Source organism: Jaculus jaculus, chromosome 1 (assembly GCF_020740685.1).
Source record: "Jaculus jaculus isolate mJacJac1 chromosome 1, mJacJac1.mat.Y.cur, whole genome shotgun sequence".
Lineage (NCBI taxonomy): Eukaryota > Metazoa > Chordata > Mammalia > Rodentia > Dipodidae > Jaculus > Jaculus jaculus.
Window position 1 is genome coordinate 89,584,696 of NC_059102.1, and position 72,089 is coordinate 89,656,784.

Here is a 72,089-nt window from a genome sequence, read left to right on the forward strand (position 1 = left end):
TAGATGGTGTCTCTCTACTATGAATCTATGCATGTGAGCAAGTTCTTCTGTTATGATGGAGCTTCCCCTGGATTTTGTAAGCCTGAAGTAAACCCTTTCTTCTCAAGAGCTGTTTCAGGTTGGATGTTTGTCCAGCAACGCAAAGGTAACTGCAACAATGAATGGCCTATTACATAGCCCTCACCTATATTTCTTCACAGAGATCTGATACTCTGTCACACTGATACATCGGGTGACCATAGGATGTTCAGGTATATAGAAGTAAACTGGCATTGTTACTGATTTTATTCTAGACTTAGAATAAATGGGCATAGATTGTGGTTTTGTCTCTAGGAAAAGAAAATAAAACTTACATTCAGGTGAATTTATTAAGTTAAAGCTAAAATTAAATGAAATGGAAAAATATAGAAACAACTTGCATAAATATTAATTCAATATAAAATTTTACATAAATATGAAAATATTATAAATGTAAAGTGATAAATATAAATAAATAGGAAAATGAACTATAAAAAACATCAAAGTTATAATCTCTTAAAACTGAATGCACTGGAGATAAATAAATGTAATACATACTTGCCAATACATAACTGTTTAACACATAACTGCCAAATATTAGCTGAATTCATTTAAAAAGTTTAAGTCAACTGAAATGAAACCCTTCTGAGATATCAAAGATACATGTGCACAGTTGACACATTAGATGACTCAGTGAGAATCATTCTCTATCATGACTCATCCTTTCTTGCAGTTTGGCTGCTGAAGAGACGGCTCTCAGGATCTCCACTCGGACAATTTCCCAGGCACAGTCACTGTATTTCTTCTCTTCCAGGTAGAGCCGGATTCTCTGGAAGTACTTCCTTAAGGCCACACTGGGATCCCCAGCTGTCAGGGCAGATGTTTCCTCCACCATCACCTGCTCCAAGCAGGTGTCCAGGAGCTCCAGCTGCTGGTGGAGCTCCGTGCGGAGTTCATGCAGGAGGGGGGCGCTCCAGGGAGCAGAGGAGTGCTCTGTGTGGAAGAGGCTGAGGGTCTGCTGCAGCATCTCATGGACGACAGACATGGCCTGGACCTTGTGCGACGGACCGCTGTCCACCAACCTCCGGGGGAGTCGGAAGTCCCTTCTGTCCTTCAGACACAGGAAAGGGGAGACTCTCCTCATTTGGTCCAGGAGGTCAAAGGTCCTTCTGCTAGGTAGGGCAGTGTTGTGGAGCAGGTCACAGCCCAGAGAGCTAACAGAGCCATAGCTGCACACCACCATGGCGGCCAGTAGAGGGAGCAGGAGAGCCATGGGGAAATGAGGGAGCTGCTGGCCTGGCTGAGCTGGAGGCTGGGTGAAGCTGGGAGCTGAGGTTCTCTGAAGACGCTCTGTGCATGCATGGTTCTTAAATAGTGCCAAGATAATTTCATTTTCTGAATGTTTCTCTTCAGTTTTACTTTCTTTTTTCGTTTTCATTTGTGTATTATTGATATGGTATTGAAAACATTGGTCTAAATTACTCATGTTTGCAATTATATTATATAAGTGTTTTTTAAATTTACCAAGCAAAATGAATAACTAACAATTGAGGGGCAAATTTGTTGTCCTTTATGCTGAATATATGTAGTTATGTATCAATTTATACATAGAAATATATTTTTATATATGCAAAAATAATTCTTCTTTTAGGAAAATAATTGGCCCTGATTCTGACCTCTGCTTTATTCATACTTTCTAGAAGAATATTTGACTTATTTTCGTTTTTATTAGAGAAGGACATAGAAAGGGAGAGAGAGAGAGGGAATAGGTGTGCCAGGGCATCTTGCCACTGAAAATGAACTCCAGACACTTGAGCCACCATATACAGAGGGAGAGAGAATGGGTGCACCAGGGTTTCCAGCCACTGCAAACGAACACCAGACGCGTGCGCCCCTTTGTGCATCTGGCTAACGTGGGACCTGAGGAACTAAGCCTCGAACTGGGGTCCTTAGGCTTCACAGGCAAGCGCTTAACCGCTAAGCCATCTCTCCAGCCCCAAATGTTCTCTATTTGTATCTAGTTACTTTTGCAGTCACAATGTATTTATGTATGGTGGTCAAATAATTGTTTCTTTGAGAAACAGTTTGTTGTTGATATGTTTATCTTAAGCTATTGTATTGTTATCCTCAAATAATCTGAATGAGGCGTATAGGTCATTGATGACACACACCATCCTTTCCAGGAAGCTAATGTCACAGAAACAAGTGACCTCCAAGTATGGTTCTCTTTGTCCTTTCTCCTCTGTTACTGTCACACTGTCACAGAATATGAAAGCTAGTATTCCAGGGACATCATCCACTTTGTTTTATTCCTTTTGATTTTTGTCCCTTATATTTTCTTGCACCTCATTTCAGTGATGGTTAACTGGACCAGAATAGTCTTACTGCTTCTGTATTGGGTACTAATTTTAATGAAATAATACAAAATGAAAGAAGGTAAAATCTGGCATTATTTATCTCTATGATTTTGACAACTTCATGGGTTTTTAAAAATGTTTTATTTTTATTTATTTGAGAGAGAGTAAGAAGCAGAGAGAGAGAGAGGGAGGAAGGCAGAAAGGGTATGTGAGGACATCTAGCCATGGCAAATGAACTCCAGACACATGTGCCACCTTATACATCTGGCTTACAGTGGTCTTGCAGAATTGAACCTGGATCTTTGGCTTTGCAGGCAAGCACCTTAACTGCTCAGCCATCTCTTCAGCCCCATGTTTTTTTATTTTATTTTATTTCAACTCTTCTAGAGAGCAAATATAGACAGTAGGTAGTGGGCACAAAACAAAACAGAAAGGAGCAGAACAAAAAGTTAGTCTGAATGTCACGAAAGTGATAGATAAAAAGGAACTTGCTTTGTCTGACTCATTGGAAAGTATAAGTGAGCCAAATTTAATGCAGGAAAATAGGGAACTAGAAGGTGCAGTGTGTGTGAGGGGGGGTGGGATAATTGAAGCAGCTCAATGAAGAGCCAATGGAGGTCAGTGGATTACCTCAGCTTAGCAGGGTCAGACACCAGACATTTCCCTTACTTAAGCCAGAGGTGATCAACTCTGATTAGAACAGGAGTCAAACTAACTGTGGTGGTTTTTAATGTCGTGTCCCCATAGCTTCAAATGTGATTGTTTTGTACCTAGTCCCTACCTAGTAGAGTGTTTGGGAAGTGGAGCCCTGCAGGAAGAAGTGTGTCACCTCTTAATGGAGTCCAGCCCTAGGTTTTGTTCAGTCAGCTCTGCTAGCTAATGCTGGCTATTGTCTCTCTGCTATGGATGCATGATGAAGTAAGCCAAATTCTTCCACCATGATGAAGGTCCTCTGGAATCTGTCAATCCCAAAAAAAACCCTTTCCTCCCATGAGCTGCTTCTAGTTAGGTGATTTTCCCAGCGAAGGGAAGCTAACGTCAGTAGCACACAACTCACAGAAGACTGGCAACCAGATCCTAGTCACTAGTTCACAGAATAGTATAGACTCTTCTTGGCAAAGCATTTCACCTAGTTAATAATCTGACCTGTCAATAAAAGATGACTTTGAGGGGCCAGAGAGATAGCTCAATGGGTAAATTGCTTACAATGCAAGTGAGAGGAGGAAGGTTAACATGTGGCTGTGATCAAAGCCTGCAGGCAGGGCTGTGAAATCCCTCTCCAGCAACAAAGCCCTAAAGTTAGCTTTTCACAACTGGTAGCAGGAGCAAAGCCTCTGGGCAAATGCTACCTCCCTGAAGCCATCTCCATGTTCCTACTTATTGCTCTGGGAGCAAGAAGCTCTTCCTGTTGGTGATGAGAGTGTCAAAGCAAACTCCTACTATTGCTGTACAGTCTGCAGCTCTATGCTCCACAATTTTTAAAAACCTAGTTTAGCTTGGCAGTTGTCATGGTAACAGGAAAACTTGAGGAGCTCATGGACATTTGATGGACTATAGTTTCTTGTGATTGGTCCCATGATGGACACCTGATATGCATGAACAATCACTGCACTCCCATTTCTGTATGAACTCCAGCACTGGGCATCCTCAGATATCCAGGTCCTCCTGAGAGAAGACTTGCTTTGAGAAAGAGGCTCAGACTCCAGGAAGAAGAGATTCTATACCAGCCTTGGGAAGACCCACTCCAGTTCCTGTGCTAGCCTTGGGGATAAACCAGCTGCTCCTTTCTTCAACCCAGTGTCCTGTTGCTGTTAGCTTCTTGTTGCTGGCAGAAAGCACCTGAACAAAAGCAACTAATGGGAGGAAAGTTTATTTTGGCCTGAAGACCCAAGGGAAGTTCCATGATGGCTGGGGAAAATGTGGCATAAGCAGAGACTGTATATCACCTTCTGGCCAGTATCAGGTGTACAACAGCAGTAGGAGAGTGTGCCAAACACTGGCAAGGAGAAGCTGGCTGCTCCCCAAAACACACCTTCTCCAGTAAGGATCTAATTGCCATCACCTGGGGACTAAGTATTCAGAACACATGAGTTGATCAAGGACACCTAAATCAAACCACCACAGTCCCTTGCCCAGTTCCTTTTCTAGGAAATAAAGCCTGTATCCCAATGTTGGGAAGTGGATAAATGAGGATCCCTGCAGCTTTTTGACAAGCTAGGCTAGCTGAATGTGTGAGCTCTAGGTCCAGTGAGTGATGAGGTCTTAAAAAAATAAAGTGCAGACAACTGATAAAGACACTGGAAATAAACCTCTGGCCTGCATATTTACACACACACACACACACACACACACACACACACACACACACACACGGGGGGGGGGGAGAGGGAGAGGAAGAGAGAAAATGAAAAAAAGGAGGAGGAGGAGGAAAAAGAAGAAAGAAGGTGGTGAGAGAAGTGAAAAGGAGAGACCAGGAGAGAAACCATTTGTGAAACCAACACTTCAAAATAAATGCAATTAGATGATCCCCAAACAGTCAAGTTTTAATATAATCTGAATAATATTAGTTATACTAATAACAAAACTAAAATTGAATCTAACCATAACTTATTGCATATCATCTAAACACTGCTGTAACATCTTGGAAAATATGAAAATATTAATTCTTTTTTTTTGGTATTCAAGGTATAGTCAAACTGTAGCCCAGGCTGACCTTGAATTCACTATGTAGTCTCAGGCTGGCTTCAAGCTCATAGCATTCCTTTTACCTCAGCCTCCTGAGTGCTGGGATTAAATGCATCCACCTCCATACCCTAAGAAAAACATTAATTCTACCCACTTAGTAGCAATGATTGGGTTAATCTCCTTTATACAATTCATTAGAGAAAAATGCAAATCTGGAGCCATGAAAACCTATTATTATTAACAGTTCTACCACCTTGTGAATCTGGAACTTTTGATAATTTTGCTTCTGCTTAAATTTGTCTTCTAAAAGTGATAGCAAAAAGAAAAAAGAAGGCCAGAAACAATAATGTAAAATAGAACTACGATTTTCCTAATTTCTTCCACCTGTCACCTAGAGTGTTCTGTTCCCTGAGTAATATTTGAAGCTCCTCCTAACCCAACTTCAAGCTCCTTCTTAATTGCCAGACGTTCTATCATGCATTCTGATTAAATTCTTCCAGACAAAATTCCTCAGACTTCTTTAATACTTCCCACATGTGTCGTTTGATAACCGTTGTTGTCTGAGGTCTCTACATTTTTCTTTATTCCTGGCTCTCATTCCTGAGTCAAGGTTGAAGGGGTAAAAGTTGAGTCATTTATTCAAAGAGTCGATGAGAATTACTCTTGACTATAATGTCTAGTGACATGGTCTAACTTAACAAATTTGCAAAACTAGAGCTTAAATATTTCCTGATTTTTCTTGCAATTCCACACCCAAACTTTCAGGCTCTCCTGCCTCCTGCTGGCTAAAGTCCATAGAGTCCTGTCTCGGGAGCGGCTGGAATGAACAGCGGGCTGCAGGCAAGGGAGGCTCTGACCCCTTTCTTCCCACAGAGCTGCCCATGGCCCAGAGAGGACAGTGTGTGTCTGAAGCTGGAGAGATTTTTCTTCTCAAGGATACAGCGTTAAGGAAATGGACTATTCCAACACTGAAGTCAGTTCTTTCTTCAAAAGAGCTCGCTTTATTTGTAGAGAAACTTTCTGCAAGGAGACAAGGGCTCATCTGGACTCTGTCTTTGTCAGGCATTGCCAGTAGGCGGCGCGCATCGACCCGGAATGTCTGAGTGCCCTCCAGGAGAAAATGGAACTTACATTCTATTTCCTTTTCACCATAGCCCCTGTTACATCATGAGAAGGAAGACATTGACTGGTTTTTCCGTGGACGGTTCCTCTCACCCTGGAATTTTTGATCAACTTGGCGCTTTCACTCTGTCTTTGGTTTCAACTGGTGGCGGTCTATACTGTAGGACAACTGACAGCCAGAAACCAAGAAGGAACTGGAAGCAACTGCGTGAGAGAGCAGAGCAGGTTAACGTGGAGCCGAGAAGAACACCCGGGTTTTCTGCACGGGGGAGGAGGAAACTCGGCCTTGAAAGTGGAAGAATGGAGTCTAGAAGAGTGGGGAGGGAGGTGGAATCTGGAAAGTTTTCAGAATCCACAAATGAAATATGTGCATTTATGTAAACACACATACACACACTAAAATACATGTTCTGTGCACCGTATGCTGTATAGTTGATTATGTATGTATGTATGTATGTATGTATGTATGTATGTATGTATGTATGTATACACACAAACTTTCCCTTTTAATTTCCATTTAGATTACTTATTCACATACAAGATGTTTGAAAACTACCAATTTCCAATTGCACATTCGTCAAAATGTCTTCAATGTCAAGTATATTTAGTATCTATTCTTTCCTAGGACAGCTCCCTTTCTTAGACTGTTCACGATTTACTATCAGTTGCAGAGAGGGGAACAAGAGTTTACAATTTTCATATAAATCTAAATGAACATCAGAAAACAGTCACCATGTGTTAGACCTTCACGCTGTGGACGATATTCTAAGAGCTTCTACGTGTGAATTTGTTCTGTACTCCATGCTTAAGAATATTTCCATCCTATTTCCCATTGTGAGAACTGTGGCTTAGAGAGGGTAATGTGTTACCAAGGATCTCAATTCTACCCTGGCAGGACCCACAGTCAATGGAGAATCTCAGTGTGCTGAAGTACTAGTTAAGGTTTCTGTTGTGTAGTTTTAGTACCACATATGTTGGGGGTGCGGAGTTTCAGTGTAGGGCTGGAATTCACTGTGTACTCTCAGGGTGGCCTGGAACTCATGGTGATACTTCTTTGCCTGCCTCCTGAGTGTTGGATTAAAGAGTGAGTCACTGTGCTCTGCCCTCATTAACTTTTTACATAAGTTTTCAGACAACTTTGCTTTCACTCCAGTTGTTGATGAGGAAATTCTTGATTTCTTCATGATTCCATCTCATGACCCGCTTCAGACTGTAAAAGCCCTTGAGAATTTAGTATTTGAGTATCTATCAGATTTTATGGCTTTCAGGAAAAGTGTTGCCAAATACTAACATCAAAACACAGTTTAATCAGGAAAAAGAAACAGTAATAAAAAAATCTTGGTAAATCTAATTCTATTAGAAAATAAGATATGTTTGTTCAACAAGACAAAAATAATGTGACAAAGGGGACATTTAATGTGACCAGATCATTGCAGACCATATTGCCTAAATGTATGGTAGTAGTAATTAGATCTAGATACAGGTTTTTTTCTAACATGAAAATGATAATTTAAGTTTGAAAATTGTTATGAAATGATTATCAGAGAGTTTACAAGAAATACCAATGTATCTTTCATGTGATAGATAAAAGTAAGGTCCAGATAGAATATAAAATTAGTATCAGGTTATATATTGATAACCTTCTCATCTTTGTATATTTGGAAGGATTAAACATTACATGTAACATTAAGCACTTTAGAAATGACAAAATTCATAACAGCATCAGAGAAGATACAAGATAACAGGCAGCCTAGAGGACTAAAGGAGAGGCAAGGAAAAAAACCACCCCAAGTTCAACAAATAATCTCAGATTTTTTTCCCTGTAGGTTTAAGAAGAAATGAAAGAGGTAAATGCACACCTTTGTAAGGACTTGTGCCTGAAATGGGAAAAGTGTACACATGAAGGTGTGTTCCTTTGAATTCAGAGGTTATTGTCTGTCCTAAAAGAACCTGGAACTACAGTGAGTATATGGATGGGAAAAGTAAGAGAAAAGTGACCAGAATATAGGTAGAATTAGTGAGAAGAATGGTCTGAGTTAGATACTCAATATACCTATCATAAGATGTTCAATAAATGCCAAATAGCATAAATACAAGTAAATGTAAATGCCATTGACTATTGTCTTGAAAGTCTTCCAAAATCACCAATGAGGTTTATATCTCCAGATCTATCAGTACAGTCTTGTCTTAATTTTCCCTAAATGCACCATTTGATTTTTTAAATGTTTTCTCCCTTAGTGTGTGGTGAGGATCATTCTTCCTTGGGCGTCTCTTACTTGTCCTAGCTTCTCAAGCTCTGTGGCCTTTTAGGCTCTATTTCTGCACCATAATATTAAAAAATCAAGGTAGGGGGCTGGAGAGATAGCTTAGTGGTTAAGCGCTTGCCTGTGAAACCTAAGGACCCTGGTTCGAGGCTAGATTCCCCAGGAACCAGGTTAACCAGATGCACAAGGGGGCGCACGCATCTGGAGTTCGTTTGCAGTGGCTGGAGGCCCTGGCACACCCATTCTCTCTCTCTCTCTCTGCCTCCTTCTCTCTGTCTGTTGCTCTCAAATAAATAAATAAATAAAGATAAACAAATATATATATATATATATATATATATATATATTAAAAAAAAACAAGGTAAAGGGTTGAAGAGATGGCTCAGCAGTTAAAAGCACTGGCTTACAAAGTTTATGGAGACATGTTTGATTCCCTGGTACCATGTAAATCCAGATGCACAGTGTGGTAAATACGTTGATTTCCTTTGCAGCAGTAAGAGGCCCTGGCATATCTGTACTCTAACTCTAGCACTATCTCTCTCTCTCTCACTCCCTTTTGCTCTCTCTCCCTGGTTGCAAATAAATAAATAAATAAAAATGCTTAAGAAATCAGGTCAAATAAGCTTTGGGTCATCATTCCTTTCAATATTCTCCTCAAAAGTCATCACAAATATTACCATGCCCCAATTTTTAATGCACAATAATTTCAAGCTCACATCCTCATAAAATATACTATTAGAGCTCCACATATGCTTCTACCAATGGGACATTTCTCTTTAGGTGTTCCCCAGGAATGTTATGGAGTATGTCTGCTTTTACCTTTGCTGGCATCTCGTTCAAACTTCTGGTAAGAAAATAGCTTATAGCTATCCCATTGTAGCAAAAAAAAAAAAAAAAAAAAAAAAAAAAAGAACCTGTTACCTGTCTCTTGCCCCATCTTGTCTCTTCTGATAGCATAAGAATGAGGCAGGATAAAAAGACAGGGAAAATTGGACTGGAGAGATGGCTCAGCTGTTAAGCACTTGCCTGTGAAGCCTAAGGACCCTGGTTCGAGGCTCGATTTTCCAGGACCCACGTTAGCCAGATGCACAAGGGGGCACACGCATCTGGAGTTCGTTTGCAGTGGCTGGAAGCCCTGGCGCGCCCATTCTTTCTCTCTCTGCCTCTTTCTCTCTCTGTCTCTCTCAAGGAAATAAATAAAAATGGACAAAAAATTAAAAAAAAAAAGACAGGGAAAATTATGAGGGCACGAGAAAGATTTTTTAAAATTCCCTTACTAAGAATTTGGTAAGCTTTTTTCATTTTCTTTCTTTCTTTCTTTCTTCCTTCTTTCCTTCCTTTCTTCCTTTCTTTCTTTTGACACAGAGAGTGAGGTACACACACACACACACACACACACACACACACACACAGAGTATGGGTGCTCCAGGGCCTCCTGCTACTATAAATGAACTCCAGATGCACACACCACTTTGTTTATCTGACTTTACATGGGTTGTAGGAAATCAAATCTGGGCCATTAGGTGTCACAGGAATATACATTTGACCACTGAGCCATTTCTCCAGAACTGGTGTAAGCTACCCAGCAGATGAGAATCAAGAATTTTACCATAATTAACTGTATTTCCTTAAGTACTTGAGCTGTAACTTGAGAGTCACAAATATGAGATAGATCCCATGCTATTTTCTTCTTCCCTTTAGATTCATTAATTAATATTATTAATAATGAATCCAATATCATTTATTCTTCTTAATTCTATCAGTTCTCACTAATGTTGCTAACATCATATACTCTCCTAATGTAGTAGGAGTTTCAATCCACATCTTACATTAGTCAACTGGTTCCCCTTGTGAGCAATGTCATTTTTGTATGACCACTTATCACCATCACCATCATCTCTCCCTCCTTACAATTACATAAATAAAATAGTTAAACACACATTTGAAGATATAAACCATTTCTTGTTCAAATATGTGACGTGTACTTTACATTGGAATAAATTTTGGAAAATATACCCACACTGCATAGTAAGTTCTACTTTTGGTTTGGTCAGTGAAAATCCTCTTTTCAATTCTTATAATCTGTATTTATTCTTCAAAAAGATATCTGATGCCTGGTAATTAAACTTGTTTGAAAAGGAAATGATAAAATTGGTTTTCCCTTAAAAGACACTTTCATCATAAGAAAAATGGCCTTTAATATATGTCCTCAGACAATAGAAGTAAACATAACTACCATGGTCTTTTCTCCCTTGTAACTTGGATTTCCACTGGGAAGAACACTGACATACAATAATTACCATTAATCTATGAAAGGCATGTTCACTGCTATGAGGAGAAGCAGGGGGAAATGTGGGCAAGCCTCTAGGGCAAGGAAGCCTAGCACTGTCAGGAAGCACAATCAGAGGGGACATGTGCCCTACAAGCACACTGACAGACAGCTAAGGGCAAGGGCCCACAGCTACTTACATCACCGAGTTGTCCAGTTACAAGGTCTTTGGTCCCTTGGGTACTAAAGCTTGCCTCAATTCAATTCACAAGTGACTATTATAAGCATGACGTTAAAGAACCATGGCCATGAAAAACTACATGTCAAACTTTGGAAATCGCAATTTTTCTCTTCAAGAAATTCAAACCAGATAGCAAGTGTTAAGCCATAACTTGATTTTGGAAATTGCATGATGCTCTGACAAGTGTTAGTTTACAACCTTACTCATGGTAATGCACATCGCCATTTAATAATCATAGTGTGTGTGTGTGGATTCTGGATTCATCAAGCACAGATGCCTAAGGTGTTGTTTGCATCTTGACCTAAGGAGATCTTCATGTCATCACTGAGAGAGAATCCCAAGAGAAGCTTTCTGCCCTCCCAGTCAATTCTGCAGGAAGCACTGGGAGTGAGGACAAGGTCATTTCAACTTCTCCTCTGACCGCCTCCCAGGAACAAGTGGTGTATTGTTTATCTCTTAGATAGTGGACGGTTCTTTAGAAATACTTGTGCACAGCAACTGCCAATTGGAGACAAAACCCATTTTCTTCATGGCCCCCTTTCGCAGACCCTGCTTGAGCTTACAGAGAAGTCTGTGGTGAGCCATCTCCTCCAGAGCAGCAGGATTGACCACTACAGCAAAGAAGCTGGTATTAACTATATCTTGTTCAAATGAAGTTATAAACTATGAAGATATAAACTGGAAGATATAAACTATATCTTGTTCAAATAAGTGATGCATACTTACATTATGTTTGTTGTCTCTAGGAAAATAAAAGTTTTGTTTAGGGCTGGAGAGGTGGCTTAGCGGTAAGGCATATGCTTGTGAAGCCCAAGGACCCAGGTTTGATTCTTCAGGTCCCATGTTAGCCAGATGCACAAGGTGGTGCATGCATCTGGAGTTCGTTTGCAGTGGCTGGAGGCCCTGGTGTGCCCATTCTCACTCTCTCTCTGTCTCTCTCCCTCTTTCTTTCTCAAATAAATAAATAAAAGAGATAAATAAAATGTTAAAAAGTTTTGTTTAGAATGATTTATTCAGTTAAAACAAAATTCAATTAAATGGAAAAGTATAGAAACAACTTGCATAAATATTAGTTCAACATAAAATTTTATATAAATATGAAAATACTATAAATATAAAATGACACATACACAAATAAATATAAAATAAATTATAAATAATATCAAAGTTATAATCTCTTAAAGACTGAATACCCTGGAGATAAATAATTTTAATACATACTTGCTTATTATAACTGCACAGTATTGAATTCATTTAAACACTTTGACTCAACTGAAATGAAACCCTTCTGAAATATCAGATACATGTGCACAGTTGACACATTAGATGGCTCAGTGAGAATCATTCTCTATCATGACTCATCCTTTCTTGCAGTTTGGCCACTGAAGAGATGGCTCTCAGGATTTCCACTCGGACAATTTCCCAGGCACAGTCACTGTATTTCTTCTCTTCCAGGTAGAGCAGGATTCTCTGGAAGTACTTCCTTAAGGCCACACTGGGATCTCCAGCTGTCAGGGCAGATGGTTCCTCCACCATCACCTGCTCCAAGCAGGTGTCCAGGAGCTCCAGCTGCTGGTGGAGCTCAGTGCGGAGTTCATGCAGGAGGGGGGCGCTCCAGGCAGCAGAGGAGCGCTCTGTGTGGAAGAGGCTGAGGGTCTGCTGCAGCATCTCATGGACGACAGACATGGCCTGGACCTTGTGCGACGGACCGCCGTCCACCAACCTCCGGGGGAGTCGGAAGTCCCTTCTGTCCTTCAAACACAGGAAAGGGGAGACTCTCCTCATTTGGTCCAGGAGGTCAAAGGTCCTTCTGCTAAGCAGGGCAGAGTTCTGGGGCAGGTCACAGTCCAAAGAGCTAACAGAGCCATAGCTGCACACCACCATGGCGGCCAGTAGAGGGAGCAAGAGAGCCATGGGGAAATGATGTTGCTGGTCTGGCTGAGCTGGAGGCTGGGTGAAGCTTGGAGCTGAGGTTCTCTGAAGACGCCCTGTGCATGCATGGCTCTTAAATAGTGCGCCAATAGTTTTCACTTTCTGAACATATCTCTTCTGTTTTACTTCCTTTTTTTGGTTTGCATTTGTTTATTAGTCAATGGCTAATGAAGGCATTAGGCTAAATTAATTATGCAATTATATTACACAGTACATTTAAAATATGTCAATTATAATAAATACTTATTAATCAAACGACAAATTTGTGTGTTCTTTAGACCAAAGTATATGTAGGTATGTGTCAATTCCTACATGGAAATACATTTTATATACATGACAGGAAAAAAAAAAATTTGTTCCTGATTCTCACCCGTTTTTATCATTCTTACATTACATAGAAAATTACACTTCTGCAGACTTACAGGCCTTTGTTTTGGTTTAGGGATTTGCCACACTTCTATGTGAATAAACTTTTTTGAAGGAAGAATAGTGGTTTAGTTTGTGCTTTGCTTCACTGCACAGGTGATGGTGAGTAGTTAATGGGATTCTCTGGTGTTTCTCCTCTAGAGCACTCAGGCAGGGCTTCACTGGGGTCACAAGTCAGGATGCATGTAGACCCCCATCTGTCCATCACTATCTTAGAGAGCTCTCCAGTGATCCTCCCTTGTTCACATCCTGGGACCAGTCCTTGTTCCTTCCAGCTACTCATGAGTGTGGAGATTCTAATGCAGATGATGTCATTCCCACCCCACCTCAGGCCCAAGTTGCTATATCCAGCAGTCCTCTCTGCTTCAGACTGAGAATGTGTCCTCAGCCCATACCTGTCAGAGTCCCTCAAGCAAGCTGACTCACCACAGCCTGATGACCTTAGAGCTCCATAACTGAGGAGAACTTTCCTCCTTGTTTGCAAAATAGCAACCTTTCCAAGATCCAGGTCTTGTGCTAGAGTGCTTGAGTGGAGGATCCCAGGCTCAGTGGGGACTTTCCCTCTCGACACACATGTCCCAGGAACCAAAACAGCAAACATCCCTTGGAATCTTATAGCACATGTTTAGTCTAGGTACCTGGATGACTTGTCTAATATCAATCATTTCATGTTCACTAGCCAAATAATTGTTACTTTGCAAAGCAGTTTCTTTCCAAAATTTTTAGTTAAACTATTGAATTCTTCGTTTATAATATTTTAAATTATGTATATATTTGTAAGAGAGAATGAGAGTGCAAGAATGGGTGCTCTGAAATCACGATGGGAGTCCAAAGCACTAAAGTTAACTTTGACTGCTGGTAGCCTCCAGCCAGGGAGAAGAGAGCCAGCTCCAGCCTTGGGGCCGACCCACTCCAGATCACTGCAGGGAGAGTTCCTGTGCTCGCCTCGGGGAGGGACCAGCTGCTCTTGCCTTCAAGTCTCAAGGTCCCTCACCCCATCTCCTCTTCTAGGAGACTCTTCTTGAGTTCTGTTCTTGAGTTCAGTTCTGGGAAACCGGTATAGGAGGATCTTTAGGGCTTTTTGGCAACTTGACTAGTCAAAGGTCAGTGATAAACCTTGTCTTAAATTCAGTGAAAACAACTGATGAAGGCCCTGGACATCAACCTCTGGCCTGCACAAACACACACACACACACACAAACACAGTGAGAGAGAGAGAGAGAGGGAAGGGGGGAGGAGAGCTAGGAGAAGGAAGGAGGTGGAGAGGGAAACAGCAGAAAGAAAGAGAAACCAGGAAAGAAAAACCTAAGCTTGAAAAAAGGGAATTATCCCTTTTTGGGAATGATCCCAAAATATTCAAGTTGTTTGCTTTGTTTTGTGTTGTTTTTGGTTCTTTGAGGTAGGGTCTTGCTCTAGCCTAGTCTGATCTGGATCTCACTATGTAGTCTCATATTGGCCTTGAACTCTTAGCAATCCTCCTACCTCAGCATCCTGAGTGCTGGCAAAATATTCAAGTTTTGGTCTGAACAATATGAGGAGTACTAATAAATAGCATTAATAAAACTGACACCACCAAAACTTACTGCTTATTATCTATATCGACTATTCATTGTTCGAACAACACTGAAAATATTAATTCTATCTACTCCATAGCCCTAACTGGGTTAATCTCTTTTATATAACACTTTGGAGAGAAATACAAATCTGGAGCCATGATAAAACCATTGAGAATAGTTGGTCTACCACCAGATGAATCTGGACATTTTAGTATTATTAAATTTTAATTGAAATCTGATATTATTAATTTTTATAAAATGTATTAAAATCAATATTACTTAATCAGTATTTTTTAAAATTTTTGCTTATATTAAACTAAATCTCCAAAAAATGACAGATAAAAGAAAAAGTGTAAAAAATAACTATGAATTTTATAATCCCTCCCACTTGCCCTCTAAGAAAGGTTGGTCCTATGCCCTGAGTAAGACTTGTTGCTCGCCTAACCTAACTTGAAGCTCCTTCTTAATTGATAGGAATTTTCTCATGTATTCTGATAAAACTCAGAATAAAACTCCTCACATTTAATACTTCCCACTTGTGTTAATTGACAGCTTTGGTGTTGTCTGAAGTCTCTATATTTTTCCTTATTACTGGCTGTTACTCCTGAGTCAAGGTGGAACGGGTGGGTGCAAGTTGAGTCATTATTCAAAGAGACATTGAGAATTTTCTCTTAAGTATAGCCTAGCAACATAGTCTATCTTTCCTGACTTTGTTTGTGGTTCTACATCCAAATTTTCAGGCTCTCCTGCCTCCTAGTGGCCACAGTCCATGCTGGAGGCCAGCACACCCTGACCCTTTTCTTCCCACAGAGCCAAGTCGATGGCCAAGAAAGGACAGTATACGTTTGAAGTTGGCAGGATTTCCTCTCTCCGATATAAAGCTAAGGAAATAGATTATTCCAGTACTGAAGTCAGTTCTTTGTTCGAAAGAGCCCATTTTAGTTTTAGAGAAACATCTGCAAGGAGACAACTCGGTACAGCAGTCTTGAGGGCTCATCTGGACTGTCTTTGCCAGGCATTGCCAGTAGAGGGCGCGCATCGACCCTGAATGTCCGAGCACCACCTAGGAGAAAATGAATTTCACATTCTATTTTCTTTCTACCAAACCTACTGTTACATCATGAGAACAATGACATTGATTGGTTTTTCATGTGGGGGTGCCTTTCATATGGGAATTTTGGACCAACCCGGTACTTTCACTCTGTCTTTGGTTTCAACTGGTGGTGGTCTATACTGTAGGTCAATTTACAACCATAAACCAAGATTGAACAGGAAGCTGCTGCGTGAGAGAGCAGAGCAGGCTAAGGCGGAGCGGAGGAGGAGAGCACACTGGGGTTTTCTGCGCGGGGGAGGAGGAAACTGAGAGTTTGAGAGTGGAGGAATGGAGTCTGGGAGAGTTGGGAGAAAGCTGGAATGTGGCAGGTATCAGAATCCACAAATGAAATACGCATGTTTGTGTATTCACAAGTGCACATATACTATGTAAAACATATGTGCCTATGGTGCCTATATGCTGTGTCTAATTGACATATATCTGCGTATACACACACACACTTTTAATTTCCATTTAGAACACTTATCCCCATACAAGATGTTTTATTTGTTTATTTGAGAAAGGGAGAGAAAGAGGCAGAGAGAGAGAAAAAAAATGACAAAGGGAGAGAGTGAGCATGTGGCATGCCAGGGATTCCTGCCACTGCAAATGAACTCCAGACACATGTGCCACCTTGTGCATCTGGCTTTATGTGTGTCCTGAGGAATCGAACCCAGAGTATCAGGCTTTTGCAAGCAAGCACCTTTGACTACCAAGCCTTCTCTCCAGCCACGAAATGGTTTGAAGCTATCAATTTTCAATTGCACATTAGTCAAACTGATTTTCAATGTCAAATGCTTTTAGTGTCTAGTCTTTTCCAGGGCAATTCTCCTTTCTTAGACTCTTCCTGATTTACTATCAGTTGCGGAGACAGAAATAGGAGTTTACAATGTTCAAATAGATCTAAATGAACAAGTAAGAAAACAGTCCCCTGATCTGCTAAAGCTTCTCTCTGTGGATGATATTTTAAGTGCTTGCACACGTGTGAGTTTGTTCGGCACTTCTTCTATAGGAATATTCCCATCCTGCTTCTCATTGTGAGAACTGTGGCTTAGAGAGAGTAATGCGTTGCCAAGAATGTCACTTCCGTCCTCGCAGGACCCAGTCAATGAAGAATCTCAATGCGCTGAAGAATTAGTTAACTTTCCTATTGTGAAATTCTCATAGTTTTAATACCAAAACTTCATGCTCTCTTGCTCTCTGCCTTTACTGATGGATGTGCCACCATTAACTCTTTGCATAAATTGTCAAACAACTTTGTTTTAACTTCAGTTATTGTTGATGAGAAAATACTTAATATGTTCATGATTCCATTTCATGACCTGCCCCAAATTATAAAGGCTCTTTGAGAATTTAGGGTGTTTTTTTGGAATATATCAGAATTTATGGTTTTCATAAAATTATTGCCCACCTTTTATTTATTTTTATTTAATTTTTTATTTTTTTTCCCCACAGGCTCCCGGGGAGTTCCCGCCCCACAACGGTGACGCGGCGCGGGGCCGCGGCCGCGGAAAGGGCGGAGCCCGAGGAAGCCGGGAACCGGAGCGAACCCCCGACCGGCTTCCCCACCGGCCCGCCGCCCTTCCCGCGGGTCTTTAAACCTCCGCGCCGGATCGCGCTAGGTACCGGGACAGGGGCGGACGCGCACGGCGGGCGGCGGCGGGGACCGGTCGCCCGCCTCCTCCCCTCAAGGGCCGATCGCACACGGCCCACGACCGACCGTCCGTCCACCCGCCCACGGGTGCTGCCCCAGCCAGGACCGCGTCCAGGAGCGGGGAAATTGCCCAACTTTTAGATCAAAATTTAGTTTAATCAGGAAAAAAAAAAAAAAAAGGAATAAATAACTATTCTTGGTAAATGTAGTTCTATTAGAAGACATGATAGGTTTGCTTAACAAAACAAAAACCATGTGCCACAGGGAACGTTTAAGATAAAACACTTATTCCTTAAGTGTACTTCTGTAGCATTTAGTTATAGATCAAGGATTTATCTAGTCTTGAAATGATAAGCTTAGTTTTGAAAATTGTGGTTCTGAAACGATTATCAGAGAATCTCCAAGACGATCAATGTAAACTCTCACATGATAGATGAACATAAACTCCCAATAGAATACAAAACTGATATGAGGTTAGTTTCTTACAAGCTTTCCATCTTGGTGTATTAGGAATGATTCGACATGCCATATACCTTTCACAGCTTGAGTCCTGGCATCATTTCCCTCCGCCATCATGGAGCTTTCTCTCAAGTCTATAAGCCAAAATAAATCCTCTTCCCCACAAGCTGCTCTTGGTTGAGTGTTTCTTGCCAACAATGTGAACCTGAGTGCAACACTTTATAAAACCCGAGTCATAAACACAATGACTATTTAGTAGTATTAATTTTATAAAAGAAAAATTAGTAACTAATAAATAAATCTTAATCTTATGAAGACTCAGTTTTTTAGTAGTTAAAAGTTTAACATAAAAGCATTACCAACTTAATAAAACATTTGAAGGCTGCTTTTATAACTGTCACCATGAGCAAAACAACATCAGAGAATCACATTTTACACTTTATAATCCGTTGGTTTGAGACTTCTTTTTATAATACCATGAAACACTTTTTTAAAAACATGGATTTGTAAGTGTAGGTAAAACTTGATAATTGCCCTGAAGATAATATAACATAGTAGGAAATGGTTTTATTAGTAATGACAAATCTGAACTACATTTATGATATAACAAACTAAGATTATCTGTTCATATAAATCATAAAATTTGAACTTGTTGTAAAGCCTAGTTAGATCTGGTGGCTGTTTGTTATGTTGATTTTAAATCTGAGAACTGTATTCTAACAAGCCTTTAGTGATCTTTGACAAGAGAGAAATTGAGAGAAAACCAAAATTATATGCTGCTTGTTATTTTTGCTTTGCTTGTCCAGAACAATAGGCCAGTTTGCCTAAGGACAAGGTGTGGCACCCCAAGGCTGAGGAAGCTCTACTGGGGGGGGGGGGGGAGTGTTGGCTTCCCTCCAAGGGTGGCTGAGGAATCTTGGCAGGGGGAAGGAGGAGGAGGGAAGGAGGAATGGGTAGGAGAGTGTTGGCTCCTCTCAGAAAGCTGCCAGGAAGTTTAGCAGGGCGGAGGAAGAGGAAGGTGCCCCTTAGGGCTGGATGGACTAGATAAAGAGTGCTCCGAGTGTGGAGAATGCATCTTTCTCCAGACGTGGGGAGCCCAGAAGCAGGCATGTGGGTGTGGCCTGGCAAACTGGCATAGCTAGGATGAGAGAGAGGGAGTGTATCTGACAGCAGGCCAATCCCTGAGGAACACTTAGGGACGAGGAGGGCAGGAAGAGGAAAGAAGATGTGAAGCTGAATCCTGGTGAGTGATAGAGCCAGCACCTGGCAAGTAGTCTGAGGGTCAGTGGGCAGCTCTGGCTCTGGTGGGTGGGAAGGCGGTCCAGCCACCCAAGCGGACAACCAGGAGCCCTGTTGGAGTCATGGCACCAGATGTAAGGTTCCAGCAAGGCTACTCTGAGGCACGAAAAGCACTTTTAATGGTACAGAAGCTGCTGCTGCTTCTCGGGAGGTAGAGAGACAACAGTAGGTGTGATTCTGGATGTTTTGATTTTATAGAGTTTTTCTTTGTGGGAGAGACATACAGAACACAAAAAGACTGAGGAATTCAGGGGAGGGCAGGGCCCAAACTGAGGAGGTAATCAGTCAGAGAATGAATTGCCATCCAAAGAGGAACCAGTTTGTCTCTAAGATAAGATCAGCAGGAACACTGTGGCTGGGGCATTGTTAGGTCAGGGGGTAAGGGTTGGGCAATGTAAACGTCTAAAGTTGCATCACTCAGGCTCGCTTGACTCCATCATGGGACTCTTGCCCTATCTAACAAATGTCACTATTCTTTATTTATTATGCTTTAAAAACTGTGTGTGGGGCTGAGGAGATGGCTAACAATTAAAGACACGCGCATACAAATCCTGATGGCCCAAGTGTGATTCTCCAGTACCCATGTAAAGCCAGATGCAGAAAGTGGCACATGCATCAGGATGGAGTTCATTTGCAGTGGCAGGAGGCCCTGGCATGCCCATAATCATTCTTTCCAACTGCCTCTTTCTCTCTGTCTCTTTACAGAATAAATACAAGTGTTTTTTAAAAACTGTGTTGATTTTTCTTTAAGTAGGACATACGACAATAATTTTTGATGATGTGAATTAAATAAAATGAAATACAGGGAAAATCACATGAAAAATAAATATGGTATGAATCTCAATGAAATTTATTTAATAAATTATTTTAATAAATTTTAATATTTGATAAATATGTTATGAGATAACATATAAATCTTACAAAAAATACATACAAAAGGAATAAAATAAATAAAAACAAATAATTATCAGGTTAGTCAGTCATCTCAGAAGAACTGATGTCATATGATATAAAAAATTTTATAACATGTGCAGCTAATAATATTAAACTCGTTGATAAATTTCACTTAACAAAATACGACTCAAGTGGAAATAAGAGTCTCTCAGAATGACCACAGGTGGACGTACAATTTGCAGATGGAAGAGCATCAGAAAAGAGAGTTTCAAGATGACTCCAGGTCTCTCTGGACTTCCAGCCTTTTTCGACACACCTTCCTCATCAGGAGAAGGCTGTCATGATTTCTGATCTGATAATTTCCCAGGCACAGTCGCTGTACTTCTTCTCTTTCAGGTAGAGATGAATTCTCCTGAAGTATCTCCTCAAGGCCAGGCTTGGGTCCTCAGCAGACCTGTCCCCTCCCTTCGCCTGCACTAAACATGGCTGCAGGGCCTCCATGTGCTGAAGCAGCTCACTGTGGAGCTGGAGCAGGAGGGTCTCATCCCAGGCAGCAGAGGTGTGGTCTGTGGAGAAGAGCTGGAGGGTCTGCTGGAGCACCAGCTGGGAGGCAGACATGGCTTGGGCCTTCTGCAACTGGACCCCATCCACCATCTCCCAGGGGAGTTGGAAGTCCCTTCTGTCCTTCAGACACAGGAAAGGGGAGACCCTCCTCATTTGGTCCAGGAGGTCTAAGGTCCTTCTGGTAAGCATGACAGAGTTGTGGGGCAGGTCACAGCCCAGAGAGCTAACAGAGCCACAGATGCACACCACCATGGCGACCAGTAGAGGGAGGAGGAGAGCCATGGGGAAATGAGGGAGCTGCTGGCCTGGCTGAGCTGGGGGCTGGGTGAAGCTGGGACCTGAGATTCTCTGAAGACATTCTGTCTGAATGGTTTTTTAAAAAGAAACACGATTTCACTTTCTGAACATCTCTGTACAATTTTACTTCCTTTTTGTTTTCATTTATGTGTTTTCCATATATCTTCCTATTACTATAAAAGATGGATATTCCCAGTACATTTTACCTACTTCTAAACAAGTAGTAATTAACATTCCAGAGAGAAGCATCTGTGGCCTAAAGTCAGAAATGTGTCCATGTATGTCAATCCTCATTTGCACATACAAGCACAATTGTACTTTTTCACATACAAATACTGTTGCTTGCTCTATGAAGACATTTTCAGCCTCAATCTTCACATCCCTTTTTCCTTCCTTCTGTTACAGGACAGTGATGCTTCCTTGACCCTAGAAATTTCCTTGAGAATGTGCATGGTAAAGAAGCTCTTTACAAAGGAGAGCAGAGGGTGGCCTTCTGTTTTACCCCAAGGTGACTATGACTGGTGAAAGAGCTTCTTTGATACTTCTCTCCTTTGGACACAAATCTGTGCGGGGCCATGTTGGGCCTCCCTGGGACAAAGGTCCAGGATTATTGTGATAATTGTCTGCCCAGAAATTCTGTGCTGAGGTCTAGTATTTGTCAGGCTATATTAAAATTGCCCCTACCAAGAATTTCTCTTCCCAGATGTGTATGGAGGTGATTCTAGTTCTTGGTTGTGTTATTTCACACGTGACACATAAGGTGTGTGTCACGTCTGCTAACACCTCTGTTGAAGTGTAACAAGGGGCCCCAGCCCATACTCCTTCTGCCTCACTCTCTGACAATATAATCTGCTCACCACATCATGAGGACTTCAGAATTCTTACTGGGTAGGAAGATTAATATTTGTGCACCTAGAGTGGTCATATGAAAGGGACTCCCTTTCCTTTTACTTTATTTATTTGAGAGACAGAAAGAGAGAATGGGCCCTCCAGGGCCATTGACATTGCAAATGAACTCCAGATGCATGTTCCACTTTGTGCATCTGACTTTTTGTGGGTACTGGGGAATAAAACCTAGGCCACCAGTTTAGCAAGCAAGCACCTTTAACCACTGAGCATCTCTCCAGCTTATGGCATTTGTTTTAAATAGTAACCCATGCTCATAGGTATCAAAGGGTCAGGTGTCCTCAAGGGCTAATAGCAGAAGTATGTTTTGATGATATGAGTAGGAAATATTCAATTTGTCACTGTTTTAATATAATCCATAATTTTACTTAATACTGAATACCTCTATAGCTTGACAGTTCTGGTATGGACATACACTGATGACAATGCCTTCCATAAATGCTAGGGATTAAAAGTGTGTGACAACATGTCCAGCTCAACCATGCTTTCTTTGGGCTTTTGATTATATAGGAGCTAGTGACCTACACATTTTTTTTTTCCAGTCGGTGTGATTCTACTAGAGTTTTTCTCCCTTTGTCGCCACATGCAGCTGAGAAAGCCCAAATATTCTGTCTGGGAGAAATAGCCTTAATATCAACTATGTAAGCTCTTCCACGGTAACTTTTCTACATTTTTAAAACTTTGGTATTTTGTGGTAGTTTAAAATCATGGACACTTCTTTACTGTTTTTCATTACATTCTAGTTCATGATGAAGTAATAAATAACACTGAAAGAAAAGCAAAGGGTTAGATTTATTTTTCACGATTCTTTTTTTTTTTTTTAATTTTTATTTGAGAGCGACAGACACAGAGAGAAAGACAGATAGAGGGAGAGAGAGAGAATGGGCGCGCCAGGGCTTCCAGCCTCTGCAAACGAACTCCAGATGCGTGCGCCCCCTTGTGCATCTGGTTAACGTGGGACCTGGGGAACCGAGCCTCGAACCGGGGTCCTTAGGCTTCACAGGCAAGCGCTTAACCACTAAGCCATCTCTCCAGCCCACGATTCTTTTCATGACATCTGACTTCTTATTTTTCCTTTACACTATCCTAGAAAGTAAAAAGGTTGGAAGTTGTTTGTGGCCTTATAGAAAAAGTTGTGATGTCAACTGTCATGAAAGTGAAAGGAAATGAAGCTGCTGTGAAAATGGGAAACTGTGAGTCAGTGAAGGGCCACACAGCAATGTTGGTACCAGACAGTATAAAGGTAAGACTGGAGGCCAATGCTGAAGGGCACAAAGGCACACAAATGCCTGCATCTGACAGACATTCAAGATGAGCCACTTCCTGGCTACTGGGCTGTCTCAAATTGGCAAGACCAGCTACTTCACTTTTCTCTACAATGGAGATGTGAACAGCTCTGAGGAGAGACAAGAGGAATCAGACCACCTCACAAGAGAATGGCAATCAGATCCATCCCAGTCAGTACAACAAAACCCAGTCTTTCCAGATAGTGGAGATTCGCTCTGCCTGCCACTCTATCATTTCATAATCCATTGTGGCAAGGAAAATGCACATTTCAGAAGTTTAGATATGAACAAAAAATGAATGCAATAGTCCCAACTAATTTTGCTTCTAATCTGGATAATAATTACAATTGCAATGACATTAAAAACAACCCATTTTAATTATCACTACTTGTGGACTGTAACTGTTGCTATTTGATGATATCAACTCCACCTTCTAGATTGTATTCACTTCCACAACTGGTTGGAAGCAAAAGTAAACCTGTAGGGAGATTCATAACTCCTCAGCAAATTTCTGTGACTACTTGGCTGTTGAATCCACATCCCTAAACGTGATATCCATATCAGACCCCACAAGGCCCAGTGGATATCATAAAAGATGGAGCAGAAAGGACGTAAGCATCAAAAGAAGTGGAGTGTTGTGGAACACGGTCCTGTGGACAGAGCTTGGTCATGTGCTCATGTTCTTACAGCGTCTGCCATTAGTTGCACAATGTTGGGTCTGTCAACATTCTGTCATGGGTAAAGGAGGGGCTCCTGCGGCCCCAGCTCTCCCTGAGGATCTGTGTTTGCTCCTGGAAGCAACACTGATTAAACTCATTGTGTCACCAAAAAGAGGTCATGAAAGGGGAAAGGGGTTGAGAGGAGTCAGAGTGGCACAAGACCAGATAATAGATGGGAGATATGATCACAGTAATATGTAATTGTAGTGTATAAATGTATAAAATTGTCCTAATGAATTTCATTATTATACAATGTTAATATATGATAAAAAGAAAAATACAAATTTACAAGTTTAGATATAGATCCAAGTTTGACACCTTCATAAGTGTTGAGATAGCAGTCTGTCTATAAATTTCAGTATAAGATAAATAAGATTTCTTGTTTACTATAAGAAATAAAAATACACATATGATTTGTGAACCAAGATGAGTCCATGTTTGAAATAAGTGGAGGAAAGAAGGAGGTTGAAGGTTGAAGTAACAGTGGGTTCTATTGCCAATGAAAAAAGGTTGCTATTCATTATTTGTAGAGCACCAGGGGTTATGTTATAAGTAAATTCATGTGATTTACATTATTTTTGAAAAAAAATGGACCAAATACTTTTCAAAAGGTCATAAAGGAGTCGATTTTCTTGCCATTTGAAAATCATGATTAAATTCCAGTGATATTGCCAATTAAGTATACTAAAGAAGTTTTCAATCCATCAACATGCACAGTTCTGGATGCCTACTTATTTATTTATTTATTTATTTATTTATTTATTTATTTATTTATTTATTTGAGAGCGACAGACATAGAGAGAAAGACAGATAGAGGAAGAGAGAGAGAATGGGCGCGCCAGGGCTTCCAGCCTCTGCAAATGAACTCCAGACGCGTGCGCCCCCTTGTGCATCTGGCTAACGTGGGACCTGGGGAACCGAGCCTCGAACCGGGGTCCTTAGGCTTCACAGGCAAGCGTTTAACCGCTAAGCCATCTCTCCAGCCCATGACTACTTATTTTTGATTCTTGCGTTTTTCTGTTTGTTTCAGAATAAGTAAACCACAACTAGCAAAATTTCCATACTAAGAACATTTCAACCATGTGTATTTTGACTTGTCTTCTTAAGAGCTTGACTGATCCCATAGCAGACCCTCTTGTGATCGGCATGTTATTATCACTTTGTTTGAAACAGGGACTGTTGTCCACCACTGCATTTAACACGCTCACTGACCTGGGAGTTTCCAGGGGACTGCTGTGTCTCTTTGTCCATTCTTGCCATGTGCACATTGAAATTGCAAATGTTCCACCTGTAGGATCCATCTTTAGGCCAGTTCATGGAATGAACTGGAGTACTCATGTTTGCATGAAAAGCACATAATCCACTGAGACATCTCCTCAGCTCTTCTTATCCCTAAGAATAACAACTCCATTCCCGATCTCCCATCCTGCTACAATTTTGTATTGCATGCTGACAGAAACATGAATAAGGCTCCTCCTTTTTATAATTTTGCTGAATAGTTTTGTCTATGTAAATGCCCAAATCATTTATATGACCAAGATGGAAGACACTATGCATGTTCCAACAGTGCAGTGATGGCTTTACCATGGAGTTTGGTCTTAGTTCTAGCATCATCCAAAGTGACAACTGTGGTTGTTATTGTCTATGTTTCTTTATGGTTCACATCCAAATACATGGTGTGTCCATATTTTTATCTCTTTATTATTGGCTTCTCAAGTTTATATGCTGTCACTTAATTGCTTTTAGTGTGTGTGTGTGTGTGTGTGTGTGTGTGTGTGTGTTTATGTGGAACAATTGTATGAGAACAAACCAATTCCAGGGATCAGCTTCTGCTGAGGTGCAACATGTGAAACACGGTTGAAATCTCTGTGTGGAGAGCAAGTAAGGCCACCATATGGAAATGTGAGGTTGAACTGTGATCTGCAGTGCAGACCCAAAGCTGTTTTGTATATACCAATACTGTGCAATGGCTTCCATGGAAAGCTGCTCAGTCAGCCCAGATGGAGGGGTGAAATTGGAATCCAGAGATTTTCATCATTGGTTATGGATGTTGGACTTGAACTGCAGATATATGAGGATTTGCATTGGGCAAATCGTCCCGTTATGCCTTTTTACAATGGAAATGTTAACCTGTGTCATTATGTGTTGGAAGTATGTAACTTGTGCTTGCTTTATGCAGAGTTCCCAGTTGAGATCAGTCTTGAATCGCAGATGGCATTTTGGACTTTTGAGTGGCGTTAGAGTTGATAAAGGGAAAGAATGTGGTGGATTGAATGTGGATGTTTGCCCCATAACCTGGGGATTAAAAAAATTAAGTATTTTTATTTATTTATTTGAGGGAGAGAGAGAAAGAGAGGGAGAATGAATTGGCACAGGAGGGCTTCTGGCCACAGCAAACAAACTCCAAATGAATGTGCCAGCTGGTACATCCTGCTACATAGGTCCTGGGGAATTGAACTTGGGTCCTTTGGTTTTGCAGGGAAGCACCTGAACTGGTAAGTCATCTCTCCAGCCTTGCCCTGAGGTATTTTCAAAAAATATTTTAATTTATTTATTAGACAGAGAAAGAATGAGAAAGAACAAGAGAATGGGCATGCGAGGGTGTCCAGCCACTGCAAATGAACTCCAGATGTGTGTGCCCCCCTGTGCATCTGGCTAACATGGGTCCTGGGGAATTGAACCTGGGTCCTTTGGCTTTGCAGGCAAATGCCTTAACCACTAAGCCATTCCTCCAGCCCCTGAGGTATTTTTAATTAAGCTTACAACTTAAATCTTCAGCAGCCTGCCTTAGTGCCTTAAGTGATCTTAAGTTAAATCCTAGTGTGTGTTCTGAACACTTGGAGCTCTGGCTATTCATGCTTGCTGGATGTTAGTGCTTGCTGATTGTTCTGCATGTTTCTCCCTGCTACGAATCTATGTAAGTGAGCCAGTGTTTTGTGCCACTGATAATGTACTGGATTCTGTAAGCCTGCAATTAACCCTTTCCTACCATAAGTTGCTTCTGGTCAGATGTTTGCCCAACAACAGGAAAGTAACTACACAGAGGCTGAGGCAAGAGAATTGAAAGTGACAGGCCAACTTGGGAAATTTTCCAACACCCTTCCTTAAAAAATAAATGTAAATCCAGGCATAGTGGTGCGTACCTTTAAACCCAGCACTCAGGAGGTAGAGGTACAAGGATTGCCATGAGTTCAAGGCCACCTTGAGACTACATAGTGAATTCCAGGTCAGCCTGGGCTACAGTGAAACCCAACCTCAAAAAACCAAAAATAAAATAAAATGTAAGGGGCTGGAGAGATGGATCAGATGTTAAGGCACTTGGCTACAGAGCCTGACCTAGATTCGACTTCCCAGTAGCCAATTAAAATCAGATACACAAAGTAGCATATGCATCTTGAGTTCACTTGCAGTGACTGGAGACCCTGATGTATCTGTTCTCTCTCTCTCTCTGTATCTGTCTGTCTTTCTTGCAAATAAATAAAAATATTAAAATGTAATAAAATGAAATGTAAAAACAACTGGGCTAGCAGCTAGCAGCATGGTAGAACTTTTCCCTAGCATATATGAGATGCTATATTCAATTCCTAGAACAACACATACATTTTAAAAAATGAGTAACATAAAAATTTAGAGAATAGAGACTGGAGTAGAGACATAGGTCAGTGTTCGAATGTTTCCCTACATTGCTTGAGGCCCTGTGTTTGATCTCCATCATTGGAAATAAAATAAGGGTTTTTGATTTGTATTCTAGAAACTCCATCATCCCCAACTATAATTATCTCTCATAGGCTGCTACATAACAGGCCATTGACATTCACATTAATAGCTGATGGCTCTAATTCATTTATTTAGCTTTTATGTTCTTCATGGTGTGGACCCTAATCCTCAGGAATGCTTACTCAGAGCAGAATGCTTCCACTGGAAAGACACATGAGAACTGACTGAGCAAAGTGATCTTCTCAAGTAATAAGCTGAATAAATGAAAATTCACCAAAACCTTTGCTTCCATTAGCAAGTGTAATTTCCTGACATGAAAAGTGCTGGGAAGGCTTCTCAACTGCCTGCTATTGTAGACAAATGATCTCTTTTGTGATCTTTTTGCACAGCATTGTTTTCAATTTGTATTTTTTTTTTTTTTTTTTTTTTTTGAGGTAGGGTCTCACTCTGGCCCAGGCTAACCTGGAATTCACTATGTAGTTTCAGGATGGCCTTGAACTCACAGTGATCCTCCTACCTCTGCCTTCTGAGTGATCTCTACACTGTGAGATTTCCTTTGTCGTGGGGAGTAAACACAGGTTTGTAGCAGGTCTAGAATAACCTACACAGACTTGAATATGCCCTGTGTGTGGCTATGGTGTCAGGGCTGTCTGGCCGGGTCATGGCAGTTGGCCTCTGCTCAGTGGAACACCCAGCGCTCTCGGAATCCTCTTTAGTCTTTGCTTTTTCTAAACAAAATATTTGAACAATTGACTTAACACAGCCCACTGACGGTGCTCCATTGTTAAGAAGTTTTGCTCTCTTTCACATTCTCCAGCTGCTGCTGGTTTTTGCCTTCTTCTCCTTTCTAGAAGGGCGCTTTGGTTTCTGGGTTTCTGAGTGAAGGCATGTCCTCTTCCTATCGAGGCCCTCTGGGGGCCTCAGAATGTGGAGGCACCAGGGCAGGAGCAGAGGGGTCCTGCGTTGTAACTGCTCACTGGGGCTCCTACCTATGTGTGCAGCATCTGCTGCTTACCATATGTCTGCATCTCATTGGCCGTTAGTGGGTCTGGACCACTGCTCCTCAGGACTCAGCAGGCAGGAAATTTAGTATCATGGCCCCAATCATACGCTTGGTTCTGAAGTTCAAATTATTGCATGTTTGCCCTGAATGGTGACCTTTCTCCAAGGTCCCTGTGTCTACTGACTTGTTGCTGCCTCCCTCCTCATCACTCACACTAAGTGAACTGAAAGATTCTCAGCATTTTTTTTTTCTTACCTTGTGGCCTATGCACACAGAGCTGCTTCCTGTTCTGCTCTGGTCTCAGCTCAATGGTTTCCCTAGAAAGCAGAATGCTACCAGTAGAAAGAAGAAATTAAATCAATTGTTGATTGGTGAGGCATTTTCTAGAAAGCATTTCTCAATTTTCAGTTCATGTGATTTGTTGACACATTTAAAGGAAACAAGGCAGAATCTAGGGTATAGTTAAGGACAGCCCAAGGAGGATCTTACTGTTCATAGTAGCTATGTGAGCATTCAGACACCATTTTATTCATAAAAAAAACCTGAGGCTTGTAGAGATGAAACTGGTGACTCCACATCATACACAAGTCTAAGCAGACCAGGGCTTAAATATAGAGCCTGTATTCTGAATTTAGTTGATGGTATAAGTTTTGTGTTTTGGATTCCTGATTGTTAAATCTCCTCTTATAAAATAATACACAAGTTTCTATTGCTCTCTGCATTTCTATGGTTTATTTTGCATGTTCAGCTGGTGTCAAACACTGTTTTCACCTGGGTGATGACAGAAATTCACTGATTCTGTCTATGCTAATTTGTTCATTTTAGTATCCACATGATACTATAAAAATACTCATTAAGCTTTTATGTTTCAGATGTAATATAAAGATATTATTTTTTAAAAAAATATTTATTTATCTATTTGAAAGAGGGATAGAGAGAGAGAGAGAGAGAGAGAGAGAGAGAGAGAGGGAGAGAATGGGCATGCCAGGGTTTCCAGCCACTGCAAACAAACTCCAGACTCATGCACCAGTGGCTTACATGGGTAATGGGGAATTGAACTGAGGTCCTTTGGCTTTGCAGGCAAGAGCCTTAAGTGCTCTTCATCTCTCCAGTGCAAGACATTCTTTATGTTTACCTGAACCAGAAATAAAATGTGTTATAAAGCTGCAGAGTAAACCAATTTGCTGACAATGTAGTTCACTTATTATGCAATAATACAGAGATCAGCTTTGTTCGATACTTCCTTAAAATGATAGGTGTCAACTTTTCAGCTTCTCCAGAATTCATAACATAATTATACATTTTTCGGACATTTTCTTTGGAAACTCATTGTACTGGGGAGATGGCTCAGCCATTAAAAGGAGCTTTCTTGCAAAGCCTGCCACTCGGGGTTCAACTCTCCAACAACCCATGCAAAGCTGGAAGGGCATTTGTTTGCAGTGGCAAGAAACCCTGGCATGCTACACACACACACACACACACACACACACACACACACACACACACACACGTACAAATAAGTAAGTTTTTAAAACACCAACTCTAGGGCTTAGCAGTTAAGACACTCCCTGACAAAGCCAAAGGATCCAGGTTCAATTCCCCAGTACCCACGCAATGCCGGATCACAAGGGGGCACATGTGTCTGGAGTTCGTTTGCAGTGGCTACAGGCCCTGACACACCCATTTTCTCTTTCCCCCCTCTTTCTCTGTCTGCGTCTTTCCCAAATAAAAAAAATATATTAAAAAGAAACAACTCTAAAAACTATCAAAGATATTTTAATAAAGGAGTGGATAAATTTATATTTTCAACTAACAAAAACTGAATGCATTACTGATATTCAAAAAAATTTTTGTTAGCTTTTCTTTTCTTTTTTTTACTTTTAGCTGAACGTGGTGGTATATGCTTTTTTTTCTTTTCTTTTTTTTCTCAATTTTTATTAACATTTTCCATTATTATAAAAAACTATCCCATGGTAATAACCTCCCCCCCACACTTTCCCCTTTGAAATTCCATTCTCCATCCTATCCCTTCCCCATCTCCATCAGTCTCTCTTTTGTTTTGATGTCATCGTCTTTTCCTCCTCTTATGATGGTCTTGTGTAGGTAGTGTCAGGCACAGTGAGGTCATGGATATGCGGGCCATTTTGTGTCTGGAGGAGCATGTTGTAAGGAGTCCTACCTTTCCTTTGGCTCTTACTTTTTGCCACCTCTTCTGCATTAGACCCTGAGCCTTGGAAGGTGTGATCAAGATGTTACTCAGTACTCCAGTCACTTCTTTCCAGCACTATGATACCTTCTGAGTCATCCCAAGGTCACTGCCATCTGAAAAGAGATTCTCTAAAAAGCGAGAGTAGTGTTAATATAAGGGTATAAATATTAAGAGAAGTACTTACTGGGCAGTTTGGTAAGCATAGTATATACACTTATCCAGACATCAGCAGATGTTACACCCCTAGGGCTCATGACTGCTACCATTTTAAGTTTTCAGTATTAGGGATATGTTTCCCCCCATGGAGCAGGCTTCTAGTACAACTGGAGGGAGGTTGGTTTCCACCATGACAGATGTGCCACTATTTCACCCATTGGCTCATTTGGCCTGGCTGGCCAATTATAAGGCTTGCAGTGTCCACTGTTGAGTATCTTCACTGGTGGTATCTCTTTCTCCCATTGAACTACATGTAGAATGGCTTCTTCAAGCTTTCTGTCAGCTGGTCTACATGGAGGAGGTTATCAGCTCAGTTCCAGCAGGATTTTTCAGTGGCCTTGCAGCCCAACTATGTAGAATCTTCAGCAGTAGGGTCTTACTATCGATTCCTGGTGGGAACCAAGGCCTCGGCAATGGCCTATAATGTTTTGGGGCATCAGACCTCCCTGCGCAACAACTCACTGGAGGTATCCCATCCCTGGCACTGAAAATTTTCTAACAGTGATCTATGCTCCGGAGTGTTCCATTGTCTGAAGCCAGAGGATTCCATATGATTTATTTGTCAAAAGTGTTTTTAAACCTTATCACTAAAATTAAATACCCTATGGTTGAAAATGATTATACCAAATATACATTAGTTGCCAGTGTATCATTTATCTAGAAAACAAGACAGGGTAATTATTTTTTAAAAAAGCATAACCTAGACTGACATCTGGATTACATCCTATTTCCTTCGTTCACTCATTAGTTGCTCTTATTTCTAACTATTCCAATATTATTTCTGCTTACTGTTTCTAACAATCCAACTCTCATTAATATTACCAACATCTTTTCTCTAAAGTAATAAGAGTTTCAATGAATATCTTATGTGAGGAGCTCATTGATTCCCCTTATGAGCAATTTTATTTTCTACGTACATTTTTATCACTAGTCTCATTCTTTCTTTCTCCTTCCCTTTCCCTGGTTGCCTTCCCTTTCCCCAATCTACTGTCTCAATATGTAACTCTGGCTAGTCTGGAACTTAGTACGCATACCAGGCCAGCCTCTAACTTACACCTTCTGCCTATGCATGAGATTGGACCCATGAGACATCACTCCAGACTCACTAATGTAAGGCTCCCCTACCTCTGTTTGCTTTGTGGCTCTATTCTCCCCGCCCCCTTTTTTTTTTTGAAAGATTTGATAGTTCTCAGAATCAAGGTAAATCTTTTCTCTCCTTATGCTCTCTCCTCACATGACCACTTCCATGCTGGGCTTTCAGTTGAGCCTCCAGCAATGGTGATCCTCTAAATTATCCTCATTAGCAGTAGAAGTTTGCTTTCTACTTAGAGAAGAAATTTATATTTTCATTATCAGTCCTAATTCCTACAGTCTTTTCCCGAGAAAATTTCATTAGCCTTTCTTTCTTATGTCAATAGTTAATATTACTGATATTAAGTATTATTGTTGTTTTTAGGTTTCTTTACTTACAAAAATGGAAGATACGGTATAACATTAACTGTCCATACTTGTATGTTCATCCCTACAATGTGAGTCAAACATAAAATTCTGTTTAGAAAAAGCCTTCTTTATTTATTTTGAAATACTTTATATATCTATCCTAAGGAGACAGAGAGAGACAGAGAGAGAGAGAATGAATATGGGCATACCAGGGCCTCCAGTCACTGCAAACAAAATCCAGACACATGTGTCACATTGTACATCTGGTATACATAGGTAATGGAGACTCGGACCTGGGTCCTTAGCCTTCACAGGCAAGCACCCTAACTGCTAAGCCATCACTCCAGCCTACTACTACTTTTTTTATTAATTATTTTTGTACTCAGTGAATATAGTCAAGTTGGTATCATTGCTAGCCTCCTCCATGTCCTCCCCCCCGGCCCCTCCTTGTTGAGGTATGTGGGTCATGCATTGTGGAGTTAGCCCTAAGTTATGGGTAGGAGAAAATCTCTCTGCATATCATGACACAATGTGTAGCTCCGAGATTTTATCCACCCCCTCTTTTTAAAATTTCTCTGAGCCAGGTTGGGTTCATTTTTGGTCTGCGTCAGTGATGAGGTGTTGGGAGCCTCTGCATCTCTGGATATCTGATTTGGTAGGAGTTGATTGTTCTCTGTGTTGATCTCCTTCACCCTTGTGCTGGCACTTGGTTCACCAAGAAAACAGCACCCTTGCTTGGTTCACCAATTATTCTTAGTTTCAGCTGGGGCCTTTTTGAGATATGATGGGGTGGTTCTCTCCTTAGGATCTGCATCTATCTGAAAAAGAGAAGCAGATTCTCCAACGGAGAGTAAAGTTAGCACCAGATAAATGAAATAACTCTTTTTTTAAAAATAGTGAATTTAGTAGGTGTAGGTCCTCTTGTAACCCATGATTGGTGGTAGCTTGATAATGGAGAGCAGGCTCAATTTTGGATATGGTTCTGACTTGTTTCCCAGCTCCAGCTATGGGTCCTGTTCCACTGAGTGGATCAGTTAGCCAAATCAAGAGCAGTTGGTTTCCCACCATGGCTGTGCACCACTATTGCACTTGTGTGGGCATCACAACAGGTTATTTGCTGTTAAGTAGGTTAGACCATGAGTTGCTTGGACAGGATCTAGGGTATAGTTAAGGACAGCCCAGGGAGAATCTTACTGTTTACAGTAGCTATGTGAGCATTCAGACACCATTTTATTCAAACCAGACAACAGCAGGTGTTACTTCCCTAGGACTCATGATGTCCCCTGCCATAGGTGTTTGACTAGGTTTTCAGTATCAGGGATGCATTACCTTCCGTGGAGCTGTTCTCCAGTCAAATTAGAGAGCAGTTGGTTTCCTCCATAACTGTTATGCCACTGTTGCACTCATTGGCTCATTTGCCCTGGGTGGCCAATCTTAAGGCTTGCTGTGTCTACTGCTGTTTACCACCACTGATGGCGTCTCTCCCCCCCATACAGCTGCACGCAGCACAGCTTTTTCCAGCTTTCTGTCAGCTGGTCTATAGGGAGAAGGGTTCTCAGCTTAGCTCTAGCTTGATTTCTCAGTGACCTTGCAGCCTGAGCATGTGGAATCTTCAGCAATAGGCTCCTTACACCTAGTACTGGTGGGAAATTAGAAGCCTTGGCAATGATCTGTAATGTTTTTGGGGTATCAGGGACCTTCCTGGACAACAATTCACTGGAAAGTATCCTGTTACTGGCACTGAAATTTTTCTAGTAAAAGTCTATGGCTTCTGGGTACAGCATTATCCAAAGAAGTAGGTTTCCATATGCCTTATTCATAACATCTTAAATTTTTATTAATCTACCTCCCACCCTTCCTTTACTTGGTGCCTTCCCCTGATCTCACTTAGGCCATTTCACCCCCAGTAATTTGTTCATCTACTTACATATATACAATACCTCCCTTAAGTCTTCCCCTTTCCTCCCTCCCTTAAAGCCCCTTTCTATCTTACAGGCCTTTGCTACCAACTTTTACTACAACTCACATACAAACCTAAATATTTGTAGCTAGGATCCACATATGAGAGAGAACATATGGCTTTTGGTTTTCTGGGCCTGGGTTATCTTAGTATAATCTTTTCTAGATCCAGCCATTTCCCTGCAAATTTCATGACCTCACAGTGGATTTACCATCTCTATCCATAAGACCTGTACAATATTGAATCCATCAACATTTTGACATAGAATGAGACATCAAATTAGAGGAGGGAATACTTGAAAACAGGAATGGGATAAGTGGAATTGGGACGGAGGAGGAGAAAATGAGGGTAATGGGTGTGGATTATGATCAAATTATAGTATGTTCATATATTAAAATTCTCAATAAAGACACACAATTAAAATAAATAACAGAAAGTGTAAAACTTTATTTTTATTAAATTCAGGATTAAAATAATTAATTTCAGTAGAAATTTAAGTTGAAAAATTATTGGGCTGGGTGTAGTGGCGCACACCTTTAATCCCAGTACTCAGGAGGCAGAGGTAGGAGGATCACCATGAGTTCGAGGCCACCCTGAGACTCCATAGTGAATTCCAGGTCAGTCTGAGCTAGAGTGAGACCCTACCTCAAAAAAACAAAACAACAACAAAAATTTATTGGAATTTAATTTGCCTTCATAAAAGTAGTTTTTATTTTACCTTCATTGTAATTGTTTTCCATATAAATTGTGATTTGTTATGTATAAGTTTTTATTTACTTATAACTAGTGACCTCTACCACAATTTATGCATTTATAAACACTCTGGGCTAGAGCTGGGTGTGGTTACTCATGCCTTTAATCCTAGCACTTGGGTGGCAGAAGTAGGAGGATCACTGTGAGTGGAAGGCCAGTCTGAGACTACATAGTGAATTCCAGGTCAATCTGTGCTAGAGCAAGACCCTACCTCAAAAAACAAAAAAAAATTAATTAAAAAAAAAAACCTCTGGGCAAGACAGATGGCTCAGCAGCTAAAGGCACTTGTTTGCAAAGTCGAACTGCATGGGTTTGATTTTCCACTATCCATGTAAAACCAGATGCACTAAGTGGCACATGCATCTGAAGTTTGTTTTCAGTGGCAAGAAGCCCTTGAACACCCATTTTTTCTCCTCACCTCTCTGCTTGCAAATAAATAAATAAAATCCACTAAAAATGCTTAGCCTAACTCAAGATAAAAATATTTTTAGAAAAAACTAGAGAACTTCATTTGCCAATTTATATGTTTAAAAAAGTAAACGATACTTGTGAAACGCAGGACTTAAGCATCTTTAAAAAATACTGAAAAACTATTCAAATGTTATTTCTTATTTATTTATTTTGGTTTTTTTGAGGGAAGATTTTACTGTCACTCAGGATGATGTGGAATTCAGTATGGAGTCTCAGGGTGGCCTCGAACTCAAGGCAATCCTCCTACCTCTGCCTCCTGAGTGCTGGGATTAAAGATATGTGCCACCATGTCCAGCTTTAAAATTTATTTTAATGTAAACTGTTTGTTTCATATGAAAAAAAGTTAATTTTGCCAGGCATGGTGGCACATGCCTTTAATCCCAGCACTTGGGAGGTAGAGGTAAAGGTAGGAGGATCAACGTGAGTTTGAGGCCACCCTGAGACTCCATAGTGAATTCCAGGTCAGCCTGGGCTAGAGTGAGACCCTACCTTGAAAAACCAAAAAAAAAAAAAAAAAAAAATTAACTTCACTTGCTGCTAGATATTAATCCTGATAAAGTCAATTTTTTTCAGAACTTGACATAATTCATGTGCTAAATTACTACTGTAGTAGAATTAATAATAAAGTACCAACAAGCTGTGGTGGTTTGAATGTAAATGTATGCTCTCCATAGATTTGATTAAGCTCCCTATTTTGTCTTCAGCAGACAAAGCCCTGCTGGCAGAGGTGTGTCATTGGAGACAGATCTTGAGTCTAGCCCTAACTGGGTGTGCAGAGAGCTAACTTGAGCTCTGGCTGTTCGTGCTTGCTGGCGTTGATTTCGCCTCTCTCTGCTAGGGACTATGGAAGTGAGCCAGTGTCTTCCTCCATGATGATGCTCCCCCTGAAATCTGTAAGCCAAAATAAACCATTTACTCCTAGAAGTTGTTTCTGGTTGGGTATTTGTCCCAGCAATGAAAAGGTAACTGCAGCACGGGAATAAGAAATAAGGTTTAGTTAAGAGTGGAGCACTGGAAAGCCACACACCATTGTAATATCGCAGATTTCTTTTTATACTCCCACAAGCTTATCTTCCCCCACACGGGAACAATATCATACCCAATGAGAATAAACAATGGAGAATCTTTGCTTTTTTTTTCTAAAAAAAATGAATTAGATTTTATATTTCCCAATTAATTCTTACTAAATTAAAGAGAAATACTTTGGCCATGTCAATAATGGGCCAGCGTTAATGAGGCAAATGAGCCACACAACCATCCTGCATTACAATACAATTTAGTATATATGTTTCTTTCTTATTTCCTTTTTCATAGGAAAAAAAAAGTGGACAAAAAGAACACAAAAGTATGCCTAATTGTGATGAAAAATGCTCAAAAGGAAGCAATACCCTAATGGTAAATTAGTGACAAGATACAGTTGGCTACATTCAGACCTGCAAATGGAGAGGGAGAGGTGGAGCAGAGCAGAAGCAAGAAGGTAGGTGGGGATCATCAAGCTAAGAAGCAGAGGAGGGTTTTTACCTTTGGTAAATATAGCCTTCATGGAGATTGAGGAAGAATACACTGACCAACTCAAAAGAGTTTATACACAATGAAGCCAAATTTGTGAGAACACACTATACTCTGAATAGCTGACAAGCTCCCTCACAGTGAGTAAGTAAACTTAAGCCAATATTCTCTCACTTCTGACAAGCAAAAAAGGAAATGATTCTAAAGGACACTCCCTCAACTTAATTGACTTAAATGGTGAAGTTGTTAATTAGCAGATGAGACTGCTATATTGTTTATCATCTGCAGAAAAAAACTTCTCATCACTTTACAGAATCTGTCTTTAAAAAAATTATTTTTGTTTCATCTCAGGGATAAAGCAGAGTTCACCATATGTAAAACAACAAATACATCACATAATAAAATGAAAGCTAAGAATCATCATCTTCCCAACAGAAGCAGAAAAAGCATGTGATAAAATTCAATATCTTTTTCTGTTAAAAACTAAAAAAGATTGATATAGAGGGAACACACTTCAACATAATGAAGACATACATGAACCCATAGCCAACGTTAGACTGAATCAGGATGAACAGAAATCATTTCCTCTTAAATCAGGAACAACACAATGGTGCCCACTCTTACTGCTTAATAAAGATTAGAAATCTTAGAGCCCTTTGGCAGAGGAAAGTAAGAAATAGTATACAAACAGGAATGAGGAAGTTAAATTACCCCTATTTGCAGTGATACGGTTTTACACTCAGTAAAGCCACTTCCTCTCATTAGCAATAAATACCAAGTGTCATTGAGCACAGCACGCTAGTGTTTAATTATAACTATGCCTTTCATGCCTGTCATCCTTTCTCCTGGAGGGCATACCAGTCAGATGTCTCACTGATTCATGAGTGTTTAATGCCAACCATGTTGTCACATGCACTCAACCTTGTTTTTCATGATAGAATGATAGACAACTCTATGACTTATCCCTGGATGCTCATATCTATGGCATGGTTCTTTATAGATTATGTCAGAAAACATGATCAATGGATCTTGTTTAAAGTGATGGATTAGATGTAGTGCATATACTTGAGAGAAATGCAAAGGTGCAAGCTAAGAAGTATAGAGATGCCATCCAGGATCCAATTTCTTAAGTACTATGTACCAAGTGACACATGCATCTGGAGTTTGTTTGTAGTGGCAAGAGGCCCTGGGCATGCCCCTTCCTTATTTTTTCTCTCTCTGCTTACTAATAAATAAATAAATTAATTAAAAGCAATAAAAGTAAAAATCCCATGGTGGGACAGACGGCTTAGCAGTTAAGGTGCTTGCCTAAGGACCCAGGTTTGTTTCCCTAGTACCTGTAGATAAGCCAGACACAAAAGATGGCGCATATGTCTGGAGTTTGTTTGCAGTTGGATATTGGCCCTTGTGTGTCTGTTCTCTGTGTAATAAGTAAAATAAATAAATTATTTGTAACAAATATAATAAATAAATTAAAAAAAAGAAATCCCAGGAAGTTGGAAAGGAGATTTAGGCTTAGACTCAATTTTGGACAATTAAGTCTCGTTTACTATTATATTACTTTAAGCCTATCAATATTCACTCAATCTAAAACATTTTATGCTTCAGTTATTGAACATATATATATATGTTTTGTTTTTGGCTTCTTCAAGGCAGCAATCTCACTCTAGCCCAGGCTGTCCTCGAACTCATAGTGATCCTCCTACCTGTACACCACCACTCTGGGCCTTTGTTTATTTATTTTTAAATTTTTATTTATTTACTTGCAGGCAGAGAGAGTAGAGAGGAGAGAGACAGACAGAGAATGGGCACACTAGGGCCTGTAGCCACTGCAAACAAACTCCAGACACATGCGCCCCTTGTGCATCTGTATTATGTGGGTCCTGGATAATCGAACCTAGGTCCTTTGGCTGCATAGGCAAACACTTTAATCACTAAGGTATTTCTCCAGCCCCTTTGTTTATTTTTTAAAATTACTTTTGTGTGTGAGGAAGGAAAGGAAGAGTGGTTGCACCAGTACCTCTTGTCATTTTGCTGTAATGAACTCTGATGCATGTGCCACTTGGTGCATCTGGCTCTATTTTGGTACTGGGGAAGTGAGCCCAGGACAACAGGCTTTGCAAACAAGCACCTTTAACCTCTAAGCCATCTCCCAGCCCTCTTTTTTTTTTTTTTTTTTTTTTAAGGAACTAGACTTTTGAGTAGAAACTGAGGCTCTGTACACAATAATTTAAATTTATAATTCCCATGTTGTCAAAATATATTCTTTATTTTTATTTTTTGAGACAGGATCTCCTGTAGTCCAGGCTGGGTTGGAATTCACTAGATAAGGATGCTTTTGAACTTCTTATCTTTCTGGCTCTACTTCCCAAGTGCTGGGATTACGGGCGTGAGCCTCCATGCTCACCATATACTGTGCTGTGGGATTATGGGCGTGGGCCTCCATGCTCACCATATGCTGTGCCGTGGCTCAAACTCAGGGATTTGTGTATGCTAGGTAGACATTCTACTCACTAACAACCCTAACCCCAAATTCTTATTTTTGACTTTTTATTGACAACTTCTAAACATATGCACAATGTATCCTGATCAGCAATCTCTTCCACCATCCTCCTTTGTGGACCCTCATCTATCACTCTTCCATTGAAGTGCTTCTTTTTTTCCCAATTCATACCTCCTCTATTTTGACACCATTATTTTTTCTTGACCTCTTATTATGCACTTCTTGTATAAAGTAGTGACCAACACTGTGTGGTCAGGAATGCAATGGCCACTTTGTATCTGGAAGACAACATTCCTAAATACTCCTCTCCATCCTTTGGCTCTTACACGTATTTTTCTACCTCTTCAGCAATGCTTCCTGAGCCTTGAAGGGTTTGGGAGAGAAGTCTCACTTAGTGGTCAACATTCCTGTCACTTCTTACTACTCGGGTGAGTTTTGAATTACACCAGTAGTCACTGCCATCTGAAACGAGAAGCTTCTCTACCCAAATGTGAGTAGCATTAATATACAGGCAAACCATAAGTATTTAGAGAGCAATTTGATGTGGATAATATATACATTTAGCCAAACAAAAGAAGTAGATTTCCACCCTCCTTAGGGCTTGTAAGTTCCCAGCCCTAGGCTTTTGATTAGGTTTTCAGTACCAGGCATGAGTTCCCTTCCATGGAGCTGGCCTCAAATTCAGTCACTGAGGGGAACTGGGTGCTCAGGCATACTCTTGCACACTCTTTAGCACAGGGGAACCATGGACTGGGGTAATGGGGATGAAAGGGTTTGGGGGAAGGGGAAGGAGGGGGTCTTGGCCAGATATACACAAAACTAAATCCAAAATGAACTGGTACCACAGAAACCATTCTCCTTGAAGGTAGACTAAAAGTTTTAACCTTCAACAGGAGTATAGGGGGAGTGTCTGAAAAGGAGGGCCCTGGAGAGGATGGGATGAAGCCTATCCTTAAAAAATTTAGGCTCTGACCTTACCTCCCAGTACCAGAAATTAGTGCTATCCACATTGAGCTGTTGATCAGAGACCTACAAGTTTCCCCAAACAAGACTTGATTACCTACCTGAGGTAAAAGGTAAGACCCTATTGCTTAAGATACCATATGCTGCCAGCACAGAACAGAGACCAAGCTGGAATCTGGAAGAGAGCCAGTCCCCAGACAGTTAGCCTGTCTATCGCTAGAAAGCACTACATGAGCTACTGGGGGAAAAGTGGTCAACAAGGGTGTGAGCAAGCAGGATCTAAGCTACTCAGAAACAACCAGCCTGACAAGTACACACCAGTGTAATTAATAGTGGTACACAGCCTCGATGGATAATCAATGGCTTTCTAATTGGTTAAGAGATCCACACAGTGAAAAGGAACACATACCTGGAACTTGGAATGAGGTCAGAATCCTATGGAGACAAAGATGTTTTTCAATGTCAAGCTCCATGTTTGACTAAAAGAGGGGCTACATCCATCAAAATATCCCTAAATTAATAATGCTTATACAATTTAACCTATGCTGACTTCACTCTCCGTTGGAGAAGTTTTCTTTTTCAGAAGGCAGCAAGACCAGAGGAGACAAAACACCCTCACATTTCATCCAAGGCCCAGGTGAAACCGCAGAGGAATTGTAAGTGCTGCCTTCCATGGTGAGCCTGACAATCATATTATCTTCTAATATTTACAGATGATAAAACTAAGCAGCAATCATAATGACTATAGTTTATCTTTGAAAGTTAGATATTAAAAGTTTTTTAAATCACTTGGCTCTTAGTGAAGGGCCTAGCATAGTTGAAAACTATTTGATAAATTTCTTTATACATATGACACACTCAATATTAAGAGATTATCTTTGGCATGTGGAACTAAAAGTAATTTATATTTTGTTTACTATTTTCCTGTACTAACATAATTTTATATCAGAAAACCTTATAAATATTACTTGTGCAAAATCTTAACAGAAAAATAAAAACTTAACAATGCTTTATTTTACTGTCATGTGGTTTATAATGTAACTTATTCTCCTACTTCTGTTTTTAAAATTATTTGTTCATTTATTTGAAAGAGAAGAGGGGGTGAGAGAAAGGAGAAAATGAGAACACCTAACCTTCTGCTACTGTAAATGAACTCCTGATGCATGTGCTGTTTACATGATTACTGGGGAACTGAACCCAATCCTTTGCAAGCAAAAGCCTCTAACCACTAAGCAAGCAATCTCTCCAGCCCCATTTGTTTTAAAAATTTGTCCAGTCTTAGTTTTCCTTAAAAAAATTACACTCATAGGTTGATATTGTATATATGTAAGTACAATGATTGTAATGGGGAGGTAATATGATGGAGAATGGAATTTCAAAGGGGAAAGAGTGGGGGGGTTAACATGGGATTTTTTTTCTAATCATGGAAAATGCTAATAAAAATTTAAAAAATTACACTTATGAAAATATATTATTTTCTAGTTGATCATTTCAAAGTCATTTACAATTTCCATTTTAAAAGAAGAGCTCTAGATTTCATTAGCAATATTACTGTAGCATTATTTGTATAATTCCCAAGAAAGCTACCAACTGCAGAAAAGAGGAAAGTAGAAGTGAGGTATGTAAGGCCATACAGTGGTATAGACCAAGCAGTCAGCTTACCTGGTCAAGTAGCTCTTAGCTTAATTATAAACCACCAAGGTCAAATGTAATAAAAGGCAAAAACTTATTTTTTTATATAAGAGAAAAACTTGTGTAGCAGACAAGCAGGGAAATACCAGCTTGGCATATCAGAATTAGCACTGAAAAAGTTATCTATCACTACTGCACTGAAGCTGCACTGAAGTAATGTATTACTGCTACACTGAAGCTACATATTACTACACTGAAGTAATCTATCACTGCTGCACTGAAAGTAAACTATAGCAGTTATTCCCCAGAGGTCAAAATGCAAGTGGGATAAATTTGGCCACAAAATTAACTAAATGGCCCTTATTTATAAAACTATAAGACACTGAGAAAAAAAATAATGCAAGCATTTATCAGTTAAATCATATTTATTATGTCAAGAGCTCCTATAACTTGATATGAAAAACAAAACAATTCCAATAGGTATCACAAGGACAAAGGACATGAACATTAGAATACAGAGGAAACACAGGTACTCAAAAATACACATTCAATCTTACTAATAAAGAAATGGTCAGGATGCCATTTCTTGCTTATTCCATACACAAAATTTCTACTTATCTTCTAAGAGTACTCAATATGCCATTTTAAGTAATAAAAAACTAAATCATTAAAAAAATAGAAAGTATAAAAATTTCTGTCAAAGCAGAAATCATAAAGAACATGAAAAATGAATCTACACCTGTGTTGGCAGTAAGTACAGTTCAGAGCCCTGGAAGCCAATTCCTTTTGCATTGGTTCTTGGGTTATGTTAAGAAGTAATCAATAAAGATAAAGTTGTTGCTGAACTACACTCTGACAATTTCCCAGACAGACATAGGGCTAGACACACGCACGCACGCACGCACACACACACTTTTCTTCAGGTAGACAATTATTCCTGGAAAATACCTATTCTAAATCACTCATTATACAGGACTCCTGTATTCCATTTGTTGGTAAAATCCTACCAAAATTTCTCCCATACAATTCTCAATCAATAGGTATCTCCTTAATATTGAAGCCGAAGATGACTTTAGTACTGCCAGAAAGTGTTACAGGGAATCTGAAGTTGGTCCTGTACTTGAGTCAATGCTGAAACAGTATTCTATTCTGATTTGATGCAGAAGACAGTACCTCTTGCTTGCTCAGATCATGTCCTTTGAGGCAGATCACCCAGCTCCCGATGTATATAAAGTACAGCACCCCCAGTACAATCAGCCCAAATCACAAAGTAATCATGTTAGAATGATTAAGCTGGGAGGCTGAACTTAACACTATACATTTGTTCAGAACACTGCTCTGCTTCTGTCTTCCAAATTTTACAAGAAAAAGTCAGAAACAACAATGTAACAAAAAAAGCAAATCTCTAAAACTTGAATTTTTCTAAACGATCTTTATAAAACTACAGAAAACATTCATGCAGAAAAACTAAGCTTCATCTGAAGAAACAATTCAGTCAAGTCAAATATCAAATTTTGTTGTCAATTTGTTAGCTATCTAAATCATTTATAAGACTACTGGACATTTATTCTCTGGTATTGAATTCTTATTTACATAGAAATAGCTCCTTTGTGGGAGGAAAAATGTAAATTTAAGAACAATTTCACTACAGTTAAAGTACTAATCAATTTTAAGTTTATGTGTGTGTCTAAACATTTGCTGTGTGCATGTATGTTTGTCTTGTGTATACAGTTTTTCTTCCTTTTTCACTCCAGAGATAACAAATCCTGAGGACTATTTTTTCTAGATGATACTTTCAGTATTTCTTTTGTCTACCCAAGAAACTTCATATATTCTGAATGCAATCATACAACCTAGTTTAACAGATTGTCAAAAACTCTATGCAAAGAGGGAGGTAGGTGATAATACTTGGCAACCTTTTATCATGTTAAATTAGAGCAGGTGGCCTCCCTTTGATGTCTTTTGGTCAGATTAAACCTTTGACTTTGAAGACATAATTATACACTTGCTATCGTCACCTACAATTTAACATATATGTATATGTAACACCACAAAAAGACATCTAATTTTCTACATCTTTTTCATTTGTTAAAACTGAGTACATTGAATACATTTTCAGATTGCACTTGTTAACCATTTGATAAACATACTAAGACAAGCAAGACAAATAATCTAAGTTACCTTTTGTCTAATAACTGTGGCAATCACCAAAGAGACAATTATAAAGGAGTATGAGCTCATCCATGACACACTGTAAAGTCACCTATCGGACCTAAGAATGATCTGAAGGTGCCGAAAGAGGTGATTCTCTAGAAGGTGACCCAGGGTTTTCCTCAGGTGGAAAAACTGTGAGAGTGCAAGCTCGAATGCCACCAAGTGACTCGGGAAGATCAAAAACTTTATGCCACTCATCTTTTTCTGGGTCATATTTCTGGACAATTTCTACCATGCAACGGTTATTCCAAGAATACCCACCAACAACATAGATTTTGTTTTCAAAGACAGCTACTCCAACATCACTTTGACCCCTTAACATAGCGGCAATTGGTGTCCACTGGTCAAGGGTTGGCGAATAGTATTCACAGCTCAGAACATCATCATAATCACTTGTTCCTCTGAAGTGGTTGCCGCCAATGACATACAGCTTGTCTCCCACTGTGCACATGCAATGCAGACCTCTGACTGTAGTCATGGGAGCCTTCTGGGTCCATTTGTCTGTATCAGGGTCAAAACACATGAGTTCATTTTGGAAAGTGTCATGGGTAATCCCTCCAGAAATATACATTAAGCCCCCATATACTGTTCCAGCATGACCATAGTGGGGCTCACTCATTTTTGCAACATAGCTCCATTCATTCATTCTTGGGTTGTAACATTCTACTGTGGCAAGCTCACCAGCTGCACTGCGCCCACCAACTGCATACAAATGTCCTTTGAGGGCACTCAAGTGGAAGAATGTACGCTTTTCATTTAATGATGCAACTTGCATCCATTTATTATACCGAGGGTCAAATCTGAAAACTGTATCAACAGCAGTTTTTCCTTTTGTGTCATAATTGCTCTGGCCACCAACTACATAAAGAAAATTTCCAATAACGGCAATGCCATGTTGGTATCGAGGAGCATCCATGGGGGCTAAAGATTTCCACTCTTGTGCCCTCTCATCATACATACGTAATTCTTTACTGACAACCAGCTGCTGCCTCAAAACGCCTCCTAATGTAACCAAGTGAGTAGAGTCAGATCGAATGGCAGTTCTGTCTGACTGCATCACTGGCTGCATATATGGCATCATTTGGTAATTGCTAGCTTCCAAAAGTAAATTCACACAGGTATTGTCTGTTCTCATGAAATCTACTGTCTGCACATAATTTATGAGGTCCTGTGGTGACATCAATGGAAATCGAATATTCTTCATTAATTTTGCAGCATAATCCATCCGAGGGTCTTCCAACCTAAGCCAGCGACAGGCTGCCTTGAAGAGTTCAAGTTCAGTACAGTGCTTGAGACTGTTACTGGAAAGCACAAAGGCGAGCCGTTCAAAGGGGAGTTTTAGAAATTCCCCAGTACTCAACAGAGCAGGAAAGTTCTTCAGAATGAAATTATTGACATATTTATCCACTTCTATAAGATTGTAGGTGTTAGCAATTCTCCCAACCTCAACACAATTATCCAAAGAGACTCCTGATATAAGAAATACTTTGCAGAAGTCCAAAACAGGTAAAATTTGTAGAAAACTGGCAGCTTCAAGTGTGTCCTGAAGGTTGTCCATATTAAGAGAAAGTTTTGCAGTATAAATAAAATCAATGATTTTCTTCAGGCCAATCTTGTTCACTCCATGAAGCTTAATGCACATTAAATCTTGTTCTTTCATGCCACCTGTGAACATGGCCTTGAAATAATCACTAGCAGACGCCATCATAGCTCTGTGAACAGGGAAGATTTCATCTCCATCCCCTGGCACCAGGGTTACGTCACAAAGCAATCCTTCTATTCTAAGCTGATCAAAGCCCAGCAATACCACAGAACTGTGAGTATTGCTGGTAAAAAACCGCGTCGTTCCCGCCTTGCAAGGCTGCAAGTGGGCAGAGACGCCCATGTCGCCGTTACCTAGGGACACTTTCATGTGCAAACCTTGCTGAGGACGTGACAACCTGAAAGTCCCGCAGGGAACAAGGCAGTCGCAAGAGCAGCAGAGTCGCCCTCCCTACCGACGGCGAGCAGTTTCCGCGGCCCCCTCGGGACACGGCCAGTGGTCCGCACCAAACTGTCCCGCAGCAGGCCCACCAAGGCCGCGGAGCTCAAGGCCGACGGCGGGGCGGCTGAGTCATCAGCGGCCGGCAGTTATGTGACCCGCTTCACCTGGTGCGGCCCGCAGTTCCGCTCCGCTCCGGCCGACTACGAGGACGAGGACGACGAGGAGGAGGAGGAGGGGCCGCCACGTCCAGCCCGCCCGCCCGCCCGCGAGGCCCGGCACCTCGGCGAGCGTCCGCAGCGTCCTCCGCCGACCCTCGAGCGCTGCCGCGGCCACCGGTCTAGCTTCCAACAACGCCTGGAACACGGGCTTCGGGCTGGCTCGACGCGGGTCCGTCACACCGGCCTAGTCCCGGACACCGAGCCGATCCTACCGCAGAGGCCTCGTCCCAGGATCCCCCGGGCTAGGAGCGGCCGCACGCCTGAACTGCGCCTGCGCGGGGGCGGGGCGGGGCGGGGCGGGGCGGGGCGGGGCGGGGAGCCTGGGCGGGGAGGGCTCGCGTGTCTCTGTCTTGCAGCCTGTTTGATAGGACGTTTTCTGCCTTCCGGCCCTGCCCTCCCGACAGTGTATGCTTTTTAAGATTTAAGCTTAATGATTTCCGACGGGATAGCAATGAAATACAGCTTTTGTTTAAATTGAGGAGACACCTGGCAGGACGCATTTGGAGTATGCCCAATTTCATTTTTTTTCCTCCACAAAGGCCTGTAATTTGGATCTTGCGTGATTTAATAAGGACTTCTGTTATGATTTTTGTTTAGATATGTGGTAAATTTAATTGAAAACCATTTAAATTGAAAATACTTAGCATTTAATTTGCTGCTAAAATATGGCAAGTACATTCTGAAGTACATTGGGGCTTGAAAGGTAATGCCCCCATAAGTAATAGATTTCATGCTTTTATTTTCCACTCACTTTTTAAAAATAGTTACCCAGTTTTCCAATATGTACTGTAGTTTCCTTTGCCCATTATTCTTTCCCAGCTATAAACCCTCTTGTCCTCCATTGCCTTAGACAATCTGTAATAAACTCAGAGAAACTGGGCACAAAACTTTACCCTATTTTCAATAATAGTATATTTGATGGACTATGCAAATAAGTATGTCCAAAATATTGTCACCAGGAATGTTTGTATTTACATTTTTCTTCCAGTGGTTTTTTTTCCCCCGTATGGATATTTTACTGACTTGCATTTCTTTACTAGCCAATTTAAAATTTATTATGAGAATAAAGTGTATACATTGAATAGTTTCTCCCAACATTTTCCAAAGTTTGAAGCTATTATTTTACTTTAAATCCTCACTGGATTATATGTAGGTAAACTAGGAATACACCTAAATTATTTTGTCATAATTTGCTCATTTTATGTAAAAGATATCATGCCATAAATATTCTGCTATGCCTTTGTTTTTTTACATCAAAATTTCCAAAACTATATAGACAGAGCTGATACAGACAAACAGTTATCATTTGACCACTAAACCTTTCCATCATAAGTCGTTTATGTAATCCCCTCTCCGTGGATATCCAGTCTGTTTTCATCTTCCCCTTTTTGTTTTTGGTGAAAGGCAGCAAGGCCCACAAGGCTAGACCTGTACTGTCCTCCACAAAGGGTTCTAGCAGATCTTTAGCCTGTTCAATGCAACATTGGTTGAAATGAGACTGGCCTGCAGGAGTTCCTCACTGGACTATACCAGCAGTGGGAAATCTTGAGGACCTACTTAGAGTGAGAATTGGGAATGGAAGAATTCCCTTACCCAGCAGTGATCACTTACTGGCTGTATGGTAGGCACTTCTGAGAAAATACTTGAGACAGGCACCAGGAGAAAATGGTGGGAGGAGAATGTATTAGGGAAGAAGCATTTTTAAATAACAGTGTGTTATATTCTAGTAAAAAAGCTGGCTTGACTGAATAAATTCAGCAAAATACAGTTTGGAATACATTCACTAAGAGTAAATAAAAGGAAAAGTATTGGTTACAAAATGAACAGAAAGTTATCTTGAGAAACTTATGAAGGGAAGGAGAGATATAGAGTAGGTTATACCTGGAAAAAAAATGTGCTTGTTACATTTTAACTTTTGTTTTTTTTTACATTTTTTTGTAGGACAGATTTCAAGGAATGAATATAGTTGCACAAATCATATAATAGTCAATATTTTATTTTTTTTTTAGAAAGGGAGAGAGAGAGGCACAGAGAATGGGTGCATTAGTGCTTTTAGCCATTGCAGACAAACTCCAGATGTATACACCACGTTGTGCATCTGGCTTATGTGGGTCCTGGGGAATCAAACCTGGGTCCTTAAGCTTTGCTGGCAGGCATCTTAACCACTTTGTCATCTCTCCAGTCTCTTATTTCTTTTGTCTAAATAGACAAAAACATATAAATAATAACTTCTTATTTAATGTTTAACAATTTCAGAATGTTAGTGGATTAAATGTTTTACCACTTGCTTGTTTAAACTATTTGGGTTTCCTTTTCAGCATCACCTTTACTTTGGTATTATTCACTTATATTACTCACTTATAACTTTTTTTTGGCATTTTGGAATTCAAGAAGAATCATAGTGAAATAAAAATTGAATTTCTGAGAAATTTCCTTTATTAACTGAAAAAATGGAACTGCATCAGAGAATCTCTCTTCTGTGAAATATAAGGTAAAAAACAAAAGTTAGATTTAAAGCCAGCAGAAAGTACAAATGTAGCTGACAGAAATACAAACTCATGGAGAAATAGAATAATTCTGCAAATACATTGATAGATTTAAGACAGATAAAGCAGCAAATAGATAAAATCCACACTGGCAAAACCAACCCAATTTCCTAACTTCAGGAAATAAAATTTGAGATCCATTTCCACAAAATTTTCATGGTTTTAGTATATTCTTTAGCCTCTGAAATGGATATGTTACCAATGTTCACCTCCTAGCTAGAAAGCTGCACATCTTCCTCAGTGTTTTTCTTGTACACACTAACATTTGCCTACAACTTTGGAACTTTCCACAAAGACTGGTTTGATATAAAGGCAGCTATCAGCTGCAAGGTTTGTGGTGTGTTTTCATTAGGTAACAGCCATTATCCCATTGACTGCTGTCCCAAGATGAATCAGAGAGGTCTTTTCTTTCAAGGGACTTTCATCTTCCAGGGACAGGATGGAACAAAGACATCATATTCATTCTAATGTTGAGCAATTCATGTTCTAAAAACAGCTGTGAAGCAGGCTCTAGGTATTTATCATTGTAAGGACTCTGCCAAGAAAGTACGGCTAAGGAAAGATGTAATAATTAGCTGAGCTTTAACACAAGGGTGATTAGGAAATTTCCAGGCAAATATGGTGCAAGACTGCTCTCTCTTACTACTGTGTCAGGGATAGAAAACTATGTTGCAATTCTTATGTAAAGCTATATGAAGATGTTTCTCTAGTTATAAAATCAAGAGATCACATTTGATACACCATCAACAATAAAATTTTTCGCAATTTTATTCTCAGCCTTTCAGGCTCTACTCGTCTCCTAGTCCTGTGTCAAGTGGGTCATTTATTGGAGTTTTGGGGTCTAAACAGTAAGCTGGAAGATAGGAACACATTTTTGCTCCTTATTCTGTCTTCATAGCCACATGTGGTCCAAACTCACATTGTCCTACCTGAACCTGTAAACTCTCTATTGTAAGAAAGACTATGGTAATAATCAAAACACTGGGTTAGTTTCTAGTAAGAAATAGTTGATCAGTTCTGGATGGACATTCTCAAGTCTTGGCCTTTGGCCATGCTACACTGGCCATCAGGGGGCCTTTCCTGTGCGGGCTTTATTCACTCGTAACTGCAGGATCCTGCGTCCTGTAGCCTTAGAACTACATGCATTATCCTCATGTTCCAAAACTATTCATCATGAAAAGGAGTCTTCTCTTACATGTGTTTTTACAAAACCTCAACATGTCATTCAATTTCCACTTTCTTTTTGTGTCCCTCTGGGAAACCTTTAAGCCAGAAACCACACCAGAACTAGATGCGGCTGTGTGAAAAGGGCCACACAGTTACAAGGAGTGAATAAGAGGAGGGAATGAAGAAGAAGCCCCAGAAATTTCTACACGTAAGAAGGACAATACTGATAGCTAGAAGGAAACAGATCCAGGAAAGAAGGGAGAGGTTGCAGGAGACGTGTGCCAGGTTTCAGAATCAGCAAAGTCTCTTGCGAGCCTAAGCTTTCCCTTCCAGTTCAGACACCGAGTCCAGACACTGCTCACTGAATGCACCTTCCCTTAGTGCGTACCGACACTTTAGTTTTTAAAGTTCTTAAGAGAATTTAGCGTTTTTGTCCTTTTGTCAATTACTTGTGAGGAAAGATGAGATGGACCAATTTCAAGTTGCTTAATAGACAAAAAGACATGTAACATTCACATATAGATCTTCCTTGAGAAAATAAAGATACCTGTCATTTGTTAGGAGTATATCCTGAGGAAGGAGCTGCTACAGGTGCTTTAAAATAAATGCTGCACATCAACTTTAAAATATATACTTTGTTCTTTTTTCATGTGAGAAAACTGAAGTTCAAAGAAGTTGGATTGCCTTGAGGTAGAAGAGGAGCTTTCTATAGACTATTGCTTGCAGTTAAGAGTGATTCCTTATGTAGTGGATTTCTATTTTGTTGTTGTTGTTTTGTTTTTGAAGTTGGATCTCTCTCTAGCCCAGGCTGACCTGGAATTCACTTTGTGGTCTCAGGGTAGCCTTGAACTCAAAGCAATTCTCCTACCTCTGCCTCCTGAGTCCTGGGATCGAAGGCATGCACCACAACGCCCACCTCTCTCATTCTTTTAAGTCTATCTTCTCATTTGTACAATTATTTTATTTCTCTATGGATTTGTGGTTTTGGCAGCTACATTTGTACTTTCTGTTGGCTTTAATCTAATTTTTGCTTTTCACCATAGATTTTGCATAAGAGCAAATATAGGAATTTGGGGGTTCCACACCAATGTACTGCTTTGGGGCTCCTTGACAATACATCAGTACACCAATGCACAAACAAATTTAGGGAACCCCAGATTCTTGTCATGAATTTAAAAAATTAAAATCCATGGACAAGAGGGTAAGACTTAGAGAGACTTCATTAAATTAAGAGAAGGAAAAAGGAGAAAAGTAAAGAGAGCAACTGTCACGTGGAAGGCAGGAGGTGGTAGGAAGCCCACGTGGGAGTAGGGGTAGGAGTTGGGGTGCCCATTTTGGTCCAGGAGGGCTTACATAAGGGAAGGGGGCTTACTGAAGCAGGGACCTGGAAGTTCAGGAAAGGTGGAAGTCCAAAAAGAGGCCTTGCCCACCTGGTAAGGATCTGTTTGTAATCTTGTTGTAGGCTTTACCCTCAGGCTCAGGTGAGCCTGAAAGAAAGCTGATTTGTCTAGGCTCTGGAAATGCTGGCACACCTGGGTGGGGGTGAGGGAAAGAGAGAGAGAGAGAGAGAGAGAAAGAGAGAGAGAGAAAGAAAGAGAAAGAGAGAGAGCACTGATTGGATGAGACTGGATCAGACACTTAATTATGGTTGGGCTGGAGCAGGCAATTAGTGTTACATCTTTTTCACTCCTTCTTTTGGAGCATTCATTACTCTACTTTGCCTGACTGTGGATGCAATTTAACTAGCTGCCTGATGCTCTTACCACCCTAACTTTCCCGCCATGTCTACCCTCAAATGCATGTGTGTGGGCTGGAGAGATGGCTTAGAGGTTCAGCGCTTGCCTGTGAAGCCTAAGGACCCCAGTTTGAAGCTCGGTTCCCCAGGTCCCACGTTAGCCAGATGCACAAGGGGGTGCACGCGTCTGGAGTTTGTTTGCAGAGGCTGGAAGCTCTGGCGCGCCCATTCTCTCTCTCTCCCTCTATCTGTCTTTCTCTCTGTGTCTGTTGCTCTCAAATAAATAAATAAATAATTTAAAAAATGCATGTGTGAAGATGTTAAAGATGTCTTTGTCAGAGCCATAAGCACAAAATACCATTTTCTGCAAACATTTATTGAAAATGAGCAGCTTATGATTAGATCATGCCATGGTCTGCCTTTGAATTCCTGAAAACAGCATTATTCCTTTATTGCCCCTGCTGGAGGACAAAAAGCCATGAATTATTATTCAGGTTAGTGTCAGAATAACCAAGGATATAAATGAATATTCATCTTATGGTGATATAAGAGACTGTATCACTGAGGGTGATTGAGCCTTTCTTGGCTCTTAAGTTTTTTCTTTTTGGTTTTTCGAGGTAGGGTCTCACTCTAGCCCAGGCTGACCTGGAATTCACTCTGTATTCTCAGGGTGGCCTCAAACTCACAGCGATCCTCCTACCTCTGCCTCCGAGTGCTGGGATTAAAAGGTGTGCACCACCATACCTGGCTTGAGTTGGTTTTTAACTCAGGAGTTAGAGTACCAGATACTCATGGTCACACCAAACTTCCTCTGAAGTTGAGGTTTAGAAAGATTTTATTGTAGAGCTTAAGAGGAGGAAAAAACACAAAGCTCCTATGTATAGAGGTTGTCTCCCAAAATGAGATACCATTCTCCTTAGAGTTAAAAAAGCTTTTATTAGATGGATGGGGTAGGAGATGGTCAGTGTGGTTCTAGGGTCAAGTGTCTAGGCATCTTGCAATCTTAGTCACACCTTAATATCTGGTTTCTAGGAAGAACAATTACTTTAGGGGAAAAAAGGAGATAAGGAAAAACCAAACCCTCCTTTTGGCATTTCTGACCTCCAGCAAAGTGGAGGCTGCAGGACCCCTCTAGGGAAAAAAGAGATAAGGAAAAATCACATTTCCTCTTACAGGCAAGGACATCTAATGCTTTCAGTCAAGACAAAAAGTGTTCACTTTTGTGGCCCTACTACCCTAAATTGCCTAACCACTTTCTCTCTCCTGTTCTTCATCAGTGGTCAAAAACCACTGTGTGCAGCAACAATGAAAAGCAACTTTGAAAAAGGACTTTGGAGGTGGCCACATTAAAGATGAAGTAGTCACAACAATAAAAAGGTGTATTAACATGTATACAAAAATTTACTTTCATACTCATCTCCAGCCCCATTCATCTGAAGAAGAATTACAGATTAAAACTATTGAGCTTCAAACTGATGTGGGTGTGGGCCTCAAAAAATCATGGAGTAGCACTTCCTGTTTTATTGAGAAACTTGCCAGGGTTTGCAAAATATGAGTAGTAAGCAAGTCAGCTATGTGCAGTTGGAACTAGATTTAAATATTAAATTATAATGTTGCCCAACATAGAAAATTCAGACCTGAAAGATTTACCAAAGAGGAGTCCCAACGACCCTGCACATTACCACTTCTTTCTGTATGAACATTTCCATGAAGCGGACCACTTAGAGTCCATAGTTTCTAGTCAATGCCTGGATGTACATGTAGTGTAAGAGAACAGATGCTGGATTCTGGCTGCAAGAACCCTTTGCTAGAAATTGTAGAAAGACAATTACAGATGTGTGTAATTAGAGTTTACATAAAGTATTTAGTTACACTAATATAAAAGTATTTAACATAATGAAACCTTCACAAATTATCCACTGGAGCCTGGATTCACAGAGAGCCTCTGTCCTGCTTACCTTGTTCCTCACTCCTCATCTCCTCTCATATTCCTATGTAATCTCCTGGGGTAACTACTTAATCAGGCAGCACGAGCACCAGTACCAGTGTAGTCAGGGTCCTAGACTCACTCAAGTTGTTGGAAGGCTCAAATATCATTGAAATATACAGCACAGAGACAAGGCCAATCTAGGATGCATACAAATTTAGTGTCCACCATTTGCGAAGGGATGAGTGGAGCCCGCTAAAGGGAAGGTGCTATGTAACTCATATGACCCAATTATCCTCAACTGTCTATAGTACCTGCAAAATGAAAATAAAAAAATCATGAACTGTGGGTTGGAGTAGAGACCCTAGGACTGTTTGAAATGCCAGGACTGTGAGACAGCCACCAAGGAGATTATTTCCCGGGCTGTGAGGAGGCCAGCTAGAGGGTGAAATTTAAACTCCAGAGACTTGTCACTGGTTAGAAGTATCAAACTTGGACCCTTTTCTCTGGTTAGAGTTGTCAGACTTGGAGTTATAAACTTTGATATTTGCCCTATTTGTTTTAAATCTTGTATTGGTTCAATCTTTCTTTGCTATGCCTAATGCCATCATTTGCATTGTGAATGTTTATTCTGTGCCATTATTATTATTATTATTATTATTATTATTATTATTATTATTGGTTTTATGGCTCAGTTAAGAGATCTTGGACCATGGAGATGTTTGATCAGCTTTGGAATTGATAAAAACTGTGGGGACTTTTTTTATTGACAACTTCCATGACTGTAAACAATATTCCATGCATTGCATTTTACATCAAGGATGATCATGAGTCTATGGGGGGCAGGGGCAGAATGTGGTGGTTTTATTGAGGTGACCCCATAAACTCATGTGTTCTGAATACTTGATCCCCAATTGATGGCAATTTGGGAATTGGATGCTTACTGGAGGAGGTGGCTTGTTACACTTAGGCAGCTTCCCTTGTTAGTGTTTGGCTTACCCTCCTGTTGCTGTTTGACACCTGCTATAGCAAAATTGATGTCCAGTCTTGTTTATGCTACATTTCCCCCTGCCATCATGGAGCCTCCCCTTGCATCTGTAAGCCAAAATAAACCTTTTTGATTAGGTGCTTTTGTGCCAGCAACAAGTAACTGACTCCAACACCATATAACTTAAATGCAAAAGGTGCTGCAAACATCCAGCATTCAGAGGCCCTATTATGCATATATACTTGCACACACACAAAAATATAAATAAAGTTCTTTAAAAGCTGCATGAGGGCTGGAGGGATGGCTTAGGAGTTAAGGAGCTTGCCTGCAAAGCCAAAGGACCCAGGTTTGATTCTAGGACCCCCGTTAGCCAGATGCACAAGGAGGCACATGCATCTGGAGTTTGTTTGCAGTGGCTGGAGGCCCTGACATGCCCTTCTCTCTCCCCTTCTTTCTCTGTTAAAAAAAAAAACAAACCTGTATGAATAAATGGTACTACAATAAACCCACTATGTTTAACATAGGCTCTTTACAAATATAAAAAGTGAATTGGATACACATATATGTATATATGTGGTGGTTTGGATGTAAAATGACCCCTATGCCCTGATGGGTTTTGAATATTTCTCTCTCTCTCTCTCTCTCTCTCTCTCTCTCTCTCTCTCTCTCTCTCACAAAGACCAATTCAGTCCTGTCCCTTATTGTCTCATAATTCTGAACATTATGTAGTGCTGACATGGTGTAGGTGAAGGTTTATGGGAATCAAAACTTCCTCATGGATCATCTAGGAGCACTAAGAGAAAATGAGCATCACACTTCCCAAAGGAGGGACTGGATATTTTATGGTATTGAGGTGTTAGGGTGTAGGTGAGATGGCTAAGAAAAAGTCTCTTATCTTACATCTACTTGTACCCAGTTTTCTGACCCTTGATAAAACCTGGGGAGGTAGGCATTACTCAACTCTCAGATGTGAGGCAAATGATAGCTGATGACTATATCTCTTCTCTTTTTCATGTGTCAGGAACATGTAATATGTGTCAGGCCATTAGGGAACATAGAACTCCTGTGTCAGTGCCTGTGTTAGTAGTGATGGCAATTGGTGACGACATTTTCCCAAAGCTATTGGGAACATCATTTACTTCCTGTTTCAGGGAAAAATATTTGCAGCCTGCCTTTTTCTCTTTCCTATCTCCATCTCACAAAGCTATAGAAAACTCCAAGAAGAAGGTACAAGGCATGAATATGCATGTGGCACTTCTCAGTCCTTAACTGTTGAAAACTGCACACGGATGCTCTGAGTTGATAAAGTAAGGAAAATCCTCTTTTAAAGTCTTTCCTCTCAATAGCAAAGAGAAGGTAGAACAATGAAAGGGCTTTAAAAAACTGTGAGGGGAAGAGAATATCCTGGTTACAGACTTGAGAAAGACATCACATTTTAAAAAAATTATATTTATTTATTTATTTATTTATTTATTTATTTATTTATTTATTTGACAGAGAATGAGGGAAAGACAGAGAAAAAGAGAAGGGGAGATAGAGAGAGAATGGGTGCACCAGGGCCTATAGCCGCTGCAAGCAAACTCCAGATGCATGCGCCCCTTGTGCATCTGGCTAATGTGGGTCCTGGGGAATTGAACCTGGGTCCTTTGGCTTTTCAGGCTAACACCTTAACCGCGAAGCCATTCCTCCAGCCCAGAAATCACATATTTTGAATAACATTCATGCCACTCCCTAGCCACTGGAAAGCACTTGGATTCAAAGCAAAGCTAAGGGCATGACAATTGACCCATGCTCTATATCACACCGCCCATGTTCTGCCTAGCAGGTAGGCTACCTGTGAAGAGATATGGAGACAGGATATTTTCCCTTTAATGGTTAATTATTGTACATGTGATTTGGGCTGGGAATATGGCTCAGAAGTTAAAGGTGCTTACTTGCAAAGCTTCCTGGCATTGGGTCTATTCCCCAGTACATCAAGCCAGATGCACATAGCAATGCAAACATCTGGGGTTCATCTGCAGCAGCAAGAAGCCCTGATGTGCCCACTTTCTCTCTTTCTTTCTCTTCTCAAATAAGTAGATTAAAATATTTATTTTAAAAAGTAGCCATTGAAGTTTGGCATGGTGGCACACACTTTTAATCCCAGCACTTGGGAGGCAGAGGTAGGAGGATCACTGTGAGTTTGAGGCCACCCTGAGACTACATAGTGAATTCCAGGTCCGCCTGGGCTAGAGCAAGACCCTACCTTGAAAAACAAAACAAAACAAAACAAAAAGTAACCAGTGATCTGTGGACAAAAAAATAATGTTAGTAGGCCTTACTGGTCTGAATGTCAAGATGGCCATTCAAAGATCTGCTTTTTGTTTGTTTGTTTGTTTGTTTGAGGTAGGGTTTCACGCTAGCCCAGGCTGACCTTGAATTCACTACGTAGTCTCAGAGTGGCTTCAACTCACTATCTTTGCTGCCCAAATGCTGGGATTAAAGGTGTGCACCACCACAGCACACATCTAGTAAATCTGCTGCATTTGTTCTGGAACACACATTGTGTGTTCAAGCTGACTTCATTTTCCAGGTCACACTGGGGAAAGGAAGCAGCTCCTCATACCTCACTGATTGCCTCTTCATGGGGCTGGGTTCCATGACATTATGGCAGGAGAAATGGGTCACATGATCATTACTGGAGGGGTGTGACTTGTGACAAACTCATAGCATCTGACAAAATATTAGGCAGAGTCAAGAAAAGGTTGAGGTTTAAGTAAGAAGAAAAAGAGGAGAGCAAGTGAAGAATGAGTTTATAGATGGGAAAGAGTGGGGGTGTCTGTATTATCACTAGTCATACCACTTCCATACCTGTCTCTCTCCCACATAGGCTCCCCTACTACTGACAGAACACTATTGAGGTGAGAGAGAAGTAGTTATGTCTTGGTAAAAATATGTAGACATATGTGTGGCCTGAAGAGGTTAGGTAGGGGGATAGGGTATTATTTATTTATTTGAGAGAGAGACTAAGAGGCAGAGAGAGGGAGAGGGAGAGAGAAAAAGAGAGATAATGGGCACGCCAGGGCCTCCAGCCACTGCAAATGAACTCTAGATGTGTGCACCCCCTTGTGCATCTGGCTTACGTGGGTCCTAGAGAGTGGAACCAGGATCCTTTAGTTTTGCAGGTAAACTTCTTCAAAGCTAAGCCATCTCTCCAGCCCCAGGATAGGGTGTTTTAAGCCCAAAGATGATGCTCACAGTGGTATTATGAGACCTATCTATAGCCTTTGCAGGTTACAGCCCACTTATAGCCATTTTCCAGAAAATACACACATTCTTGTACCCAATGCAATAAATTGCCTCTCAGTGCTGGGACACCCTCAGTAACCATCAGATTCTTGGTAGAATCAGGGAAGAGTTCCTTTTGTGGCACACATTGCTCCTGTGTCACTGATAGCTTCTGCAATCTATGAGAAGATTGAAGTTTTTCTGTGTTAATTTTGGACCACTGAGCCCAGTGAAGCCAAAATGGCAAATTTTCATATTTCTCTGCATCTATGCAGTTTGGGTCAGTATCTTTAAAGGGCCATGTCATCAAAAGAAGTGTCATGAAGTAGGGAGAAGAGCCCCTGTCAGCTCCTGAGAAGACAAGAGGTTGGACCTATGTGGCTCATGTAGCTCTACTCCAGTCTCTTCACCAGTCTTTACTTCCATATCAGGGCTTGCCTGGAGAACCAAGCTTTATCTCCTATAGAAAGGTTCATATTCCACAGTGTGATAGTTTGAATAGACTCATAGGCTCATTTATTTTTGAATACCTGGTCCCCAGATAATGGCAATTTGAGAAAGTGGTAGAAACTCTGGGAGGCAGATCATTGATGGATATGATGATTTTAGGTGTTGTCAACTTGATCTGTTTAGTAATCCATAGAAATCCCTTTTGGGTGGGGCTCTGAGGTTGCTTCCAGGAAAGATTAACTTAAGGAGGAAATCCTTCCCCCAGAGTGGATGGCCCATCTCAGAGGGGGACTTCATATAATGAAGCTCTGGGTGAAAAGAGCTCCTTCCTTCCTCCCAATTGGCTGCTGGAGCTGCTTGTTGCCTTCCAGCGTGGATTGAAGACCAGTGCGGACTGAAGACAAGTGTCAACTGTAGACCCAACCCCTGTGGATTGAAACCCAGCAGCTCCTCAGGAAGCCTCCAGGCCTTCAGTGGTGGTTTGGAACTGCTGAGGCATCTGGCCACGTGGTCTGAGAAGCTACCAGGTTCCTTGATTCTCAGGCCTGCAACTGCTATTGCACTACCGTAAGCTAATCCTTTTTAGTATAATTCATTCTAGCAGTTCTGTTCCTCCAGAGAACCCTGAATAATACAGTGGAGAAGGTCTGTCACTGGGGTCTGGCCTTGGTAATTTTTTTCTAGGTAGGGTCTATTTCTATCCCAGGCTGACATAGAATTTACTATGTAGTCTCAGGCTGGCCTAAAACTCACAGTAATCCTTCTACTGTGGTCTCCCAAGTGCTGGGATTAAAGATGTGTGCCACCACACCTGGCTGGCCTTGGTATTTTATAATATAGCCTGCTTGGCAGTTGTAGCAAGTTCCCTCAGAATATTTCCTTTCTGATGATGGGGAGATGTGACCCACTATTCATGCTCAGGACTGTCATGCTTTCCCCACCACGATGGAACTTCCCCTTGAAACTCCAAGCTAAAACAAACTCTTTTCTTCCATCAGTTGCTTCTGGTTGGATGTTGCGTGACTTCAACAAGAAGGTAACTGCAACATGCAGAAAGCCATGCCTGGAGAAGTTCATGTCTGCTTTTTATTATATGATCTTGTGTTGCAATAACTTTGGCAATAACTTTAAAAATATAACTTTTATTATTTAATAAAACATATTTTGTGGTATTTAATAATATTACATAGTCATCTTTTCAGCAACTTTTTTTTTATTTGAAATTGAGATTGTATGAGTAACCAAACAGGCAGAAAATAACTCTGAGGGTGTCTCTCAGGGAAGTCACTTTTTTCATATTTCTCTTTTCCAAATCTATTTATCTAAAGTGATGTGGAGGCTTAGAAGTACACAGTGAGGGTTTGTAGGTTGCATAAGTTATTTATATACATATCTCACTTACAGACCTTTTCTTCTTACTAAGAGCTGCGGTGCTCTGAAATAATACAGTAATACACTCAAGGGTAGAGACCATGGCTCTGTGGATAAAGTGCTTGCTGCAGAACTCTGAGTACCTAAGTTTGGATCCCTGGATCCCACATAACAGCCCAAAGCTGTGGCTAACTTTGGTAGCCCCAGCATGCCTACTGTGAAAAACAAGGAGGCAGTAGAATTTTCTGGAAGCTCATGAATTGGAATAAGAAGCCCTGCCTCAACAGAGGGGGAAGGCAAGGACTGGCCTGAAAGTTGTCCTCTGGCCTGCACACATACACATTAAATAAATAAATATTAATTTACAAACAGTGATATGCTCAAGCATTCTACCCTCTGACCTCAACCTTCAGTTTTCTTTCCAAATTGCCCTTCACATACCAATTAATCAGTTCTTACAGTTCACTGCTCCTTGTATATAAATAACCTCTGACCTTGCTATGGATTGAATTATATCTCACCCAAACTTATATATTGAAGTTCTTACTTTTCAGAAACAAATGCTTTAAAGGTAGAATTAAGTTAAAGTGAAGGTCCTACAGTGGGACCTTCATTCAATATGCTTGGTATCCACACAGGACGAGGAAGAGAACTCAGGGATCGGGGGATGCTCAGAGGAAAGACCATGCTAAGAACACCAACAAGGTGGCTGTCTGTAAGTCAAGGAGAATGCCCTCAGGATAAACCAAACCTGCCCATAACATGAGAAAATCAGTTCTATTGTTTAAGACACTCAGCATGTCATATCTTGTTATGATGTTGTCTGCTATTTCTACCTGGTTTAGAAGAAATTTACTATGAATCTTTATTCTAATTTTGATTGTTTCATATTTGGAAGAGAAATACACGTTCACACACACACACACACACACACACTGTGTGATCTATAATTAGATTCCAGATTCTGTTGCTTGCCCTGAGTCCCTGCTGAGGCATGAGATGAGGCGTTAGCGAAGAGGCTGAGGAGTGGCACCGCACTGGCAGTAGTAACAACTACTGAAGCAGGAGCAGAGCTGGCAGTGGAGCAGAGCTGGCAGTGGAGCAGAGCTGGCAGTGGCAGCAGTGTCAAAGATCTAGCTCTGGTAAAGGAGAAATAACACCGTAAAGCAACGTAGGAATGAGTAGATTTGTAGTGGGATGGGAAAAAAATAGATTTAGAAAATATATAACCATATATATATTTTTTCTCAAACTGGTATTAGCTAGTTAGATGTTAAGAGACTTAGAAGCCATTGAGAATAGACTACCTCCCTCATGATCAGCTCTGGACCTGACTTACTGTTTCCCTGGTAACACACCAATTTTTAAAATAAGAGAAGAATGACAATTTTACCTCCTAAGAATTTAAAAATACCAAATATAAGTGTGGTAGTTGCCTTCTTGTTGCTAGGACAAAGTATTCAACCAGAAGTAGCTAAAGGGAGGAAAGTACTTTGGTTTATAGTCTCAAGGGGAAGCTTTATAATGGCAGGGGAGAGATGGTAGAGCAGAAGCTGGACATCACTTCCTTGCCAGCATCAGGGGACAACAGCAGTAGGAAAGTGAGCCAAGATAAGGAGAGGTGGCTATTATACTAATCCTGCCCTAAACATCATATCTCCTCCTCCAGCAAGGTTCCGCCTCTCAAACTGCCATCAGCTGGGAACCAAGCATTTAAAACACATGAGTTTGTGGAGGTCTCCTGGTCCAAACCATCACAAAAAGGGAGAAAGGTAGAGGTAACAGGGCTTTGTTGAGGCCCATTAAAGGAAAGTCATTCCCTCCTGGTGAAGCATAACTATTTGAAAGATTTGTTTTTCTTCAATCCATTGAATCTATTCTATCATGTTTCTGGTTTAAAGAATGAGCTCTTAGTCATATTCATGACTCTCAATGGAGACACGCCATTCCAAACTGCCCCAAAGATGAGCTTACGAAGGCACATTACTATCTCTGCCCTTAGAGTATCCGGCCTGGCCTGCAGGTGCTCCACAAGACCAGCCCACACCAGCAACTTCCCTGTAGCAGACTTCACTCAGGGAGGAGCACGTCTCCAACTCAGCAGCTAGGGTGCACGCTTGCCTGGCTGTGTAAGAGGCATTTCCATCCCTGTGTGTTTCTCTTTTAATTCATTCTCTCTCTTCCATCACAGAAAGGAATTGTATCACAGAGTATTATGTTCATTTCAGTTTGGTTATATGGGCATCTCCAAGATATTATAATTTTTTCAAAATTGCTGCTCTAAATTGGTAACAAAAATAGAAAATTAGATATTAGTGGCTGTCCTTTGGAGAAAGGAAACAAAAGTGAAATTACAAAAAGTCAATTGAAAGAATTGGTGAGAACATCAACACCTGAGACATCTGCTGCAGAAATGGACACACTGTTGGAAGTGAACTGTCATCCCGCATCAGATTCCACTGTCAGATTGGAACATAATATCAAGCATTTTCATACAAATGCCTAAATGAAGGGTCTCCTGTTGAAACGGATGCTGTGCCACAACCGCAAGTTGATGGCAGTCACGTGCCAGGTGACCTACACCACACAGGAAGAAGAAATGAAAGAGCCTGTCCTTTGGAGAAAGGACACAAAAGTGAAATTACAAAAAGGCAGTTGAGAGAATTGGTGAGAATACCAATACCTGAGACATCTTCTGAAGAAATGGACACACTGATGGAAATCAACAGCCATCCCACATCAGATTCCACTGTCGGAATGGAAAACCAGTATAAAGTATTTCCATACAGTATCCTAATGGAAGTCAATAATAGTGAAAATGATATAAATATAATAGAAATTGAAGAAACGGAAAAACCTAAAGTTTTCTTGCAAGTAAATCCGAAACTAGGGAACAGCACATAAGAAATACATTATAAGGAGTGAAAGCCCCTGCCATCTGGCAGAAGAAAATAAAAGTGAAAATAGCAAATTCACAATAAGCGAATCTGTGTCTGCATTAACCAGCGAAGGAGGTCTCCTGTTGAAACGGATACTGTGCCGCAACCACAAGTTGACGGCAGTCACGTGCCTGGTGACCTACGCTACACCGGGAGAAGGCCAAAAGGTATTGCAAGTAATCATTTAAAAGATAGTTTTGAGGAGGGACATTACACACCACAGAGAACTGTGAGATCTATCCTAGAACGTGGACCCACTGAGCGCATGAAGAGGGAGGATCTGCAGCTGCCATGGCCTTCTATCAGCAGCCTTTCAGCCCTGAGCAGTCATGGAGAGACCAGCAGCTACACAGGACCCACTGTTGGTGCTGCCTACCCACATGCAGAAACAGGGCTGTTGAGATCTAGTTGGATTCACATGCCTGGGGCCTGCCACCTGCAACAGGAGAACATTATCAAGAAAATGTTGATACATGTTTTTTGTTAGAGAAAAGTGGGTAACAAGGAGGAATGATAGCAAGGAAAGATTAGTATGCCAGAGTGCCAGTAGGAGAAATCAGGAAGTAACTCCACTTCAAGGGCAGGAGAGAAAAGAGGGTTTGATGTAGTAAAAAGAGAAAAGATTATATACAGTCAGCTAATTTTCCGTGTCTGGTGGAGTTCCAGCTCTCTGACGCTGAGGAAATGCAGGCTCCCCATCTCCACCAGCATCATGTTTCATCACCCAGTGAACAGGAAGGACTGGGAATCACAGCAGGAGCTGGTGAAGAAATGGTCTCTCCTGCTGACCATGAGCACAGAATCTTTGCAGCACAGGATTTTCATTGCTTTAGAGTGAAAACATCTTATTTTGTATTATAAACTGTGTGTACTTTTTCAGGATTGTTTACTCTCTCTGCAATTTTAAAGGTTAATATCTTTCCTATCTGATACAGCTGAGAATTTTAAGAATTTGACTTGTCATAAGCTCAGCACTTGATTATTAAAACTGTAACAAACTGTAAAAAAAATTGAGTGTGTCTATAGTAGTTATAGTAAAAGTAATGTTGCTGGGTGTGTGGCACACACCTTTGATCCCAGCTCGGGAGGCAGAGGTAGGAGGATCTCCGTAAGTTCAAGGCTACCCTGAGACTACATAGTGAATTCCAGGTCAGCCTGGGTCCCTGAATCAGCAAAACCTCCAGCTTTCTCTAAGTGGAACTGTGATTGGGTGCCCCCTGCTTGCCTCCAGTGGAACAGCTGAAGTGCTCAGTGATGGGCATTTGCACTTAGATGTCTGTCATTCTACTTGTAGAACATATCTCCTCTATGACTTTATGCCCTGACAGATGATAGGCTGCCCTTTTCTGAGTTTTAATAAATTACTTCTCCTTATAGCACTAAGGACACATTTTATAGCTTGTGGTTGTTGTTTCTGAATGTCCTTCCCCATGGGAATCAAAGTTACAAGACAGAGAAAAACATGTTAGTTCTACTTCTATACCTGAAGGCCTGTATTAAAGGCCATTTTACTCACAATGAAAGTCTGTCTTTGAAGGGCAAAACTATTTTCCCATTTCCTCTATAATCAAGTTCATTAATCATGTTTGATTCCTCATTGAAGAATAAGCACATACTAGAATAGTTGTATAGGGAATCATTACTGATGAAAGCAAAAGTAGAAATGACTAAATACAATGGGTATATTTTCCTAAATCTACCACGATATAAGAAATAGATAAGATTCCATGAACAAAAATAGTTTAGATCTTCAACTATGTTTTAATGCATAATTTTAAAACAAATGAATAAAGAAATTATTGCAGTAAAATTTACATTGCTGGCAAGAAACACCTGACCAAGAGCAGCTGTGGGGAAAAAGGTTTATTTTGGCTTACAGGCAGAAGTTTCAGCCCAAAGATTTCTTTCTGTGTCATATCCTATGCTTATACTAGTCCATTTCTATGTAATGCAAACCTGCACAATTTTTTAGGAGATGAGCATAATAGCAAGCTTCTCACACAAGCTGCTTCTAGCCCAGTCCAGGCAAAGCTCTTTCTTACCTTCATAAGTCAAACCTTACAGTCCTTAGTTCTTACTGCATTCAGGTCTTTCAACACTGACGAGAATAATCTATAAAGCTGTACTACTTACAGCACTGCAAGGCATCTCTTAGGCCAAGGTTTCACATCATTCCACATTCCTCTCAAAAATCAGCTATAAAAGGCCAAAATCCACAGTCAGGTATGTAACAGCAATGACACCACTCCTTGGTACCAACTTTGCTGTTTCAGTCAGGTTTGTATTGCTAGCAGGAAACACCCATCCAAGAGCAGCTTGTGAGAAAAAAGGTTTATTTTGGCTTACAGACTCAAAGATAAGCTCCATGATGGCAGGGAAAATGATGGTATGAGCAGAGGGTGAACATCACCTTATCACCAACATCAGGAGGACAACAGCAACAGGAGAGTGTGCCAAACACTGGCAAGGGGAACCTGGCTATAACATGAATAAGCCTGCCCCCAACAATACACTGCCTCTAAGAGATGTTAATTTCCAAATCTCCATCAGTTGGGAGCCTAGCACTCAGAACACCTAAGTTTATGCGGACACATGAATCAAACCATCACAGAAATTAACACAAATGTTGATAGAAAAAAGTATATAAATCAATATTTATGGACATTGTAAGATTAATGTTCACTAGTGATCATGTAATCTAGATGAACACCATTGCTGGAAGATCATATGGGCCAACAGAAAGCCCAGAATGGAAGTGGTCACATAAGAATACAGTATAATGAGAGAAATGCTTTACCTTGATGCTGAAGACCATCAACCTTTAAAAAAATGTTTTATTTATTTATTTGCAATGACAGAGAAAGGGAGAAGAAAAAAGAAGAGAAAAGGAAAGGAAAAGAAAAGAAGAGAAAAAAGATTGTTGGCAAAAATATACTTAGGGGGTTGGAGAGGTGGCTGAACAGTTAAGGTGCTTGCTTTTGGAACCTAATGACCCAGGTTTGATTCCCCATTACTCACATAAAGCCAGACGCACAAGGTGGTGCATGTATCTGGAGTTCATGAGAAATGGCTGGAGGCCCTGGCATGGTCTCTCCTCTCTCTTTTTTTCTTTCTCTCTCTCTGCTTGCAAATAAATAAATATTTTAAAAAGCACTTTTAAATATCAGTAGTAATGCATTCAGCTTTTGTTAATTTGGTAGTCAAAACTAGAAATCTTACCAAGTCTTTTATGAAGCCATCTTAGTATTCATTTTTAGGGTCTCTATTTTATTCCTCAACAATGGGTTTCCAAAGGCAGTTCCTAAAAAGCTAGAATTATGTTCTAAATTACAGACAGACTAAAAAACTGTTAATCATCTTTTGAAAGATGAGTCCCACTAAGCTCATCTCTGGAATATTATGTTAGTTTACATCCTTGTCACTCTAGTTTACAACTGAAACTTCATAACACATTTTATTTTCTGGGAATGAACTATGGAAAAGAACTCTGGGAATATTTCTTATCAATTTACAAATAATGTTTCTTTGTTTAATGCTGTGAGATCCTAAATTCCTTACTGATAACTCCCCCTAAAGTTAATCTTACAATTATGTAATCCACCCACTTAAAGAAATGTGACTAAGTTTCGTCTGCCTTGGTATGCCTTTGGCCTGAAAGCACAGATGCCACTGTTGACAAAAAAAAAAAAAAAATGTTGAGATATTCTGACTGATCTTAAGATATGTTCTTTGCCCAATTTCTTCAGTGGCCTAGTTAAGACTTTTGACTCAGAACAAATACACATACCCAAGAAGTGCTGGCTATAGCACTCATTACAATGAGGTTATGGGCCCAGAGATAAGTTGAAGACAGCAGGTACCTGGTGGGTTTGCATTTGTGATCAGAGTGTATGTGTGTTCTGGATCGGTGGAGTCCAACAGGTCATACTCCAAAATCCTTTCCTTTAAAAAATGTTAAAGGAGTCAGGCACACACCTTTAATCCCAGCACTAGGAAGGCAGAGGTAATAGAATTGCCATGAGTTCAAGGACACCCTGAGATTACAGAGTGAATTCCAGGTCAGCCTGAGAAAGAATGAGACCCCATCTTGAACCCCTCCCAAAAAAACAGAGCTTCACATTATTCAATATCACAACTCATGCAATGTGCTGCTTGTTTCTATATTACTGATTTTTGGCTGCTCAATAAAAGTGCCAACGAGTGCCTGTGTGCAGAAGATGCCACCGCGACAGTAACATCCGAGCAGTGGCGACAGCAGAGGCACCAGGTGTATTAATGCTTAACCCAAACTTTCCTTTAGCTTCTTTTTTTCCTCACACTGCTGCCAGAGGCAGCTAGCCCAATCCTACGTATCCCAATAGTTACTTCTCTTTCTCAGGCTATGCTCCTAGAAGCAGTTCGTCCACTCCTGAATAGGAAAATCCCAGGAGTTATACTTCTAGAAATTCAGTGCTGTGCCCCCCCCCCCCACAAATAGAGCAGGTTGAGGTAAATATCACAAAGAATGGCTTTATGTTATTCCTTGAAATATAAAAGCAAATGAATATTACAGTACCGCATGAATCCCAAAATAAATTACCATTGACAGAAACAATGAATCTCCATCATTACATGTGTGAAAACAATGTTTAGTAGTAGCTGAGAGCACAAAATGAACCATAGAAATCCAAAGACGAAGAGAATTATGCATCATTCTAGAGTAGAAGAAATTATACAATAAAAGCAGGAATCAAAATGCTTCACAACCCACAGACACTGTACTCAGTGGAGAACTCCTGTCATTCTAATCCAGGACTATTTTCAAGCTGCAGGACTACATTAAGGCAGTCTTCCTGGATATTATGTGCTACCATTTCTAAAAGACAAAAGGGTGTTCTCATACCAGTGTCAGTGTTAGGAGACATCTGCAAAACATGACAGTTAAGAAAAAAAAAAAAGGACAATAAAACAACAAATTCTGGGCTGGAGATATTTCTCAGTGGCTAAGGCACTTGCCTGCAAAACCTAACAAACCAAGTTCTAGTCCCCACGTAAATCCAGGTGCACAAAAGGGTGCATGCATCTGGAGCTGGTTTTAAGTGGCTAGAGGCCATGTCAGGCCCATTCTCTCTCTCTCTCCTTGCAAATAAATAAATAAATAAATAAATAAATAAATAAATAAATAAATAAAATTATTTTAAAAATAAGGGATTCTGGGAACAGTTCTGGAGAAGACTGAAGAATATTCACCCTTCACCTATGAAGCAGGTCTGACTTTACTCATGAATCCACAGGTTGTTGGAATATCTGGAAGAGAAGTGTTCTATGCTGAATGAAATATGCATATTTTCCCTTGCTGATTCTTACATCTAGCACATTTCCCCTCCCTACTACTTAGTTTCTGGAACTCCCTTTCAACATGAAATCTCATAAGCATCTTTCCTTCCTCTCTATAAGTCCAGGATTGGTCTGCTCATTCTTTTTTCACTGGCCTGCCATGCATTTCATACAGTTGTTTTCTCCTCTAGAAATTTTGGAGGTAGAGCCTTGCTGGAGGAGGTGTATTATTCAGGGCAGGATTAGGAGTATTATAGTGAGTTCCCCCTTGCCAGAGTTCATAACACTCTCCTGCTGCTGTTTTCTACCTAAAGTTGGCCAGGAGGTGATGTCCAGTCTCTGCTCATGCCACATTTTACTCTGCTATCTTGGAGCTTCCCTTGAAAAAAAAAAAGCCAAACTAAAATCTTTTCTCCCTTCAGCTGCTTTTGATTTGGTGCTTTGTCACAGTAATAAGAAAGTAATTATAACAGAAAAAATTGTAATGGAATGGGATTGTTGCTGCTAGAAGCCTGATTGTGTGGCTTTGGGCATTTTGGAATTTATTTGTGGGAGGGATGTGGAAGGATCGAAACTCTGGACCAGAGATTCCTTGCAGTGCAGTAAACAGAGTATGATGGACCACTCTGGCCAGAATTTGGAAGACCTGAATATAGAAAGAACTTGGCTTAGGAGAGAAAGATAGAAAGAGCTTTGTCTGAACTGAGCTAGAAGCAGTTTGTGTGAGAGGCTTGCTGCATTCTGTCTGTGTCATGAGAACTTGCGCAGGATTGTGTTTAGAAGAAATGGACTGATGTGAGAAAAATAATATGCACAATGAAAAAACAAAAGTTTTGGGCTAGAGACAACTCTTAGATCAGCGACAATTGTTTGAGAGATTACCACCATTGAAATTGGGCCAGCTGTTCTGCATTGGGACGGAAGAAAGAATGTTGACTCTTTTTAAAATAGTGGGCTAAATATTGAAGGAATGACCTGCTCTTCAAAGTCAGTTTCCCCAACCCTCTGTATTAACAATCTGATAGCCTACCTAGCACTATGGGAGTATAACAAATGCAGGAAAGAAAGGGTCATTGGATTTGCAATGAAGTTTGTTTTGGAAATGACCATTGATAATGTTAGGCAGAGTTGTTGGAGTCTCTTCCTGGAGTTCCATGGCATGGATAAAAACCATGGTTTGCTGTGGAGACCTGAGAATTTTTTGGAGACACTAGGACTATGGGGAGGCTTTCAAGGAGAACTGCCATCTTGGAATGGAGTTTTCCTGGGGCTCTTGGTAGCTCAGCTAGAGAGGTAGAATTGGAACCCCAAAGACTTTATCACTGGTTATAGATATTTGATTTGGGGGCAACAGGATTTGATGTTTTCCTTGTTTGTTTTAGGTTTTTAGGTCTTGCATTGGTTTGCTCTTTTTTTTGCTATGTCCAGTGTCATCTTTTGTCATGTGACTGTATCTTCAAGTGGTAGCAATTTTGGAGGTGGAGCCTTGCTTGAGGAAGTATGTTGCTGGGGTAGGCCCAGGGGTATTATGGCCAGCTCCTCTTTGCCAAAGTTTGGCTCACTCTCCTGCTATTGTTTTCCACCTGCTATGGCAGAGATGATGTTCTGCCTCTGTTCATGCCATGGTTTCTCTTGCTATCTTGGAGCTTCCCCTCAAGACTATAAGCCAATGGAGAGAGAGAGAGAGAGAGAGAGAGAGAGAGAGAGAGAGAAGAAAAAAACAACAAGAAGAAAATCTTTTCTCCCATTAGCTGCTTTGGGCTGGGTGTTATATTCCAGCAACAAGAAGCTAATGGCAACACAATGCAAAAGTCCTCTGACCTCCACATGCCCACTCATTTGCAGTTGTTTGTGCACATCAACACACACACATATACATTTTATACACACGTGTGCACTAACATACACAAAAGGCCAGAAGAAAGCCAACTGTGAATTAAGTCTGTCTCTTAAGGAGCAAATCAGAGCCCACATGGATGGAGTGTCTCTATAGAAAATGATAGAATGTGTTGTTTATTCTAATATTCTCAGGAAAACTCAAGGATTATAAATAACTAGATTTCAGATGTCTGCAGCTAATACATTAATATTATTGTAAAATATTTCATTGAAGACCTCACTTGGTTTTTGAATTATTTTCAAGTGGCAGGAAAATCTGCTCCTTTATGAAGTTTAAAAAGTATTTTCTGGGGCTGGAGAGATGGCTTAGCAGTTAAAAGCTTGCCTGTGAAGCCTAAGGACCCCGGTTCGAGGCTCGGTTCCCCAGGACCCACGTTAGCCAGATGCACAAGGGGGCGCACATGTCTGGAGTTCGTTTGCAGAGGCTGGAAGCCCTGGCGCGCCCATTCTCTCTCTCTCCCTCTATCTGTCTTTCTCTCTGTGTCTGTCGCTCTCAAATAAACAAATAAATAAATAAATAAATTTTGAAAAAGTATTTTCTGGGCCAGAGAGCTTAGTGGCTAGGCACTTGCCTGTGAAGCCTAAGGACCCCAGTTTGAGGCTTGACTCCCCGGGACCCACATTAACCAGATGCATAAGGGGTGCACGTGTCTGGAGTTCGTTTGCAGTGGCTGGAGGCCCTGGCATGCCCATTCTCTATCTATTTCTACCTGCTTTTTTCTCTGTCTCTCATAAATAAATAAATAAATAAATAAATTTAAAAAGTATTTTCCCTACTTTCTTTTAAACATGTCAATCAGTTCAATCCATTCATGCTACACTGGCTGGTGCTCTACAAAACATTGACTAGAAATCTTTCCGCATTGGCAATAGGACTCATACCCATTGTTTCCTCAGATTTCTTCCTTCCTCTACTGATTTCATGTGTGGACTCACCTTGGATCATAAATCTCATGTGTGTTTCTATTCTTTATCCTTCTAATCAATCTTTTATACAAACCATTATCTCAACATTAAGCAAGGGATCAAACTTAGATCTAGATCTCACACTGCAAATTTATGTTTTTCTTTCCATATATTAATTTTATATAATAATGGGTTTCATTATGACATTTTCAGGCATGTACAGGTGTTTTGATCATATCCCCCCAATCATTAGCTTCTTGTGTCCCTGATCCTTACAGAGCCCCTTAAGTAAGCCTCTTTCTAATTTCATCCTTTTATTTACTCAATGATCCTCAGGGACACGTGGGACCTCAGAGGCATGACAGAATGTTGACAGGCCCAGTCCTCTGAAGATCTTGGGCAAGAAATCATAGCTTCTGTGACTTCATGAGCACAATGGTCAGGTTATACTTAGTACACCATGTATTATACAATTCCATCTCTTTGTCTGGCTCTTACCTTCTTTCTGCTTCCTCTTTTGTGATATTCTTTGAGCTTTAGATATCTCATTTAGAGCTGAGGATTCAACAGTCACTTACTCACAGCAATTTGAAGTTATGAGTTTCCCTACAGATTTGCCTTGATCTCCAACTCGTTGTGTAAGTGAATATCATTTAGGTAATTTTACTCAAAAGGTTGAGTTAATACTGTCAAATATCTTACAACAGTGAATGGTCCACAATTCGTATAAATTAAAATGCCATGT

General features: G+C 40.6%; 4 protein-coding genes across 4 annotated transcripts; all 4 read right to left on the reverse strand.

Annotated features, from left to right (window-relative positions):
- Positions 1 to 718: 718 nt before the first annotated feature.
- Positions 719 to 1,291, reverse strand: LOC101605128 (interferon omega-1-like). Its single transcript, XM_004658508.2, has one exon. The coding sequence runs from the start codon at positions 1,289 to 1,291 to the stop codon at positions 719 to 721; it is 573 nt and encodes a 190-aa protein (XP_004658565.2).
- An 11,006-nt stretch (positions 1,292 to 12,297) lies between these two features.
- Positions 12,298 to 12,870, reverse strand: LOC101611977 (interferon omega-1-like). The gene has a single exon (XM_004658408.2). The coding sequence runs from the start codon at positions 12,868 to 12,870 to the stop codon at positions 12,298 to 12,300; it is 573 nt and encodes a 190-aa protein (XP_004658465.2).
- Positions 12,871 to 20,593: 7,723 nt separating this feature from the next.
- Positions 20,594 to 21,115, reverse strand: LOC101611682 (interferon omega-1-like). The gene has a single exon (XM_012948774.2). It carries the CDS (start codon positions 21,113 to 21,115, stop codon positions 20,594 to 20,596), a length of 522 nt encoding a protein of 173 aa, XP_012804228.2.
- A 21,708-nt stretch (positions 21,116 to 42,823) lies between these two features.
- Klhl9 (kelch like family member 9) lies at positions 42,824 to 46,868 on the reverse strand. The gene has a single exon (XM_004658407.2). It carries the CDS (start codon positions 46,541 to 46,543, stop codon positions 44,690 to 44,692), a length of 1,854 nt encoding a protein of 617 aa, XP_004658464.1. The 5' UTR covers positions 46,544 to 46,868; the 3' UTR covers positions 42,824 to 44,689.
- Between the last annotated feature and the right edge of the window lie 25,221 nt (positions 46,869 to 72,089).

Excerpts from the sequence above, each read along its gene's own strand:
- LOC101611682 (XM_012948774.2), bottom strand. The coding sequence starts at position 21,115 with ATGGCTCTCCTCCTCCCTCTACTGGTCGCCATGGTGGTGTGCATCTGT.
- Klhl9 (XM_004658407.2), bottom strand. The coding sequence starts at position 46,543 with ATGAAAGTGTCCCTAGGTAACGGCGACATGGGCGTCTCTGCCCACTTG.
- LOC101605128 (XM_004658508.2), bottom strand. The coding sequence starts at position 1,291 with ATGGCTCTCCTGCTCCCTCTACTGGCCGCCATGGTGGTGTGCAGCTAT.
- LOC101611977 (XM_004658408.2), bottom strand. The coding sequence starts at position 12,870 with ATGGCTCTCTTGCTCCCTCTACTGGCCGCCATGGTGGTGTGCAGCTAT.